At 39.4% G+C, this 67,965-nt stretch overlaps 10 protein-coding genes across 16 annotated transcripts; 7 read left to right on the forward strand and 3 right to left on the reverse strand.

The window, feature by feature from the left end:
* Window positions 1-7,034: 7,034 nt before the first annotated feature.
* LOC122022324 lies at window positions 7,035-8,390 on the reverse strand. Its single transcript, XM_042580290.1, has one exon. It carries the CDS (start codon window positions 8,177-8,179, stop codon window positions 7,232-7,234), a length of 948 nt encoding a protein of 315 aa, XP_042436224.1. The 5' UTR covers window positions 8,180-8,390; the 3' UTR covers window positions 7,035-7,231.
* A 1,049-nt stretch (window positions 8,391-9,439) lies between these two features.
* Window positions 9,440-13,786, forward strand: LOC122024653 (70 kDa peptidyl-prolyl isomerase-like). The gene is made up of 12 exons (XM_042583316.1): window positions 9,440-9,707; window positions 9,834-9,920; window positions 10,892-11,152; window positions 11,236-11,310; window positions 11,389-11,469; window positions 11,567-11,761; window positions 11,847-11,936; window positions 12,017-12,192; window positions 12,748-12,870; window positions 12,955-13,101; window positions 13,183-13,310; window positions 13,403-13,786. The coding sequence occupies exons 1-12, from the start codon at window positions 9,518-9,520 to the stop codon at window positions 13,503-13,505; spliced, it is 1,656 nt and encodes a 551-aa protein (XP_042439250.1). The 5' UTR covers window positions 9,440-9,517; the 3' UTR covers window positions 13,506-13,786.
* Window positions 13,787-14,105: 319 nt separating this feature from the next.
* LOC122024655 (3-oxoacyl-[acyl-carrier-protein] synthase, mitochondrial-like) lies at window positions 14,106-19,088 on the forward strand. Of its 3 annotated transcripts, none has more exons than XM_042583317.1 (14): window positions 14,106-14,461; window positions 14,544-14,773; window positions 14,922-15,029; window positions 15,097-15,168; window positions 15,336-15,422; window positions 15,541-15,692; window positions 16,956-17,036; window positions 17,155-17,188; window positions 17,714-17,780; window positions 17,863-17,939; window positions 18,223-18,283; window positions 18,382-18,464; window positions 18,538-18,609; window positions 18,684-19,088. In XM_042583317.1, the coding sequence occupies exons 1-14, from the start codon at window positions 14,140-14,142 to the stop codon at window positions 18,846-18,848; spliced, it is 1,611 nt and encodes a 536-aa protein (XP_042439251.1). In that variant the 5' UTR covers window positions 14,106-14,139; the 3' UTR covers window positions 18,849-19,088. The 3 variants fall into 3 exon arrangements, with proteins under 3 accessions (XP_042439251.1, XP_042439252.1, XP_042439253.1); XM_042583318.1 differs by having other exon boundaries at window positions 15,336-15,398; XM_042583319.1 differs by lacking the exon at window positions 14,106-14,461 and having other exon boundaries at window positions 14,585-14,773; window positions 14,922-14,991.
* A 1,867-nt stretch (window positions 19,089-20,955) lies between these two features.
* Window positions 20,956-22,299, forward strand: LOC122024360. 2 transcript variants are annotated; one of them, XM_042582971.1, is made up of 3 exons: window positions 20,956-21,128; window positions 21,231-21,273; window positions 21,379-22,271. In XM_042582971.1, exon 3 carries the CDS (start codon window positions 21,447-21,449, stop codon window positions 22,071-22,073), a length of 627 nt encoding a protein of 208 aa, XP_042438905.1. In that variant the 5' UTR covers window positions 20,956-21,128; window positions 21,231-21,273; window positions 21,379-21,446; the 3' UTR covers window positions 22,074-22,271. The 2 variants fall into 2 exon arrangements, with proteins under 2 accessions (XP_042438905.1, XP_042438906.1); XM_042582972.1 differs by lacking the exon at window positions 21,231-21,273 and having other exon boundaries at window positions 21,379-22,299.
* Window positions 22,300-22,491: 192 nt separating this feature from the next.
* Window positions 22,492-24,961, forward strand: LOC122023550. The gene is made up of 3 exons (XM_042581702.1): window positions 22,492-22,988; window positions 24,330-24,518; window positions 24,611-24,961. The coding sequence occupies exons 1-3, from the start codon at window positions 22,667-22,669 to the stop codon at window positions 24,730-24,732; spliced, it is 633 nt and encodes a 210-aa protein (XP_042437636.1). The 5' UTR covers window positions 22,492-22,666; the 3' UTR covers window positions 24,733-24,961.
* A 326-nt stretch (window positions 24,962-25,287) lies between these two features.
* On the forward strand, window positions 25,288-31,437 carry LOC122023551 (actin-related protein 2/3 complex subunit 4). Its single transcript, XM_042581703.1, has 8 exons — window positions 25,288-25,446; window positions 25,592-25,657; window positions 26,306-26,358; window positions 26,735-26,762; window positions 28,643-28,717; window positions 29,151-29,255; window positions 30,899-30,988; window positions 31,151-31,437. Exons 1-8 carry the CDS (start codon window positions 25,444-25,446, stop codon window positions 31,238-31,240), a joined length of 510 nt encoding a protein of 169 aa, XP_042437637.1. The 5' UTR covers window positions 25,288-25,443; the 3' UTR covers window positions 31,241-31,437.
* A 1,086-nt stretch (window positions 31,438-32,523) lies between these two features.
* LOC122024644 (dnaJ homolog subfamily B member 5-like) lies at window positions 32,524-34,063 on the forward strand. Of its 3 annotated transcripts, none has more exons than XM_042583299.1 (2): window positions 32,524-32,625; window positions 32,960-34,063. In XM_042583299.1, the coding sequence occupies exon 2, from the start codon at window positions 32,975-32,977 to the stop codon at window positions 33,770-33,772; it is 798 nt and encodes a 265-aa protein (XP_042439233.1). In that variant the 5' UTR covers window positions 32,524-32,625; window positions 32,960-32,974; the 3' UTR covers window positions 33,773-34,063. The 3 variants fall into 3 exon arrangements, with proteins under 3 accessions (XP_042439233.1, XP_042439236.1, XP_042439234.1); XM_042583302.1 differs by having other exon boundaries at window positions 32,530-33,483; window positions 33,620-34,063; XM_042583300.1 differs by having other exon boundaries at window positions 32,530-32,625; window positions 32,929-34,063.
* A 226-nt stretch (window positions 34,064-34,289) lies between these two features.
* Window positions 34,290-40,982, reverse strand: LOC122023671 (bidirectional sugar transporter SWEET14-like). Of its 2 annotated transcripts, none has more exons than XM_042581925.1 (7): window positions 40,845-40,982; window positions 40,624-40,761; window positions 35,591-35,627; window positions 35,263-35,473; window positions 35,021-35,182; window positions 34,817-34,936; window positions 34,290-34,747 (listed from the first exon to the last, which is right to left on the reverse strand). In XM_042581925.1, exons 3-7 carry the CDS (start codon window positions 35,608-35,610, stop codon window positions 34,457-34,459), a joined length of 804 nt encoding a protein of 267 aa, XP_042437859.1. In that variant the 5' UTR covers window positions 35,611-35,627; window positions 40,624-40,761; window positions 40,845-40,982; the 3' UTR covers window positions 34,290-34,456. The 2 variants fall into 2 exon arrangements, with proteins under 2 accessions (XP_042437859.1, XP_042437858.1); XM_042581924.1 differs by having other exon boundaries at window positions 40,835-40,976.
* LOC122022822 (delta(3,5)-Delta(2,4)-dienoyl-CoA isomerase, peroxisomal) lies at window positions 40,633-41,969 on the forward strand. The gene is made up of 3 exons (XM_042580937.1): window positions 40,633-40,663; window positions 40,818-41,564; window positions 41,635-41,969. Exons 1-3 carry the CDS (start codon window positions 40,633-40,635, stop codon window positions 41,823-41,825), a joined length of 969 nt encoding a protein of 322 aa, XP_042436871.1. The 3' UTR covers window positions 41,826-41,969.
* A 76-nt stretch (window positions 41,970-42,045) lies between these two features.
* LOC122023670 (premnaspirodiene oxygenase-like) lies at window positions 42,046-43,923 on the reverse strand. The gene is made up of 2 exons (XM_042581923.1): window positions 42,970-43,923; window positions 42,046-42,865 (listed from the first exon to the last, which is right to left on the reverse strand). Exons 1-2 carry the CDS (start codon window positions 43,852-43,854, stop codon window positions 42,242-42,244), a joined length of 1,509 nt encoding a protein of 502 aa, XP_042437857.1. The 5' UTR covers window positions 43,855-43,923; the 3' UTR covers window positions 42,046-42,241.
* Between the last annotated feature and the right edge of the window lie 24,042 nt (window positions 43,924-67,965).

The raw sequence follows: 67,965 nt of genomic DNA on the forward strand, positions 1-67,965 counted from the left end.
AGAAGTTCACAAGGGAGGTCATCCCTATAGTTGATGTAGTAAAGGTGACTAAGGCTCCAGAAAGGTCTAATAAAGTCACAAATAAGGTTACAAAGGAAGTTATTCCTAGAAGTGACCTAGTAGAAGTGACCAAGCCTTCTAAGAAGCCTAGAAAGGTTCTTAGGAAGGTATCTAGGGAAGTCATCCCTAGTGAGTATCTAGAGCATCCAAGGAGTACCAATAGGTTTTGGGTTCCTAGGAGCATATTCTCTACACCCTAGATAGGTTTAGAGAGTGTCAACTCTAATTTGAAGGCTAGTCAACCCAACCTTGATGAAGTTGGCACTTGGAGAGTATTTTCAAGGTTTTACTAACCTTTGAAAATGAGAAGGATTATTAGTGTTACTCTTTGAAAGAGTAAAATGTGTTGGTGCAATCATGCCCCGGATGTTTTCAATGTGTTGACAACTATTTAGGTTTAGGTTAATACGTTTGGATCTAACGTGTGCTGCAAGTTTTGGTAGGAAAAAGTCCTTGCAGGTCAGAAGACTGAGTGTAAGGCAAGAAAAGTCCAAGGAAGTCGAGGACTGGAGGCTTGGCAAGAAAGTCCAGGAATGCGTTCATCTGGCACGAGGGAGGAAACCAGCAAGCAATCGATTAGTAAATCGATCGAGGCACGCAAATATAGAATAGAGCACTGCTGAATCGATCAGCCGATCGATTGGAGGAATCCAATCGATCGGAGGAATCCAATCGATCGGCCAATCGATTTAAATTCTTTCTGCACAAACACAGTGCACTGCTGAATCGATCAGCCGATCGATTGGAGGAATCCAATCGATCGATTCAAATAAGTTCTGCGCAAATACAGTGTGGATCTGGATCGATCGGTCGATCGATTCACCGGTTTCCACACACAATCGATCAGCAGATCGATCGGAGGTAACCGATCGATCGGCTGATCGATTCAATTCACTTCTGTACCAATGCAACATGCAGCTGAATCGATCTAGGTTTTGATTAAATCGATCGATGAAGCTCAACGGCTATATCTGAATCGATCAGAGATGCTCTCAATCGATCGACGGCGACGGTTATGTGAGAAACGACTACTTTTGAAGACGAATAAAAAGGGGAGATCACTGTAGCAAAACTAATCTTTCTGGCAGACTCATTGTGCTAAGCAAAAAGAGTGTTCTCCAAGTGATTTCAAAGAAAAGATTTGAGTCTCTTCCTCCAAAACCTAGATCTCATCTTGTAAGAGGAAGAGACATTTCTTGTGAAGGTTTCTCCACCTTTGTTTGTGATAACGAGAAGGGGAAGTTCATATTGGAGCTTGATCGTGTGAGTGTGTGTGCCTTGGATTAGTCACCTCAAGGAGGTGGAGACCGAGTAAATCAAGGAGTTAGCATTGCCTTCTTGTTTTCTTTCTTTTCATTTCTTTCTATTTGCTTCCACTAACAAGTTGTAGGCGAAAAATCGAAGAAAGGCTATTCACCCCCTCTAGCCAATCGCAAAGGTCCTATCAAAATGTGTCAAAATTTGAGGAGTTGAATCTAATTTAAATTGACACACTTGAGAGAAACAAAAGAAATGCCAAATTGGGAATTTGACATTTTCTTATGGAATTAAGGGAAATGTAAACCTTAATCCAAATTATCTTTCTTAGAAAGAGTAAAATGTGCCAAATAAAATTTGAGGATTTAATTTTTAATTTCAATTGACACAAATAGGAAAGGGTAAAAGACATGTCAAGTTGGGTTGTGACATTTCTTCAATAGACAATCTAGGATTAGAATTTAAAGGCTTAACTAAGGGATTAAGGATACTTAGATAGTCTATATAGGTATATTTTATATATGCTAAAGTGTTATGATTGATTGTTTATTACATGTCATGACATCATGTGTTGCATTCATTTTTAGTATGAAAAACATAAAAATACCATGTCATGCCATACATACATCATGTAGCTATAGTATTTTTTTTAAAAAATTATTCATTTTGATGTATGCCATGTAACATCATGCATTATGTTAATTTCCTTGTAATTAAGGAAAAAAGACATTTATCATGAATGGTAAATATCTCAATAAGTGGGATGACACCAAATGACATCCTAGGTGGATGATCATAAATTTCATAATGCCTAGATAAATATGTATGATCCCTTAGTTTAGGGTAAAACCAAATATACATCTCACAAAGAACCATAAGGTGACTTGTATATGTTTTAATATACATTAGATACAAGTGAGATGTTAGGATGGTGAACAAAACTCAAGATGTTGATTTAGTGCGTCTTGTTGGGTTTTAGGTTCATCAAAATACATAGTTATGTGTTTTCCAACCATTGAGAAAGCTAATGTACAAGTCATGTGCATTGAGCCCAAAGAATATGGTTGAATATTGGTTTCTAAAATATTTTTGAAAACCTTGGTGAAGACTATCTTTTGATAGTATTCATCATTGAAAAGTTAGACACAAACCAGGAGAAAACATTGAAGTTTTTAAAAGTTTTTGAATTTGTGTCAATCTTTAAAAATAGGAAGTATTTTCATAGAAAACTATTTTTTCTTGATAGAGTATACCCTAAAGAGTATCTGCATGAATTTTCACGATTTTTGTAATTTTGTAGAATTTTTGGGGAGTTTCTGAATTTCACTAAAACTAAATTTCAGAAAATCAGAAACTCAATCGACCAGCCGATCGATTGGGATGGTTTTAATCGATCAGTCGATCGATTGGGAAGCCAATTCCCATGAACATAGAGTCAATGGATCGATCAGTCGATCGATTGACCCAGGCTCGATCGATAAGTCGATCGATTCAGAGGGAATTTCTGCAAGCAGTAGCTTACGGAATCAATCAATGGATCGATTGAAGTGGTTTTAATCGATTGGGAAGTCTGATTTTGGCCTGAAAAGCTTGATTTCAGCACTTTAAGCACTTCAAGTTCCAATAACCATTCGAAATCCCTTGGAATACATTTGTATACATTTAAGGGGAGTTTTCTTGATGAAAACAAGTATGGATTGGTTAAGATAAATAGAGCTGTCAGACGAGCCAACCCGTGGCGGGGCGGGTCGGCCCGTGGCGGGCCAACCATTTGGCGGGGCAGGCTAACCCGTCAACTTGGCAGGTTGGGGAATTTCCAACCCAACCCATTCTAAGGCGGGTTACGGGGTTTGGCGGGCCAACCCGCGGGCCCATCAAAATTTTTTTAAAAAATTAAAAAATATTTCATATCTTCAACATTTTACTTCTAAAAAGTTTTCTACAATTAAATGTATACATAAACATGTATTTTAAATATAAATGAACACAAACGAGTACTTATGTTGGATGAAAAGTACTATTTTTATTTCAAAATTATAACAAAGAAAGATAATAAATTGGCCTAAAACTTAGCTTAACATGTGTTTTTCAACCCGCGGGCCAACCCAAGCCCGAGCGGGCCGACCCGCGCGGGTCGCGGGCCTAGGCGGGTCAGCCCACGGCGGACTTGAGTTGATAAAATTCCAACCCAACCCGCTTAAATTGTTTGGCGGGCCGGGCCAACCCGACGGACCCAACCCAAATTGACGGCTCTAAAGATAAATCCAGGTGAAGTTTAGGATGGGGTTTAGTTTCAATTTCAAATTTTGGAATCTCAAAACTTCAAGATTTGGTTTTCCTAATTGTTTAGGAACTCCAAGTCATTGTTGGTGCAATGACAGAAGTGACTATGTTTTTAGGGGAAGTTACTCCTTGAATGCATGAAAATTCACTTTCAAGGACCTTGGAAGGGGGTTAAACCTTCGTGACGGATAATTCTCAGGGTCGAGTATTGGGGAACCATGGAAGATTGGTTATCTTCATTGCTAGGATGATAAATGCTCTCGGATGGGCATTGTGGAGTAAGTTACTGCTCAAGGGGAAGCATTGGATTAATGAAGGGGATCAGACCTTCATTGGTAAAGTGAAAAATGCTCTTGGATGAGCATTGAGAAGAAGATTACTGTTCAAGGGGGAGCATTGGATTAATGAAGGGGATCATACCTTTATTAGTAAAGTGAAAAATGTTTTTGGATGAGTATTAAGAAGAAGATTATTGTCTAAGGGGGAACATTGAATACAATGAATGAGAGTTTCATTGAGAAGTTGATGCATGCTCTAGGATGAGCATTGTGAAGTGAAGTAGAGCTCAAGGGGGAGCTTTGGCGGCAATAAAGAATATGAGATCTTCATTGTGGGGTTGTTAACAACATATGAGGTTGTAAACAACGTAGAGTTAACTCTTTTGGAGAAAAGTTTGTTTTATGATTTTGATGTGTGACAAAGGGGGAGAATTGAAGGTTAAGTTAGTCCTTCATCCCAAGAAGGGGGAGTTTGCTCTCTAGGAAAGGGAGAGAATGAAGGAAACCTTCATTTATGCTTTATCATGAAATTAAGGCTATGAGATTTAGCCTTGTGATAAAGAAGAGATTAAAGCTATGAGATTTAGCCTTGGTGTAAAGAAGCGATTAAGACTATGAGATTTAGCCTTGTAATAAAGAAGAGGTTAAGGTTATGAGATTTAACCTAACTTAGAGGTATTATCAAACATCAAAATGGGGGAGATTGTTGGGGCAATTTTCCTAGGTTAAGGTTGACCAGTTTGACTAAGCTTGAGTTGAGTCAAGTTTGAGTCAGAATTTGAGTTTTGATGTTTGACAATATAAGAGTTTTGATGTTTGACAATATAAGGAGATTGCTGGAGCAATCGTTCGATTATGGAGATGGTCAAAGGGTTGACTAGGTTGATGAGAATACAAGTCAAGCATGTCAAGGTTGACAGGAGACTTGACTAGTAAAGTCCTAACTGGATGTTAGACATTTGAAAAGTCCTGGTGAGGAGCCAGGCAACGGGAAAGTCCTGGTGAGGAGCGAGGCAATGGGAAAGTCCTAGTGAGGAGCTAGGCAGGAGAAAGTCCTGGTGAGGAGCCAGGCAAGTGGAAAGTCCTGGTGAGGAGCCAGGCAGTTGGAAAGTCCAAGTGTGATCTTGGCAAAGGAGAAAGTCCTGGTGAGGAGCCAGGCAATTAGAAAGTCCAAGTGTGATCTTGGCAAAGGGTGTAAGTCCATGCATGTGGTCTTGGCAAGGTAAGTCCTGGTATGACTTGGTAAGAAAGACCCGACAACTAGGATAAGGCCGAAGGAAGCTTCTGAAGGCAAGTCGTGAAGGATGGCGAGATATCCGAGGGACGCAAGGCTGATGGAGGAGGGTAGAAGGCTAGTTCGAGGTTGGTCGGGTGTGACCAAATGCTAGGCATGGAGACCCAATAGGTCACGGTTGACTGGAAGTTGGGTTTGGGACTTTGGACTTGATTTTGAGTCAAGTTCAGAGTGTTCAATCGATCGGGCGATCGATTGAACATGGTCCAAATCGATCGATCGATCAATTTGGACTGTGCTGTGATTGTGGGAAGGCCCAATTGATCGGTCGATCGATTGGTATGTGAAATCATGAGGACAGAGGCTTTCCTAATCGATCGGGAGATCGATTGGGAGCTGCCAATTGATCGGACTATCGATTGGGTAGCAGAAGCTCTCACACGAACGCGAGAGCACAGAAAGGCGCTGAATCGATCGAGCGATCGATGCGGTGCTGACGTGGCAATCGATTGGGGTTGATTTCAATCGATTGGAGGCACTGTATATAGCCTGAGCGGAGCGTTTTCTTCGCCAGTTCTTTGCGAGTTTTTTCCTACGATTCTTCTCCGATCCTCACGACGATTTCTCCAGCATTCACGCCAGTTCTTGAAGGCACTTGGAGAGCATCTCCAAGGTTCAAGAGGCAACAACAAGTAGCAAGAAGAAATGTGTATTCATTTGTATTCTCATAGTTTCTTCTTGTATTTGTGTTTGTGTGTGTGAGAGTTTGTACAAGGCTTCTCCGCCTTCGGCTGCAACCGAGAAAGAGGGTTTTCATAGTGGAGGAGCGTGTCGTGTGTAGATCTTTGGATTAGTCGCCACTTCTTGAGGTGGATACCAAGTAAATCTACTTGTTAGCGTTGTGTGAGTCTTGTATTTTATTTCTGCTGCATATCATTATCAAGACGCAACCGATGAGAGCGCGACGAGACGCTATTCATCCCCCCTCTAGCGGGTACATTGGTCCCAATAGGTGTCTCAGCACCTTCCTATGGGAAGGCGCCTTCAACCCTTTGAAGGGGTTGAAGGCGCCTTAGACGGGGCAAAATGTAACCGTTGGCAAAGACAAGACCTTATCCTTCCAGTCTCGGATAAAATTTTCCAGGGGCTATAAAAGATCTTTGGACCTAGAAAATAGACAACAACTGAAGTATTCATTTCCTAGTAACTTTCTGAGCGTTCAAAGAGTGTAAGAGACTTCTTCGCCTTCACCGAAAGTGATCTTTTAGTGCTTCATTTTGCCTTGGATTAATAACCACTTAGGTTATATCCAAATAATTTTCTGTACATCTTTATTTTATTAGTTGTTAAACTATCTTAAGTTAATTGTGCTACTAATCTTTGTTAAAAGATCGAAAAAAATCCATTTGTAATTTATAAGTAATTCATCTTTCCCCTCTTATCGGTCACACGGATCCTTACACAGAGCACCATAGTTCAATATTTAGTTGGAGGCGTCCAAAAGACTATTAATTGACAGAATAATTATGTAACATGACACAATTTAATTATACAATTAATAAGTATATGTAATTCTACAGTGGGGGGAGAGGAGGGGTTGTGGGGATTAACTGTCAGAACCCTCCCAAAAAAAAATAATAAAAGAAAGAGTTATATTTTTAAATATATATTTGAAATAATTTTATAAAATACACCATCGGAATTAAGAAAACTATACCCATTTCCGATAATTTCGATCCAATAGTAATTGAACCTCACTCATTAATCATTGATGATGATGTTCATGTATATATCACTTAATAATTCATTTGATTTTTTTTAAAAAATTAATAATTAATATACACATGGCGAAGTGCGTTGAGGCACTACGTCCATCTCAAGTCCCCCACAGGCTTTTGGACCAACGTAAACAGGGTTTGTGACTCATCCTATACGACACGTCAGCATACGATCCATCTTTATTTCGTGACATTACAGCATTAAGAAAAGTATTTATTTAATTTTCGTTTGTAGTAAATTATATTATCCGGAGAAGATAAAGAAATGTTTTTTCTATGCGGTGCACACGTTTTTTAATTCTGTTTTCCTCTCTTTTTGGTATTCGCCGCGGCCGTCGTTGTTAGCGGGTACGGGCGGTGGGCAGCGGCGCCGCCGAGAAGCCTACGGCGCGGTAGTGGGCATCGCCGCCGCGGGGGGCCGGTGCTGCTTGGAACCTATTGTATTCCCTGCACTTGGATTCACCTCGTAGCGCGGCCAGGGGGATCGTGCTCGTCGTCCGCCGTTGGGGCCCGAGCCACTTGGCGAGCATGTATCGGCTCTTCCGCCATGGAGGAACGTGGAGCCCCTGCGTCCGCAGTGACCTCCGGGCGGCGTCCGCCACTTCGCGTACCACTCGCCGGACCGACTCCTCGCCCGCCACCGCCACCCGCGGCAGCGCCGCCACCACCGCCTTGTATCCCACAGTCGCTCTCGCCACCTCGAACTCTGCCGCGAAGTCCAAGTCCACGATGTGCCTCCTTCCCTTCCCTTGCCCTGCTCTCTCCGCCGCCTCCACCACGTCGATGTACTCGTAGCTGCCGGCTGCGAGTCCGCCGGAGGCGTCCCACCGCGCCTTGCAGATCCCAGCATTGTATCCCGTGGCCCTCAGCCGCGCCATCACCGCTTGCCGGTAGGCGGATTCGCCACCGTCGGATCTCAGCCAAGCCAGCGCCTCCGCCGCACGAGACACGTCGGTGGCCAATCGCCTGCGGAATGGGTCCGGATCAAGGGCCGGGAACATCAGATCGCGAATGGTCTTCATGGCGGCGCGATCGCTGTCATCGGAGGCGCCGCCCTCTTCGAGGCTCTCGTTTGGATCCGTCGCATCGCCTTCGCTGCCGTCATCGTTGGAGGCGACGGAGGGGGTACGGCGGTCGGCAGTCTCCAGGAAAGCGTGGACTTGAGCGGAGAGGCAGGTGGAGGCGCCGCAGTCGCCGACGCAGCTGGATTCACCGGCGCAGCGGAGGCCCGCTCTCGACTCCTTGAAGAAAGGGGTGGTGACCCTCTTTGTCCGTACGCTCACCGACATGTGAAGATAAGTGAGCGATCACCTGTCCTCTCTTTTTCCCGCTTTGGTTGGATAATCTGGAGAGACCAGAGAGGGTGTTAAATAGGTGCGGTGAGGATGGGAGGGAGCTTCCATGGGACCCGACGGGTGTTGAAACGGGTATAAAAGTGTGTACGCATTTGCGGTTTAATTTTTCAATAATAATATATTTGGTATATTCGACGGAGATCCCACCATGATGCATTTTCATCCCTGAAGTTTGAGAATTTTCAAAACTGGAAATTTCTTTATCGTTACATTTGATTGGATGTAATGTAATTAAATTTGTAATGTAATATAATCTTAATTATATTATTATGTTTGGTAATATAATGTATGTAATCTTTGATTTCAAGGATGATTATATTCTTTTATTTGGTATTCATTATTTTTTATAAGGAATGTAATTCTTATTATTATAAAATGATAAAAATATCTTGCGACTTCTATCGACGGTCGCTGGGCTTGCGTCTGGTAACCAGTGACGATCGGTCAGCGATGATGGTCGGCGGCGACGGCCGGCGACAGGTGACCGACGGTTGTCGGCAATCGGTGATGGGCGACTGCCGACGACCGGTGATCGGCGGTTGCCGGCAACCAGCGGCGGCGACGGTTGGCGGTGGACGGGCGATGGCCGACGGACGGTCCGTTGGCTGACTAAGGGTATATTCGACATTCAAATTTTAGTTAAACAGTGACCTCATAATGTAATCGGATTACATAATAGTTGTTTTGTAATTCAGATTACAAAATTCCACTATCTTTTGTAATCGAGATTACATTACATTACATGTTTAAAGTTAAAATAAACAAAATAATTAGCCTTGTAATGTAATCCTAATTATATTATAAGACAGATTATACCATATCAAACGTAGCTTAAGAAATCCCAAAGCTCGCGGTCCAAAATATTATTATTTTATTTAAAAAATAATCATAGAAACTTAAATTGGGATAATTTAACATTAACGGATTGGTTGGGTCTTAAATTTTATATATTTTTCAGTTTAAGAGCTTAAAATTTTTAGAGAAATAGTTTTAAAATTGAAATGGGTATTTTTTATTTAATTAATATTGGGCCGGTGAAGTGGGATAAATCGGGTTCTCATGCTTATTGGACCGGGTCCAAAAAAGGACCAATGCCCCACCATATCCATAATCCATTCCCTCTGCTCACTCAGCTCGTGTTGCTGCTCTTTAGAACTCTCTAGAAACCTGCTTCTTTTGCTATTTCACTGCATTTCCCTTTCTCAGACACTTGCACGCTGCTCGAGACCAACCGCGTTGCCCTAATTTCGACGCCTAGCCGCCGCCGCTCTCATGGACGAGGACTTCGATCTCCCTGTCGACGAGGAGATTCCGGACGATGGTATGATGGACCTCCCCGATGACGAGAGCCCGACGCTCGACGTGGGCGAGGAGAAAGAGATCGGGAAGCAGGGGCTCAAGAAGAAACTCGTGAAGAAGGGAGATGGGTGGGAGACTCCCGAAGTAGGAGATGAGGTTGAAGGTATACACTTGATTGTAGAACTTTTCCTGCGGTTTTCTGTTTTTTGAGAAAACGCGAAAAAAATTGGATCATGATGAATTTATTTAAAGAGGGGGAAAAATTATATCTTGGGTGTTTGGTTCGCAGTGCACTACACCGGAACTCTGCTTGATGGCACGAAGTTCGATTCAAGCCGTGATAGCGGGACGCCGTTCAAGTTCAAGCTTGGTCAAGGTGGATATTTTACTTACTAGATCCGCTTCTGTACGTCTCTAATGGTTTGCTTGTTTGGTTTTACTGCAGAATAATGCGGTTAGTATGACACTTACATGTTGTGCTTTGCAACTAAACACAACCTTCAGTATGATGAAATGGCTAACTACTGATCTTCAAAAGCTAACTTGATTATGAACTAGCTGTAGATGTTTGCTATCACACTATTTCTTAGCTAATGAATGGTTCCTTTATCAAAGCAATCCTGCTGGTATTCTTTCTTTTGCGTTGTGTTTTACTGTCTTGAATCCTTGCACTTCCACTTTCTAGGAAAGAATTATTGTATAAGGTTCCAGATTATGAAGTTATTAAAGGCCTTGGAAGCTTTGCTTTGCCAAGGTCGCCACCATGCTCATCAACTTGTGGTTGTCTCAACTATTTGGGGTCAGCTAAGTCGTTGTTCAGGTCCTGGATTCAAAACCAGCCTTCACCAAAATGTGGGCTTGCTCCCAAATTCATTTATCTAAAAAAAATGTATGTATTTGTTACATCTGTGGATATGTACATCTATACTCTGTAGATTTTGCTATTTAAAGGTTTTGGTTTGGCCACGATTTAGCAATATGCAAATATAGTTAGATCCCTTTCTTAAAAGGTTAAACTTTTAGGATACTGATAATTTTACAAAATGATTTAAAGAGCAAGAGGTCCTTTTTCACATGTTGGTAATGCCAACTTAATAAACAAAGAGCACATTTCCAATTACATTTATGCTGCATGCTGAACTTGGAACAGGGAGTTTTAAGAATAAATAATTATGGTTTAAGCTTTTTCTTGAAAGCTTATGCTTTTAGAATATATGGCTGTTCAATCAAGTCTGCCATTTGCACTCTTCTTAGATATACTTAGTTCTCCACATCCAAGTTACTGCTAATCTCAAATTCAGTAAGAAACTAATTGTGCTAATTTCCATTTATTTTATGATCTTGTAGGCCAAGTCATCAAGGGATGGGATCAAGGTATAAAAACTATGAAGAAGGGTGAAAATGCCATCTTCACCATACCTCCAGAACTGGCTTATGGAGAATCTGGTTCTCCTCCAACTATCCCACCCAATGCCATTCTTCAATTTGATGTTGAGCTGCTGTCATGGTCTAGCGTTAAGGATATATGCAAAGATGGCGGTATAATCAAGAAAATCCTGAAGGCAGGAGAAAAATGGGAGAATCCCAAAGATCTGGACGAAGTGCTTGGTACATTCACTTTTATTTTGATTCTCAATAGTTTTCATTTTGTGTGCTTTCAAGATCTAAAGGTGAAAATATTCTCTATTTAGTCAAATATGAAGCACGCCTTGAGGACGGGACTGTGATCTCAAAGTCAGAGGCAGTAGAGTTTACTGTTAAAGATGGTTTGTATAACACTGTTTGATTAGTCCTATTCAAATGCTGTTTTTTTATTTCTAAGTCAAACATGTTGCCTGGACCAGGTTTCTTTTGTCCTGCATTATCTAAAGCTGTAAAGACGATGAAGAAGGCCGAAGAGGTGCTTCTCACAGTGAGACCACAATGTAAGTTAGACTGAAATGTTTTAGGACATTCATACAACAGTTTTAATACATTGTCATGCACAAATTTTATCATTTTGAATAATGTCTTGGAGCACAGATGCATTTGGTGAGAAGGGCAGACCAAGTTCTGGTACTGATGGAGCTGTGCCACCAAATTCAAGTCTCTTTGTGGAGCTTGAGTTGGTTTCTTGGAAGACAGTTACAGAGATAGGGGATGATCAAAAGATAATTAAGAAGATTCTTAAAGAAGGAGAAGGTTATGATCGACCAAAGGAAGGAGCAGTCGCGACAGGTTACAACCCTGAAGTCATGATGCTTAGTGCACATAGCTCTTGATCACATGTAAATCTCTTCAATTTTTATTTCATCATTTACAGTGAAATTTATTGGAAAACTACAAGATGGGACAGTTTTTGTGAAGAAGGGTTATGATGAAGAGGAACCATTTGAATTCAAGACCGATGAAGGTGTCATTTGCACTTTAACTTTTCATTTTTCTTCAGCATTATGCTCACTTGAATTGTTGACTGATATTTCCTCATGACAGAGCAAGTTATCGAGGGTCTTGACCTAGCAGTGGCAACTATGAAGAAGGGAGAAATCGCTTTGGTAACTATACCACCTGAGTATGCATTCTTGTCCACTGAGTCAAAGCAGGACCTCGCCGTTGTTCCTCCTAACTCCACTGTTATTTATGAGGTCGAGCTTGTATCGTTTGTGAAGGTAGTTATAGCTTCTCAACCACATATATGTGGGCATCTCGTTTTATTTCTTGGAGTTGAGAACTATGTTATACATGTGGGCATTTCATTTTACTTCTTGGAGTTGAGAACTTTGTTATACATAAGATGTTCAAATTCAGTTCTTTCCTAACAATATAAGATTTTTGAGATAGCTGGTACCAAATCATAATTCCGAAGCACATATAACTTCAATTACTCTGTTACCTAATTTGTTTTGTCTTATTTTCATGTTCTACAATATAAGCCTTCGAGATAATTTTTTGAATCATAATTTCGAAGCACATAACATAGCTTCCAATTATTCTGGTAGATTATTGGTTTTGTTATTTTCATTATTTAACTATACATGCAAATCCCATCGATATTTGACTTGCACTTTCTTGAATAGTTCTATTATTTAGGCTAAATTAAGTTGATGAGACAGCGAACATGGTGTCAAAAATTTACAATATGAATAGTCCTGATTGCCATTGCTCTTTGGTTATTTTATCATGGGGAGAATCTTTAAAAAATCTCACTCCATATTAATCTTCAGGAGAAAGAGTCATGGGACATGAACACTGAAGAGAAGATTGAAGCAGCTGCTAAGAAAAAAGAAGAGGGAAATGCACTCTTCAAATTGGGAAAATATGCTAGAGCTTCCAAGAGATATGAAAAGGTCTTCATACGACAACTTTTTCCTCATTCCCTTTCCCTATTTACTCGCAAGTTTCACCCTTGCTCTTACTTTCTTGGTGGACAGGGTGAAAAGTTTGTTGAGCATGATAGCTCATTCGGTGACGATGAAAAGAAACAATCTAGAGCTTTAAAAGCAGCATGCAATCTCAATAATGCAGCATGTAAATTGAAGCTTAAAAACTACAAAGAGGCAGAAAAGCTTTGTTCTAAGGTATTCAGATAACTACATTACTAACTCATTATCTTATTCACTGTTTTATATTTACTAAACGCAGAAATATTCACACACTAGGTACTGGAGTTGGAAAGCAGAAATGTTAAGGCCCTGTATAGGAGGGCCCAAGCTTATATTCAGCTTGCTGATTTAGATCTTGCAGAGTTGGACATCAAGAAGGCACTTGAAATTGATCCTGAGAACAGGTCAGTATCCATGCATTTCTTTTTCTGATTTTATTGATCAGTGTTAAATGGTCATTATCAGTACCAGACTCGCTGATGGTTTGCCGTCATAGGGATGTGAAAATTGAGTACAAAGCTTTGAAGGAGAAGGTTAGAGAATATAACAAGAAGGAAGCCAAGTTTTACGGCAACATATTCGCCAAAATGAGCAAATAGGTGTAAGCGGAAGCTGACCCACCACCAGCAATTGTCCTCAAATGCCAACTAATTTACGCCCATCTCTTTTTGGTGGTGATACACGCTGTTGGAAACTAAAGAGCTTTTAAGATGTTATCAATGGCAACCTTAATCTTCTTTGTCGGTTGTTCTGTCATTAGGAGTCTTCTAAGTTGATGTTATGAACTTTTATGTACCTGAATGGTATTAATAGCTCAACTCTTGAAAGACTTAAATATCTTAATGGTTCATAATGAGATTCAGTGGCTTTTCAATTCGAAGTACTTTTGCATCTTGTTTATTGCATGAACCATTAAGAGTATTTTTATCTGTTTACTTATTATATCTTCTCATTTACTAGGTGATTATAAGCTGATTCTCTGGGTTATGACTGCGTTTGGGGAGAGGTAATTAATCTTGGATTATATAATTATATTATAAGATTGATTATTAAGATTATATTATAAAGATTGATTTTGTTTGGTATATTTAAATGTAATTTAGATTATAAAAGATAATAATTTTAATAATTTATAATATAAGGTTAATATTATATAATTCAATTATAATATAATTATAAGATTTGATATATTATATGTCTTTAGTTCATTTTTTTTTATCAATCCCGCATCTCATGGACGTCATATTCCCGCATAAAGGAAGAGTGGAATTTGTGAAAGTAATGGATTCTTTCTCCGTTAACCCGCATCCGATAAGTCGGAGAAACAGAGGCGGATTCCTTTCTTCTGTATCCGCATCCGATGAGTCGGAGAAAGAGAGAGATGACTCGAATGCTTATCACACCACACGCAGCGTAAAACCCTCGTTGTCTTCGGAGATCGCGCACATGGACTCCCTTCGCCGCATCGCCCGCCGTCCGATCGGGTGCCGCTTCTTCTCGGCCAGGACATTCGATCCACCGCCTTATGCTTCTCGCCGCCGCGTTGTCGTCACCGGTGAGCTACTCGTTTTCTCCCTCGTCCTCCACGTCCCGTTCCCATCGTCTGCTCTCCAGCCGTGACTTCGCCCCTTGATTAGGTCTGGGCATGATCACACCCCTCGGATGCGGCATTGAGACGACGTGGCGCCGACTGGTGGAGGGACAATGCGGCATCCGTGCGCTTTCGCCGGCAGACCTCAAGATGGACAGCTTTGACGAGGCCACGATGATGCACACTTTCGAGCAGCTGACGTCGAAGGTGGCGGCAATCGTGCCCTGTGGAAATGGACAAGGGCAATTCGATGAACAACCGTGGTTGCAGTCCAAGGTAAAAAAAAAAGGATAAAAATTCGTAATAGATGCACTGGTCCAGTTCTTTGCTTTGGTTAAATTATCCGTTGTCAGAACGGTTAAGATTGGTACTGATGATTTTTTATATATTGGTTTTTAGCGTGTTCTTGTGTCTATTTTTACAGGACCATAGAGCCATATCAAAATTCATTGCTTATGCCCTCTGCTCAACCGATGAGGCCCTCAGAGATGCAGGTTGGTTGCCAACTGAATCTGGAAAAAAGGAAAGAACGGTACGCAATTCTATTGAAATTTGTAAAGATTCTGCTATATAACTATCACCTAATCCTGACACACTAGGGTGTTTCCATTGGCGGTGGGATAGGCAGCATGCCTGACATTTTAGATGCAGCTCAGATGATATGCGAGAAGGTCTTTTGTAAGATTATTGCTAGTTTTCCATAATGATTGCATTCTATTTCATTATTTGGAATGCTATTTCTTCGTAAGATGATGTTAATCACAAATGAATACATGATAGTATATGGTAGACCTGGTGATTGAGTTTTAAAATGACATGACCTACTTTTTGAAAACAGCGTCTACGGAGGCTTAGCCCATTTTTCATCCCTAAAATATTGATCAACATGGCATCTGGTCATGTGAGTATGAAATATGGATTCCAGGTACATGAGCTCGTTCAGTTATTTCAATATGCGGATATAATTCTTTGAAAGCTAATTTATCCAAATTATTAGTTACACTTGTAACTTATGTTGGACAAGTTGTTAATGCCTTTTGCAGGGCCCAAATCATGCTGCTGTGACAGCTTGTGCAACTGGGGCTCATTCCATTGGCGATGCTACAAGGATGATTCAATTTGGAGATGCAGATGTTATGGTAGCAGGAGGAACTGAGTCTAGTATTGATGCTTTATCCATTGCTGGATTTTGCAGGTGAAATTTAAAATTCAGCTGATAATTTCTTGTGTCTAATATAGTTTTGTGATGTTCACCATTCTTGTGCAAACTAATTTTTAATCTTCTTTTTTAAGGATCAGAACTGAGTATTTTGATTCTGTTCATTTAGCAGGGGATTACTATTTTTTTTTTATTTATTTACATTTTTGAGTATTCTATTCTGAAAAGTGGTTTTTGAGGAATGACTTTGTTTGCTAAGTATGAATGGAATGGAATGAAATTGGAATGTGAATGAGAATGATAATGGAATGAATTAGAGATGGAATATTAAATTCATTCCTTTGTTTGGTTGGACTATGAAATGAAATTTTAAAATAAATTATCCACAATTTAAGAGAAGTTGATCGCCTTTGAGACCTCTTGGCTGCTGAGGTCATTGAAGAAGTGCATCACTTATAGCACATTCTTAAACTGTAAGATGTAGGTTTTGGGATTGTTGTCAATTTGTTTTTTTCTTGAGGTGAGATGGGGAAGCAATTTTGCCATTTCCACTTCCATAGCCATGGTAGTTGGAGGAGGAGCGATTTGGTGGGGGTGGAGCTAAGGCGGCAGAAGCTGAGCTTGTGGGGGTTAGAGGATGTGTCTCTGAGGATGACAGGTTAGGAAAAGATCTCCTCGGTGCGGTGGCTAGAGGGGACAAAGTGATGGTAATCTTGAATCGAGGAGGGGAAGATCAGAATAGTCTTCTTGCTACTGATAGTGTGGTGGTGGATGATGGTTTGTTTGTGGTGGGAGGACTTGATGGGTGGTTTTCAATCTCCAAGTGGAAGGAGGAAGAGATGAAGAAATGCATGGGGAGGGTTTTGTGTTGGCTGACAGAGACCATGGGGGAAGTACACTAGGAGTGCGTTGTGACATCCAACTGCGATTGCGAGGGAAGTACGCAAGGAGGGTATGGGTTGAACTGGAATGAGTAAATATTGGTCGTTGGATTCAAAATGTCGATTCTCATTCTTGGGGGAATTATTGCTTTGATTCCGACTTAATAATTATGAACCAAATAATAAAACCGTTTGGATTCAAAATGAACCATTCCATTCCAGCAGTGATTCCTGCGTATCTAACTCAACCTTAGTGATGAGTATTCTTAAAACTTTGTTAATAATTCAATAAGTTTTTCTCTTAGCTCCTTCAATTCCTAACCGCCAATACATTGCATTTGCTTCTCTTTTCATGTGGTCGGAATGTCCTACCATGTCAAATAAGAAGTGAAGGATCATTGACCATGTTAATTGATAGGTCAAGAGCACTGGCTTCGAAGTATAATTCTCTACCTCAGGAGTCTTCTCGACCATTTGATTGTGATAGAGATGGATTTGTGTATGGCATGATTCCTGCACCTCTCTACTTCATTTTTTTCCCCATTATATCTTTGCTACTTATCCTTTATATCTAACTTTGATCTCATTGTGGTATATCGGACACATCAAATTTACAGGATAGGTGAGGGATGTGGTGTCATGGTATTGGAGGTGAGTCTTTCCCCTTGGTAACTTAAGCCTACTTCTCTCTAGTTTTGCTGTTTATCATATCTTTCATAATTTGCAAATTATCTCTATATTTTATAGTTTGTATCATATCTTGCATTATATATTAACATTAGCTTCTCATGGGACATGCCAAAGTATATTAGTTGTTTAGCAGGATGAAGATCAAATATTTTTTTTCACTTTATGTGGGTGTTCACAGACCCATTTGTTAGCTTGAGATTATCCAAATATTCATCTTGTTCATTTTTTCTTTTCTCTTTGTATCAAATGGTGATTCCTTGGTTGACAAGTATGTGTTACCTGTAAGATTTGTAGTTCACAATGCTCAGTTACGCTCAATTGTTCAAACAATGTTTTTCCTGATTCAGAAAAAGGACGGAGAAAGGTCCTTTTTTACTATCTTTAATTGGTTATGCTAGTTCTTGATATTTCAATGGTCAGTTTTGCTGTTGCTATCAAGTGATTCAAGTCTCTTTATGATCTTACGTACCTGCCTTGTTCTTTCAGGAGTTAAATCATGCTATAGAACGTGGAGCAAAAATTTATGCAGAAGTTCGAGGCTATGGAATGTCAGGTTTATTTTCTTTCTTGACTGGTTCTTGCAGTCATGTCCACTCCATTGCTAAAGAACGTGGAATGCACTGTTATTTCTGCAGGCGATGCTTATCACATAACTCAGCCACACAATGATGGAAAAGGTGCAATTTTAGCTATGACACGTGCACTTGAACAGGTTTATCTCGGAAGCTTATTTGCACTTTGCTTTATCGCAACTTGTCAATAGTTAGCATTTGTGGGGAAAAAATGTTAATAATGCCAAATTCATTGCATTTATCTTGTTATTAGCTGATGATAGCAACCCCTCTTTGCCTTTGCTTATTTAAGAATGCTTCTTTAGAGAAACAATTGGAGTATTGGACACTTGTTTTTGTGGAGAACCATCGATAATCAATTGATACTACAGATATGTTTGTATATATAGATGTCCATTTCATGATGAACTTTCCTTTGAGCAGTCTGGGCTTCATCCAAATCAAGTAGATTATATAAATGCCCATGCTACATCAACACCTCTTGGTGCGTACCTAACTATTTCTGATTCATTTTTATATTGATTTCCAAATAGGTAGCTATTAATACTTGATAAATGGACAAACTATTTTTTGCTAAACCAGGTGATGCAGTTGAGGCTAATGCAATAAAATCAGTATTCTTAGACCATGCAACATCAGGAGCGTTAGCATTCTCCTCAACAAAGGTAGTGTCGCCTTAGTTGCAAGAGTTTTGAAATAATCAAAGTATTACATGCTTAAATAACCAGAAATTTCCAGGGAGCTACTGGCCATCTACTTGGAGCAGCAGGGTCTGTAGAAGCTATCTTTAGCGTTCTTGCTATTCACCATGTAGGTCCATCGTACAATTTTTTTTTGGACTGCACAATGAAGGTTTTTGCTCATTAATCATTTGCTAAATTCAGGGAATAGCACCACCAACGCTCAATCTTCTAAAGCCTGATCCACTCTTTGATGATAAATATATTCCTTTGAGTGCTCCAAAGAAGATGGAAATAAGAGCAGCAATTTCAAATTCTTTTGGCTTTGGAGGAACCAATGCATCCCTGTTGTTTGCTTCCGTGACGTAGTCAAGTGATGCTTTCACTTCCGGCTATACTTTTCGTGCTTATGAAATATTTCTACGCTTAGAGGGTGATAGGTTGACGTAGGTTATTGTTTAGGGAGAATTGCTATCGTTTTATTTTGTTTCCAAGATATTGATTTTTCTGCTCACAGCAGGCATGTTTGTTTGGTTTAGATGGCGGATTGTGTAATCTGCAACACCAAACGAGTGGAATGGTTTAATAATTTCATATCCATCTTGTTAACTTCTGATGATCTTTTAGTTTTCAAGAGAAATAAATGTAGTATCATTGTTTCAAAAGAAGATATAAGCATCAGAGAGTTTGTTGGCAGATGCTTTGCCTCATGGAAGATTATTCTGCTTGAAGACATCTACAACCTTTCGCATGCCTTTTATATGTTGCATTAGTTATTATTTGAACAGATCATTGACATCACCCCAGTATGGAGCTTAGAGTTACTAGCATGCTGCTGATCCTCACCTTCGCAAAAAAAATCCTTTAGGTTTGGAGAAGGAAGGTAAGCTCAAGATTATCATTGATTTGGCCCATTCTGAGAGAAAGAGTGCATGCTACAACAGGGGACATCACTGTTTAATTGTGAGGCATGTAACTGTCATCCTTCCTGTTTTATTCTGTGTATGTTGTTGAAATATGTAGTTCTCAAAGCCTGCTTGTTCATTCTTCAACAGTTTCCAAGATAAGTCAATCACTTCATTTATTACGAAGATATCTGTTGTCAATCAGGAACCAGAAAGGATAGCAACCAGGTTTATCCCAAACCTGGGCGCTTAAGGTATTTTACAATTCCTGAACAGCCAAATCAGTTAAGGATGGTAATAGGGCGGGGCAGGGATGAATTTATCATCTCCATCCTGTTCTCATGGACTGGATCAGCTGGTTAGGTGTCTGTAACTTGTCACTGAAATCGTGGGGTCGAAGGTCACCAGTTGTACTCGGGGATAAAATCCTGGTCTGCTGCGTCAAAAATTCCTTCGACCCCAGTTACCTATTCTGCTCAGCATTAATCGTGATTTACTCTCTCTGAAATCTTGTGGGGCCGGGGCCAGAGGGCCGCTAGGGTGGCGGTTCCACCTTTTGCCTTTTTTTTTTTTTGAGTTTGGGGATTTCCTGAACTTGAATCCACGGGGATCAAATTTCCATCCCCATCCCATCTCCAAATTTAATTTATATTATTATTATTATTATTTTATCATCATTATTAATGATACTATTAATATTAATATCAATAATATTATTATTATTATTATTAATATTTTCAAAAATTTTAATATTAATAACACTATTATTAATATTTTTAAAATTTTTTATTATTATTTATTAATAATAATAATAATAATATTTGAGAGGATTCGGCGATGTGGATAATATTCTCATATATGTCCTGAACCTGTCTCATCTCAAAAAAAAATCGAAGATCTCCATCCTTATTTCAGAGTTTTTTCCGTGGAACTCCGAACCCGTGAAAAAAATTGACATCCCTAAAACTAGTCTTCTTCCTCTAGTCGTTGGTTCATCGTCGACTTTAGGAACGGCAAATATCAGGTCGATCTCCTCGGTGGAGTCCAGGTGACAGTCTTCTTTTAGTTTATCAGTTAATTGTCATTGCAGCGTCATCCTTCAAGCTTGCCACTAGATTCTCTTCGTGAACATGATACGAACTGTTTGTTGGGGAAAAGATACGAACTGTTTATTCTCTGAGACATGCTGGTTTGCAAGTTAGTTCTGCAATTCCATAGCAAACTAGTTTTGGTAGAATACGTTGGGAAAAAATTTTAAAGCAGATGATTTCTATAGGTAAGAAATGTTACAAAATATAAAAATATAAATTAATTGTTAAATTTAAATAGGCATCACATAATATAATTAAAAAATAAATAAATAATAATAATATTATTAAATAAACTAAACAAGTGTGTGTATATATAACAACAAGGCAAATATTAACATAAAATAACAATTATAGGAAGTCAGTGTTAGGTATACATCTATAATTAATTTAAAATTTAGTTAAACTCTTTGTATCATCTATCACAGATGACAAATCTTACAATGCTTATTAATAATGTTTATAGGTTTTGTATACATAACGAGGACCACTTTTGGGCTCCATCAGTGCTTCGTCCCTTGTCTAGCGCGAAAAAGGAACACACGGCATCGCCATTGGAAAGGCAACTACACAAGCAAAGCGATCAAGATTCAAGGTTCCAGCGTCGACGTTGCCAATCCCATCTCTCTCTCCTCTCGTTGTTTTCCTCTCATCTCGTAAGCCTCAATCGTTTTTCTTTTTTCCTGTTCTTTTCTTTTTCTTCTTTTTTTTCCCCCTCCCTTTCGACCTGAATCATCGTGCTTTTTGATTGCGTGTAGTTCTTGTTCTAATGGCGTGTTTTCCCTCCTTTTAGTGGCAAAGGTGGAAATTTTCTGCTCTTGAATTGTGGTTTGAAGAAAAGAATCGATGCTTGTTCTCCATCGCGAATCTCCTAATTTGTGGAATTTTATTTTTTTTGGATTGCAGCGATCTTTCAACGGATTTGAGGATTTGAAGAAGACAGCAGCAAGAGAGATCGGATTTGTATTGGGATTATGGAAGGAAGGGAGCGCCGCCAAAGCCTGACGCTCTCGGAGCACCTCGCGATGGCGGGAAGGCCTTGCAAGTTTGGGGATTTTCTCAAGATTAGAAATGATGTAGACGTGCCGGAGAAGAGGGCGGCCTCTTCCGGCGCCAGCGGCAGGAGAACGCTGCTCGACGTCCTGCGTGAGGAGCGGGAAGTGAGCGAGATTGAGGTGGTGGTGGGGATTCCCAGCGATGGCGAAGCCACGGCCAACGGCCGAGAAGGCTCCGCCTCCCGACCCACCGTCGACTCGCCAGCGACGGAGGCAGGGCAACCGGCGAGAGTCTCCCTGATGGTGCTTCTGGAGCAGACGGCCGAAGACCAATGGAGCAGCGGAAGGGAAACCGCCTCGGCGGCGGCGATGTCGGCGCTAGCGGCGTTCTTGGGCGAGGAGGAAAAACCCGGGCTGGCGGAGGACATTGTCGGCGCCGGCGGCGTACTCCACCTGTGCTGCATCTGCATGACGCGGCCGAAGGCGGCCGCCTTCATCCCCTGCGGCCACACGTTCTGCCGCCGGTGTTCCCGTGAACTGTGGGTGAACCGCGGAAGCTGCCCGCTCTGCAACGGCCGCATCTTCGAAATCCTCGACCTATTCTAAACCAAAAATTCCATTTTGTTTAGCGTCATCCTCTCAATTTGGTCACAGACGACGGCCATGAATCACACAATCTTTTCTTGATTTGGTGAACACGAATACTCACAGAACATGATCTGAAACTGACTGTAACTGTTTGTGGCAGTTGGTAAGCTTGGTGGTTGTCCTACTTTTCTTTTCAGCTCACCTTCAGTCATCTACTTATCTATTATTTCAACAGAGTCCCAACATAATAGAAATGAACATCTACTACTTCAACAGAAAAGCCGGCAGATTCACAAGTCAAGCCATTGTTACTGAAAATTGATACATAAATAAGTGGAATAAATCGACATATTTATTATGTTAAAATTAATTTTAATAATTTATTCGAAAATATATAAAACCGGACGGTCGAACAATTTATCAACCGGCGGTCCGGTTTGAAGAGGACCTCAGACTCAGAGAGACGAATAGTGTTTGACGCTTCCAGAGACTGCGAGAAGACGGCGGTAACGATAAGACGAGAGACTTCACGGGAGGACGACTCCTCACTCCGATAGCTTCCGCTTCTTCTTGCTCGTTCTCGATCTCGCCCGAGCTCACTCTTACGCTTCATGACGATCGCGGCTGGCGCTGAAACCTGCGGGAGGATCGGCAAGCTCTTCGTCCGCACCGCCGACTCCCCCGGCAGTGGTAAGCTCGCGGCGATCCCGGTGTCCACCGACGGAGGAGTTGACCTTGGCGCCGTTGGCCGTGCCCTGGGGCTGGAACCCTCGTCCGTTAGGCTCAATGGACATTTCGTGAGTCGCGGCCCCGACTTTGTTTCGTCCCTCACTTGGGGTTCTCTCCTTGGTTTCTTCGCCTGTCGCGGGCTACCTCACGGGGCCTCCGAGCTCGACCCCGTCGTCGTCCAAGGAAAGCCCTCTATCGTCCCAGGTATGAGGCTTTCGGCGATGTTAAGATTGCTTAGGTTTTAGTCAACTACGATAGGAAAATCGACGATTCTGGGTTTAATTTATTTGAATCATACTGTCTGTAATACTAATCAAGATCAAGCAACATTCTTAAAATCTTTAGTGTTAATCTTCTTTTGGATCCAAACCATACTACAACAAGAAAATTTTCCTTGCTATGATCGTACTTGACGTAAACAAAACCTAGCCCAGAGAAATGTTAAAAAAATGGTTTCTTTTCCTGAACTTCCTCGAACTATATGCTGTTTGATCAGGTTTCTTCTGCTATTTCATTTTTGATAATCTTAAGCCGGTGTTTCATTATATTGCAATAGCGATAAACAAAATGATACTTGACCTTAGCTGCATCTAGACATCAGAGGAGTGTTAAAAATTACTATTTTGGAACTTCTTCTATTTGCATTTTTGATGACCAGCATAAACCTGTGCTGGTGTTTCATGGTATTGCAATAGAGGATACAGAAGGAAACTCATTTCCTCAGTCTATTAGAGGACTTGGGATTTGGTTCTCTAAGAGTTCATCGGATTCCACTACAAGTGTCACATAGACTTCAATATATGCATTGCTGGAGTACAATTGTCTTGTTAAAAGCTGTCACCCTATATGCCCCAATTGCTGAAAATGGATCTACTGATTGCCTCCTCTATCAATTAAATTTGTTACATCATTTGTTCTTTTAGTCATCTGCAGCTATTTGTTTTTCCCAACATTTCATTATCTGATCTGGTACAAGGCTTCTTTCGTTACTAGACTTTCTACTTTTTCTTTGCCCTTTATAATTTTCTCTCCTTTTAGTAGACTTTAAAAGCTATTTTCATACAGTTAATTGTCAGCTGGTTTAAAACATAACACATTCAGATGGTTAATGGTAATCAAGTTATAAGAACCATGACCTATTTCCAGGGGTAAGTAGAGAAAATAGAGCAATTAATTGTATTTTAAACAAGAAAATACTTGCTCTACATCTCTTGTTTCTTTCATCCTATTTATTCACTAGTAAACAATCCTTGAACTTTTTGAAACATTTAAGATTTCTGTTTAGTTCTTGGTTTGAATTGTAATTAACAACCCCTAAATTGACGGTGAGCTTAGTTTCATATAACAAATTGTTCTTGCAGTTTGAAGAGAGTTACCAAATTATTTAATTTTCAGTTCTTAATTTTGATTAGCTTGTAAGCTTATTTTAGGTGCATCTTAATCTGCAACTTGCCTGGTTAATATGGACATTCAATTTCATTCCATTCTTCTGAAAATTTGTTCAAAGACTTCATGATGCGTTTTTCTCCTTTTCTGTCGAGAAAGATCACCTTTGTTTCAAGAGGAAAATGACACTAGAAGACGAAACTCCACATAAAAAGAACAAGTTTAATCAGGGCAAATCAAGCTTTATCAAAGGTCGGGAAGGAGATCTTAATGAAACTGACAGCCTCTGCATCAAGAGAAAGCTGAAGCTGGAAGACGACTGCCAGAAGATCGTTGATTGCTCATCAGGCATGCATCTCTTTCTCATTGTCCTTTACCAAACAGAGATACGTCCCTCTGTGACCCTTCAAAAGCTACAGCCATGGAATCTCATCGTGCAGGCATAAAGCATGAACTCTTCAAGCCCCTTACAGTCGTCTCTTTTGGGTGCGTCAATGGACATGGAAAGCGTTCGAGGCAAGACGACTTGGTACCTGAATTTCCTTGCAAAAGAGTCAGATAACATTGCTCCCTGCCAACTTCTGTTGTGGGATGAAGACTGAAACATCTTTCAACAGAGCCACGGACTTGTTTTCCAACTAGGAGTAGATTTACAGTAGCATGCTCTCCAAATGCTGTAAAATTGTTGAATCTTTTGTTCATGTAATAATAACAACAACAACAAAAAACATACATGTATGATTCTTGAAGAAGCCTTGACCACTATTGAGCTGCTTGGCTATTTCATCTTACTTGCTGATGTTATTCTGAGTAGCATGAGAGTGCGCTATGTTATAGGTTTTGAAGTCATGCAATTTGTAAGAAGGTTCACAAAATACAGTCAATTTCTCTTTTCTTTTTATTTATAAACCTAAAAAAAGAAGGAACATATTAACTGTATTATTATTTATCGGAGAAACCTAAACTAATAATTGCGGTAGGGTGAAGATTTTTGTAGTTTTTAACTTCTGCCAATTTTGAAATTCTATGGATTTCTTTAGAAAACTATGATCTGCATTCTACAAGGGGTAAAATAAAAAATTCCCTATTAGGAACTAGGAAGTAGGTGCCAAGTGAGAAATCAGCCAGTTTGAGTCTTGATTTGCCGGATTACTGCGAAAAAAAAAGCTCGTTTTTTTTGTTTCAGGCTTCGCTTTTTTCGTCGGGTTTACTGCGGCGGAAGAAGCGGTGGAAGCGATCCAGCTTCAGCCGCCGTCGCGGCTGCCGCTCCTCCATGGTTAGTATTCAGATCCGATCGCCTCGTTCCTCTTCTCCGGCGTTTTCCTCGAATCCACGGATTTGTTCGAGACCTTCGTTTCATCCAATTTCGTGTTGGATTGTCTACATTTTCTGTTAACCTTTTGTTTGGAAATAATTACCAGGCAAATTCTCTTCGATTGTATTTGACCTGCATCCGCAACACCCTCGATGCGGCGATGTGCCTTCAGGTACCCAGGATTGCCTCTACGCGTTCTGATTAGTCCTACGATTTGATCTGTTTCATTATATTATACGAAAATAAGATGATTTGGTGGCCTCTTCAAGTTTTGTTTTTTCACTAGGGATCGAGATTGCCACATTATCTGTGGTTGGTAAAGCGCATAGAAATGGAAGTTTGGGGATTTTTTGAGTTCATACTTGTTAAACTTGATTGTGGTTTGCCCTGTTTAGAACTTTAGATCACTATCAGTCCGTCTCTTGAATTTCGTACTTGTTTAGCTGTGTTTCTGAAGCTTCAAAAACTATTGTTGCAATCAAAAGTCCAAGGATATAGCAAGAGGACCTCAGAGGTTTGCAATTTGGTGTCAGTTTTCATGGGAACCACATATACACTTTGGTTGATATTCAACAGAAATTTTGATTAAAAAAATGCTGATTCTAGGTCATCCTAATTATTTGCATAATTATAAATTAAAGAATGATGCTGTTGTTTGGCTCTCAAATTGTTCTCTGAAGTTCCTGTTGAAGTTAATTTTTGGTATCTTGGTGATGATTAGTAAAGCATGTTTTAATGTTGAAGAGTTTTAAAATTTTCTTTGCTCTGAATTTTTCATTAATGCGCCACTGCTTATACTGCATATTTTGGTTCTTTCCAGAATTTCCCTTGCCAAGAAGTTGAAAGACATAACAAGCCAGAAGTCGAACTGAAGTAAGTACTAGTGTTTATTTTCTATTCAGATTTGGCACACCGGCAGTGTGGGCAAGCTTATTTTTATTAACAATTGGTGAAAAAGGAAGTGAATTATGATTAGTATGATAAACACTGAACTACTTTACAAACAATCAGACATAGCTGATGTCAAATGAGAGTCCATATATATGTTTCTGAATTATCAGTGAAAGGATAGGTTCATGTTAGTCCATAAAATTAAATTTTTGTTACTATTCTTATTCATATTTTTATCTTTCAACATAATGTTGACTGCATATAGATTTGTCAAACTCTGGTTGATCAATGGGGTGTATATCTTGATTTTTTTTTTTATTTCTTTTCATGGACCTGATATTTCTTTTGCATTTGGCAGGACAAGCCCAGAGCTTTTGCTAAATCCGGTAACATATCTTTGTGCACAAGGTTTTCATGTCTGCTAATTGGTAGAGACTAATGATGCTCAAAATTCATGAACCATGAAATCCTAAGCAATTGTGATTCTTTTCTTCTCTGGATTTGGAATTTTTTACCTACTATATAAATCTTGGAGATGCAGTATTTTACTATATGCTATATGGCATATTCAAGATGTTTCTCTTTGATCAATTCTTGCTTTTCATTTTGCAGTACAACATTTTCATTAAAATTGAAGCCTGTGTAACATGAAGACATTTAGGAGAAATCTTTGCCTTCCTCTACTCTAATTCAAACATCTTTCCAGCCTTTTCTCAACTGGTTCATAATAAGTCCAAACCTCATCGTCTACACATTTTCTCATATATTTGTTCCACTAGGTGGATGCAAATAACTTGATAATAGTACAAGGTACCATATAGGCTTTTAATCCTCACCTTCTATCTCATTTGAAGTTTGTTGTCTTTACACCTATTTATCTAATTTGGTCGTGCATTTTACCAATCCTCCAACAGCTAAAATTACTTTTTTGGTGTCTTAAGATTTATTTTATGACTGGATCTAGTGTCCCCGTCTTTCTCATGTTGGAGTTTGCTCATATAATGTAATAAAAGAAAGCGAAGCTGGATTATGCATGATACAAGTTGATTTGTTAATGGACATATGTGCATCACACATTCGTTTTCCTCCATTTATTATGCTTATTAGAAAATAATAACTCACATAATAGTTGGGGAAATAACTTCAAGCAAAGAGTTATTTCTTCCATTGAGGTTATTTAATATAGAATATTGCCTTTTCTTTCAACTCTCTAGTGAGGTTATATGGAGAATTTTAGAAAAGAGAGGTGTTAGCGTAACATATATTGAACTAATTAAGGATATGTATGAGGATGTAACGACCAGAGTAAAGACTTTAGGCGGAGTAACTGAAGCATTTCCAATAAAGATAGGGTTACATCAAGGATCAGCCCTAAGTCCCTATCTTTTTACACTAATTATGGATGAACTCACTGCGCATATTCAAGACACAGTACCGTGGTGCATGTTGTTTGCAGATGATATTATTTTGATAGATGAGACACGTGAAGGAGTAAATGCTAAGCTAGAATCTTGGAGGAAAACACTAGAAGGGAAAGGTTTTAAGCTTAGTAGATTAAAGACAGAATATATGGAATTTAAATTTAACAATATTAGAAGTAATGAAACAATTGTTAAGATAGGAGAGGACGAGTTGCCCGGAACCGAGAAATTTAAATATTTAGGATCATTTTTACAATATGATGGAGGGATTGAGAGAGACGTCTTACATAGAATACAAGCAGGATGGGTGAAATGGAGGGGAGCGTCGGGTGTTTTATGTTGAGGACAAACTCCGAGAGACATGTTTAAGATGATATAGACATGTACTTAGACGACCAATAAATGCTCCAGTTAGGCGATGTGAAACTATGATAAACATGCATATCAAACGAGGAAGAGGAAGACCAAAAAAGACTTGGTTAGCAACAATAAAACAAGATAAAATTTATTTAAATATAGATGATGATATAATAGGTGATAGAGCTCAATGGCGTAAAAGGATTCATACAGCCGACCCACCTAGTGGGAAAAAGCTTGGTTGTTGTTGTTGTTGTTGTTGTGTTGATCATCACTGCAATTGCCTTAGAAGTTAGAACCATGTTGAATACTTCAATACCGTGTTTAAGTAACTAACATGAGATTAAAATTACCCAGATAATGGGATATCTCTTTGTGATATTATTCAATGCCAACTATTTGATAAATATATTAACCCTCGCCTACCAATTTGATGGAATATTTTGTACTCTATATACAAAATGTTAGTTGTTGTAATTCTATTACAGGTTTTGATATGCCGGAATGAAGCAGAGAAATGCTTGATCGAGACATCAATAAATTCAATTCGAATAAGTTTGAAGGTGCAATTGGATGGCTAGTTTATATTCCTTTTTTGTTATTTCAAGCAAATTTGTTTTCTTATCTCAACTAGCAGGTATCTTCAGTTGTTAAGTACAATTGTAGTTGTATCTTTTGTTGATCATATTCTAGACATGGACCTCTTTGTCCAAATTACTACCATTTGCTCACAGCTTCATTGTTCTTTAATGCATGTGTCCATAATGAATTTAATTCTTTTAAAAATTGTTTTGATAGATTGAAGTTTGTCAGATGTAAAATCTTCCATCTTTTTAACATAGTTGTGTATCAAAGTTTACAATTTTGTTGACATATTTTTCAAGTAGTGTTCTATGCTGTAGACTTCCATGTTCTTATATATATATATATGAAAATCACACTGCTTAAGTAACTGTGACAGCAATCTTTTATATATTCCTGTCGTCTCTAGTATAGGTGAAGCAGTCAGACGAGCTTGAGAATATCCTTGCCAAAAAATTCCTTCGCTTTTTGTCAATGAGGGCAGAGTCATTCCAAGTGCTGAGAAGAAAACCTGTGCAGGTTCTAATCATTTTCTATACTTGACACATATATACCTGACTATTATTATGTGCAAAATGACAGTATCTGCTTTGTCTCCTATCTGAAAAAGTATTCTGTGTCTTTTCTTTCTTTTATGAGTTAGCAAATATTTCCCATCCATTAGTATTTGTCAAGTGTACCATGGTGTTGTCTCTGCTCCCTTCTCTCCCATTGTTTAAAATTTTTCATATGATTTCAATCTTTGTTTTTTTTAGTTTTACAGTTATAACCAGTTGAATGGTCTGCCTGTAGAAGCCTATGCGGTTAGTCTATCACCAAACAGGAAGTTTTCAAAAAGGAAAATTTTAAAAATGTAAGACCAATCTGAAGCATCACACGTACACAACACTGCCCATGTCTTATCAGACTGTTCAAGCTTAGGGTAATCTAGTTAATCCTAATTTTGCCAGTTTACCTATGTGCAACCTCATCCAAGGTATGTGTGTGCATATTACTGACAACGATGCAGTGGCATAATTAATGGTCTTTATAGCCAGTCAAATTTATCTGTGATAATAGTCCAATTCTACCAGTTTGTTAAACCAAAATGACATCTGCATCTATTACTCAATCAACACAGCACATGGTTCAGCCAGTGTGGTTTAGAGGGGAACAATCCCCTTTTTTTTGAGCTGGACAAGACCTTAAAGTTGATGCCAAATAACCAAAGAGAACAATGTTCACAGAAAGGAGAGTTCTGCTGTGAAAATTGGAAACAAATTTTTTTATTGGACTCGGCGTGTCATAACTGTTTGTTTACTGTAGAATTTCACAAGTTATTCTGGATTCTTAAAGAAAAGACATTGAAAAACTTAGATTTGTTTTACTTTGGTGGCTGAAAAGATTGGAGGGTGAGGGAAGGATCACAATGCACAAATTGCATATGGATCAAGATATATATATTTTTTGGTTACTTACCTTCCCCCTCTTTTCTCTCCTACTGATCCACTCAAACAAACTAAGCATTCTAAGGTATGGCATGGATTTCAGTGGTGAGAAGTTAATTCAGTTCCTGAAAGCATGACGAACTTGGAAAGTGTGCAGTAGTATGGTTCCACACTTTGACCGGAGTGATACGAATTTAGTTATGTCATGCAGAAACTCAGCTCTCTTAAAAACTAAAATGAAGTTTTAGTCCTATAATTCGTGTCCACATAGTTTGTTTCCTGTAAAGATAAGTCAATAGCAATTAGAAAGATAATTGAATTAAAACTTTGGATTAGCAAGTTATAACAATATAATAATTTTTTTAATTAATGATTATACTTCTCTAGTACCAAAATGAATATTATGCTTCAGATAAGAGCATTGATTCTTCTAGCGTCTAGTAGCATCAGTGAAACAATGCAATAAATTACTTGTTGTGTAGAAACTTAGCACTGTTAAAAATGTGCCGAGATCAACTAAAATGAAATGGAGTTTTAGTGAGAGCATTGATTTTCATAGCATCCAATAATATCTGTGAAACCCTGTAGTAAATCACTTACAAAATTGTGGCCAAGTTCTCCAACTTCTAATAGTGTTCTTTAGTCGGTTATACTGCACTGGCTTCGATCAAGTAATTGGTATTGTTTAATTCAGATACTTTCACTAATTAAATTTCTGGTTTAAATTGCTATCAGGGTTATGATATCAGTTTCCTCATAACGAATTACCACTGCGAGGACATGCACAAGCATAAGCTTATTGACTTCATCGTGCAATTTATGGAGGTAGAGAAGCCTCAGCCATATTTACTTCCAGTCATACTGTAACAGTTGTTACTAACTGAACTGAAAACCATCAACTAAGATTTTTTTTTGGTTCATTTTTTCATCCAATGATAAATCTTTCGAGAGTCATGTCATTCTCATCCCTGTTTCTCATGTCGTTAGGACATCGACAAGGAGATCAGTGAGCTAAAATTATCAGTAAACACAAGAGGACGTCTAGTAGCCACAGAATTTCTGAAGCAGTTCGTTTGAATTCGACTTTGCACCAGAAAATGGAGGGACTGGCAACTTCATTATTGAAGATCACTGCACGCTTCAGCAAAGAATTGTTTAGTGCATTGTTGTATTGTTTTGCATGTTCCTGTTCTTTTGATGCTGAACATTTTTTTTATGTCACTGCTTGATGTAGGATTTTATAGGGATAAAATGGAATTAATTTCTTTTCTATAGCCACGGTGTTGATAGAAACATTAATTTAAACAATTATTCTAATGAAGAGATTAAGTGGAGAATCCTCTATTTTTGCCTCTAATTTAATTTTTCAAAATTGTTTGATATAGTTTAAATTTTGATTAAAATATAATTGATGACAAAATAATTTAATAAAAAATTATGTAGATTTTTAACCAAGGATCCCAAATGATTATAATAATCAAATGCAAACAGTAAGTATGGTTCTGTATCAATTATAGAAAGATAATATTAAGAAATGTAGATAATTCTAATAATGAGAAAATTATGTTTTTCGGTCCTGTAATTTACACTTGTATCAAGTTTAGTGTTGTTATGAGTTAATTTATATTTTTAGTCTTGTAATTTATAATATTTCTCAATTTTAGTCATTTTTCTTCAAAATTAAAATTTTTCATTGAAAAATATCTAGTTGGGGGCCTGAATAAAAAAAGTCATATGAGTAAAAAAAAAAAAAAATCAAAATTCCTAAATTTAATTTACAACTCAACATTTTCCGATTGAAAATTTTAATTTTAGAGAAAAAGGATTAAAATTTAAATATATTATAAGTTACACGACTAAAAATATAAATTGACTTATAACAAAGCTAAAATTGAAACATGTACAAATTACATGACCGAAAATATGATTTTCTCTCCTAATCATCTATCAAGTATGAAAATTAGGAATTTGACTTAATTATAATATTTTTACTTTAGTAAAATTGAATGCAAAAATATCTATATTTGTTTAAAAAATTATATATTAGATCCGAAACAGATTTTTTTATTTTTTTCACCTTATTGGGTTTTATGTATTTTTCATAGCTATATTACTATCAATAAATATTTATAGGATGACTTGGTCTCCTTATTGGCTGGTCAATAAAAAAATTAAGTTGAAGAAGAAAAAACAAACACATAATATTTTTACCAAAACAAAACAAAATAGAATATTATTTTTAAAAATAGATCATTAAATTTATTATTATTTAAAAATTATTATTATTCATTAGAATAATTCAGAGAAATCAGTTAAATTTTATATGGTTAAATAAAGATATCATGTAGCCTTTCTTCTTTGCCTTCCTCGCGCCTCCTAAACTGGCCGTCGGGTGTCAGAGACCGTGCGTGGTTTAGGGTTTAGAGGATTCTCCGAAAGCATTCGATTTCTCCTATTGACAGGTAGGTTCTCGAACCACTGATCGAAATCTACTTTTTCTGTTCTCCTGTGTCCATTCTTTCGGTCGTAACTTCGCGTTTTCATCTTCCGGGTTTAGAGGATTTTGAATTGTTCACAATGTCAATGCGTTCGATTTCATGTTTGCAATGATTCGGCTAATATTTTGGTGTTTATATTATGCTAGTCGTCAATTTTTACCCTTCTTTCGTCGTTTGGAACTTTCGATTCATTCCGGGGAGATTTTTTTGTGCCGCATTGATCGAAATCTCAGACTCGCTGCTAATTGTTCATCAAGTTCAATTTAGGGTTTAGGGTAAAGCAGCATTGCATTCACAGGAAGAAGGCTAAAGAATGGCAGATAGCAAGGATCAAGCCCTCAGGGCAAAAGAGATCGCCGAGAAGAAATTGGCCGAAAACGATCTCATCGGCGCCAAGAAATTTGCCCTGGAGGCCCAAACTCTCTTCCCGGCTCTCGAAGGCCTGGTTCAGTTGACTGCGACTCTCGACGTTTGCATTGCGTCTCAGAGCAAGGTTGACGGGGAGAAGGATTGGCACGCCATTCTCCGCGTGAACTCCGGAGCAGACGAAGACACAGTGAGGAAACAATACAGAAAGCTGGCTCTCCTGCTTCATCCCGACAAGAACAAATCTGCCGCTGCTGAAGATGCTTTCAAGCTGATTTCACAGGCATGGAGTGTGTTATCTGATAAGTCCAGGAGAACACTTGAGGACTCGCAGGAAGCTTCCCAACCAAACAACAAAAGAGCTGCTGCTCCTGGCGATGCCAATGGATCTTCCAAATTCTCCAAGAGAAGCAAAGAGCCACCTGCAAGTGCAACATTTTGGACGTCGTGTGATAGGTGTGGAATGCAGTACGAGCATCTCAGAGTGTACCTTAATCTCATTCTTCTCTGCCTTAATTGCCATGCATCTTATGTAGCTACAGCGATAAACCCCCCTAGTGAATTTGTATCCTCAGAGCATACTTCTCTGCAGAGTCAACCAAACTTGCATTGTTTCCAATGGGGGCCTTCTTCTTCTAGAACTGAAGGAGCTGCAAGTGCAAATGTGGTAGAGAAGGCGAAGAGGCACGGGCAGCGGCTAGAAAGGAAGAATGATGTTCTAAAGAGAAAAGCTAGTGCATCCTGACAACGACCACACAGAGGTTTGAATTTTGATTTCTGCTGCAACAAATGAGGAGTAAATGGGAATTCTGTAAATGGGAAACAAAGTAAGCAGTTGAGGGAGTTTTGCCATTTTGATACCAAAAGAGTGGAAATCTGCTGCCTTGAAAGGAAACGCTAAAAAGAAACAAGGACTGAGTGAAGCTGGCAAATAAAAAAACAGCTTATTAGTGAGAAGAGATTGTCATTGATGATGTAAAAGCTTCACATGATGTTCTGTTTGATTTTCTGAATGGTCTTTTGTGAGAGCAAACTATGCCCTTGTGCTGCTGCTATCTATATCTTATGATTCTTTAGAGTTCTTGTTTAACAGTTTGCTTTTTAACTAGTTAATCTTATGGTGTTTATCTTGAATTGTCTGTGTTAAACGCCAGAGTGGCTACCGATAATGACACTTGATAGTCACTTTATATAAATCAAATTCATTGATTTCTTTATTTCTTTTAGACACTCGAAGACATAAATGTTTGATGGCAAGCATATTAAGGAAAATATAAGAGCTTGATTTTTATAATTATAACATAACTAAAAATTTGGTTACTTCAACCAATGGCCCCCTTCCAAATTCCAATCCAGATTAAATTCTTCCTACTAAACATGAATAAAAGACCATATAATTGCATGATACTTATGATATCAAGCTCTCAAACTAAGCTCCTCCATTCATCCCTGAAGATATATCCTCAGTCGCCGCTTTTCCTGTGTCGTCATGATTTGCCTTATCTGCTGAGCAACTGTTCTCGTGATTGCATTCAATCATTTCGAATCGGTTTTCGAATTGGTTCGGTTCAATGCCAAGAGTGGAATTAAGAGGAACAACTGTGATGGCAATCACATGCTCCGGCATGGTTGGGTCCAGAGTGGGCAATTGCCTGGTGGAGACGATCACATACAACACCATCTGTGTTGCGCCAAATATGAGTCCCAAAATGTTTGGAAGCTGGAAGAAATTAACATTGAAGGTGAGGGATGCAACTAAGTCCGATTGATTAATGGATGAATGATTTACCAAGACGTATAAGTCACGAATGAGGAGGCCATAAGCAAACCAAGCGACAGCACTAATTGTGAGGAATAGTGAGAGGTAGAACGGCATGTACTCCACGCTCCTAGTCCGCACGACAAGCCTCTGCATCATCAGGTCACTCATTGTTGATCACAGTACAAAACAACATAATTAAAGTACATTGCAGAGTTTTAGTTTTTCAGTTACAATGATGCTCAGGGGTGCAGCAAAGACGCTAATGGAGAATCCCACACAGATCCAACCTATAACTTTTACTCGCTCGGGGCCGTGAAAAGCAAGTTGTGTTATTAAGATGATTGAACCGAATGAAACCACATTTAATAAGAAGATGATTAGCAAAGTGGAGACCTGCAAAGCCAAGGGTAACTTTGTCAATAATGTGTTTGACGATGTGAATTTAAAAGATAGTGACCCAAATATTTCAATACCCTCATGGCTCTGGGAGCATATATGAGGTATATTGCAGTGTAAAATGTCTCAATGAAGCACCCAAATGCATTAATGGTGATGAGAAGTGTTGCGTCAGTTTTTACGATAGCATAGTAAATCCACAGCATGGCACTGAACAAGGCAACCACATATGGAACTGACTGAAACCCCTCCGTTGATCTCATTCTATACACACGGTAGAATGTTGGACTGTGATGTAAAGAATTAAAACAAGTTCAATCATATTCAAATCCAAAAATACTATGAAGATAAGTTGGAAATTGTCTCAAAGAAGGGGGAAAAAGTTAGTAACATATATGTACTCACAGTGGAGCAAGATAAACCATGAACGAGATTATGCTACCTGCAAATAAAGTGGATATCAATCAGCAATTTGGCATCAAAATGAAGGCAGATAAGCTTTGTGAACAGCAATTTAGCATCAAAATGTAGGACAATAAACTCTCTAGATTTGCCATTCACATTAACATATTTTAGTATTTGGCATTTGAAAGTTAAGCTGTACAGCCTGTACTTGTATGTACAAAAAAACAAAATGGCATAACCTAGTCTCATAAAATCCTCTGCAAGCAGCGAAACAAGTTCCAAATATGAACTGGATAAGAATTTAAAAATAAAAATGCATCAAGGCGGCAATAATCGTTTATGGGGGAAATATAATGTTTTTCTACCTTGAAAATTATAACTTTGAGAAAAAATGAAGGAAAAAAAGAATCTATTTATGAACCAATGATTGTAGTATTGTACCAATAATGCCAAAGGCAAATGCCAAAGGATGGTCCAAGGACAGGTCTGCCATTCTGTCTTTCAAATTGAAGAAGAGGCAGGAGGAAAGCAAGAGTGAGGGTTTTGCTCCTCTCTGTTGATCCCTCCTTAGCACTTGACGAATATGATTTCTAGAGGTCTATTATATAGAAGAGCCAAAGGGTTGTGTCTCCTTCTTTAGGGATATACCCATTGTTAGGAATTCTCGGATCACCAAACTTGCAATAGAAATTGTGTATCCATGCAGAAATCAAAAGATGAATGTACTTGTGTACATAGCCAATTATTTAACTTGTTGATAAGGGCACGACATAACGACAATAGCAATTACTTCTAATGTGGTTTATGATACTTTGTTAGGAAAAGGTTCATGTCAGGTATGTGTCTAAAAACTTATCATCATCTCCTTGATTTAAGTGAACAAGAGTCTCATACTCTTCTTTAATTATTAGTAGATAACGTGAGGACATGTTGCCATATATCTAGTATCTAATGCTCCTGGATTAATTTCAATTGTAAGGGAAGTCTATAAACATTTTTGTCCTCTATTTCCAGAAGATCATGAACTCAAGAACTGTACACGAGTTAGTAGTAAGCTGTATATTGAGTGGTAGAAGCACTAATTAAACTTTAATAATTCGCTTTGACTCATTGGTGTACTTCTGGTATTAACCATTGGAAACCATTTGCTATGCCAAATGAAGATAATGAAGAAATATAATTAGTATATTTTCATTTTGTAGAGTGATTTTTATCTGGACAAAACAGATGATTTTTTGAGCTGTCATCAGATACTTCAAGCAATTATTCAGCTAATCATCATTTAGACCAAATTTATTCACACTCAGAATACAAACTAAGGGTTTTTTTGAAACAAAGGGTTCAATCAAATCTTATGCTAAAATTTGTCATATATAAAGGACAATACATTGTTTAATACATATGACATACTGCGCTTTTGACACTCTCTGTATGAGGCTTATTCAGAAATTGAATATCTTAGAATTCAAAATATATGTAAAACATAGTTATCCTTCTACCAGAGGTGGTATATTTTATGTTTAGAACCTAATGTCCATAGGTTATAAAATAATCAAGGAGTTCTACCAAGCTCCAGATACATTATTCCTTTTCCTATATCCAGATACATTTCTTCTGCTTTCTGCCTTAATATTGTGACAAATAAGGAAAGCATGAGACACAAGACAAGGAAGATATGTCCAGCTTGCATTTTCTCTTGTTGCAATTAGCTTGTTTCTTCTGAGAGTAAGAGGTGTTAATCTAGAGATACTAATTAAGGAAATTAGATAAGTGGTGGACCAGAGAGCATCATCTTAGCTTTAAGTAAATGCCTTGACAATGCATGGTTTCACAAACAGGAAGAACACTATTAATCAAGCTATTAACAACCTAGAATCATCCAACTTTTGGAAAAACCAATGGCATGAACTACTGCAGACATCAGAAAGAGCTCTTCCTAATCCTTGCCTCAGCACATGATGATCCTAACATCTATTTGCTGGCAGAGACCTTGCTTACTTCAGGTATAGTAAAAGTAGAAAAATCCATCATAGGATTTGGAAAATGACTGTATATGTGCATCTTATAGTTTCTGAGGCAGATACAATCCCGCAATAACAATTCATTCTTAAACTTTCATCTTTCCGCCTAATTGTTTGTTGCAAGTTTGTGTCTATATTCCTTATTGGACAAGTGCCCTCAATATATATTTCCTAATTATTTGTGGCACACGGTTGCCCTTGCTTATACTAAGAAACGATAGGAATGTGAGTCATTTATTAGAAACTATATTTTAATTGGATACCAGATATGAGATTTCTCTGAACATCCTGAAAAAATGGGAAATAGTTCAGGTTTAGAGGAACCAAGCACGTCACTACTCAACAGTATTCTTACTGAGGAAGATCATTATATGATGTGCTATATTAATTTATCAGATTGGTGGTCAAACAAACAGGGAAAACATAACTGGTTTTGCCTATGTGACAGACACTCGATGCATCAGCCAAAGTTCTAGTCTGCTATCTACCACTTTACCTATCTCCAACAATATAAATGAGATCATTTTTGCTCCTTATTGTTCCACTACATTTGGAAAAGGATTCTGGAGAGGTCATCAGCGTACTGACCACATTTGTGCTTTGTGGTTAGAAGGAGCAATACTCAATACAGATGACCAGTAGAAATATTGGGTGAACGTTTAGATGGCACTGAATTGACACCTTTCCTGATCCTCGAGGATTTTCTACCATATAGATCTAACTTAGTTTCTAAAAAGGAATGGAATAATGGGAAGGTTGCTGCAACCGGCCATTTGATCAAATAAAGCAATTTTCATGATGTTAAAGAATTATGGGAAGGTTGCTACATATTAATTGGAATCACAGTTAATCAGATGCAACTACCGTTATCTAACTATTCTAGTTCTACTGCATACATGTAAATAGACTAGACAAGGTAAATTGCTTCAGTTTGAATTTATTGAATCAAACAACTACACAAAACACCTTGTCTTCACCTACTTTACTGAATGTAGCCACAAAAAGGAAATTTTCAAAGTTACCAGATCACCTTAACACAATGACTAAATAGCCTGAATGTTTCAGCTCGCCTGCTTCAATACAATTCTAAAACTTAAGGAGCCATAGAGTCATATAATCACAAAGTGGTTTTGGTGGTTCAACAAGAAAAGAACTGGAGGGACTGAGATCCCTACTATACTACTCAGTGTTTGAGAAACCAGACTGGAGTGACCGCCACCAGGGGCAGAGCTTACATAGGCCAAGTGTGGGCAGCTACCCACACTGCCCAGAACCCCATAGGAGCTGTGCATGTTAGAACCATAGCAAAGCAACCATTTGTGGCTGGACACTAAAGCTACTAATGAGTTGTCTTGGTATAATCAATGTAGCATTAGTACAGTTGCTTCCGTTATCTGCAGCATTACAATGTAATAAGACTAATAGCAAATAATATATGATTTATAAGTAACCTATATAGTATAGGCAGACTAACCAGACAATCTCAGTGTAAAGTCAAAAAATATTCTAGTTCATTGAAATTTATAAAGGAGAATTTTGTAGTTAGGGACACGTATAACAGGAAACCTATAAAATGTGCTTATCAATAACAGAAAGTACTAGAGTTGAACTTAGTATAACATTACAATTAGGTAAATCAAGCCTCGCACTCTTAAAATGATTTCAGAAGATAATTCCAATTCTCCTAATAAAAAAACTGAGACATTTAATTTATTGGAGTCAATACTTAGGGATTTCGAGTGAATTGTTAATGTCATTGCTAAAGCAAGATCAGGATATTATGAATGCAATGGATTTGGAACAAGTATGCAAACACCGACTGCAAAATATGAGAGATGATGGTTGGTATTCATTTTTAGAAAATGTTAACTGTTTTTGTCAACGACATTACATTGATGTTCTCAAGATTGATGTTATATTCACACGTTGGGCACCACATGGTCATCCCCATCGTAATCCACCAGAAGTGATAAATTTGCATCACAATCATGTTGATTTATTCTATGGTGTTATTGATATACAACTTTAAGAGTTAAATGATTGTTTCTCAAAGGGAGGTATGAAGTTACTCTTTTGTGTAGCTTATTTGTATTCACAAAACTCATTTTTGGCTTTTGATAAGAAAAAATTGTGTAGCTTATTTGTATTCACAAAACTCATTTTTGGCTTTTGATAAGAAAAAATTGATGTTATTAAGCTGAGTTTTATCCATAACATTTCTCAAGATTTGATCTCCTCATACTTGATGATCAAGTTGAAACTTATATATGTGATATGCGTTCTAACAAAGAATTTCAAGGATTGAAAGACCTTGGTGATCTAGAAGTTAGTTATATCAAAGTCTCAAAGAAAAGTATGGTGTACTCGTTTGTTTATGCTTTTAATATTGATATTAATTCTACTGGCTGCGACTATGAGAGAGTGTTTTCTGTTATGAGAATTGTGAAAGGCATATTGCGCAATCGAATGAGCGATGATCGGATGAACAATAGTCTTATTGTCTGTGTAGAGAAAAATATATTTCTAATAGTTGACAATGAAGCTAGTGTACAAAAGTTTCAAAATATGAAGACTCGAAAAGAACAATTGAAGGATAATTATTTTATGGTGTTTTATGATTACAAGATTTTATATTTTTTTTTACTTTATTAATTATATTATATTGTTGTCGAATCAAAATCCTAGCTCCGCCCCTTACTGACACACCAAGTTAAATAAAGAAACAGTTCAACTGTGAAATTTGTGAACCAGTGGAGCAGTCGGATCAATCCCCAGTCCAGGTTTCAAAACATTATCCATGCCTCTTAAATCTGCAGAGGAGGTAAAACTCCATTTTGTACTTCAACAACTAGTAAAGGGAATGAGCCAAGATAAAACATTTACCAGGAAGGATTAAGTGGTACAATCCCAAACCAATACCCAACACCAACATACTCATATTTTGGCATGTAAAAGTAGCTTGTTGATCAATGATGATGAAAAAACTGATAGATCAAATAATTTTAATTCTACCTGAAACCGATGAGTTTGAGTTCTGTTGGTCTTCAAATTGGTTTGCTTGGGCGGAGGCACCAAACTTCCTGAGCTGGTGTCATGTGGCAAGTTCATGCTGGTTCAGTCGTTCCGCCCCGGAAGAATTGTTAATCATATCTACGTACCAAATACGGAGACAAAATTACCACAATTGCCATTAAGCACGTGATTAGCACAAGGGAGCGAGTACTTTATCCTACTCTCGAGAACGACAGGAACGGAGACTCTGCGAATCGCCATGGCGGACGATGAGATCGAGGCGGCAGAAGCGGCGGCGGCGGAGCTCAAGCGGGGATTCGAGACGCTGGAGGTGACTCAGCCGGACCCCTCGGTCCCCGTGTACTTTCTCTACCTGAACCGCCCGGCCCACCGCAACGCCTTGACTCCCATTTCCTTCGCCGAGCTTCCCCGCGCCCTCGCCCTCCTCGACCGCCTCCCCTCCGCCCGAGCGATCGTGCTCACCGGCCGCGGCCCGCACTTCTGCGCGGGAATTGATCTCTCCTCCCTCGCCTCCCTGGCGTCCGTCCCCTCCGACGACCGCGCCGTCGCCAGCGAGCTCCTCCGCCGCCGGATCCTCGCCCTCCAGTCCGCGATCTCTGCCGTCGAACGGTGCCGGAAGCCGGTGGTCGCTGCGATCCACGGCGCCTGCATCGGCGGAGGGGTGGATCTAGTCGCCGCCTGCGACATCCGGTGCTGCGACGAGGGGGCCTACTTCGCGGTCAAAGAAATAGATCTCGCCCTGGCCGCCGATCTGGGCTCGCTGCAGCGCCTTCCGGCGATCGTCGGGTACGGGAACGCCACAGACATGGCGCTCACTGGGCGGAGGGTGGCGGCGGAGGAGGCAAAGGCGATGGGGCTCGTCACCCGCGTCTTCCCCTCCAGCGCCGCCCTGGCGGCGGGCGTCACCGACCTAGCCAGGGGTAATCTCGCCATTTCATTGCTTTGCATTATCACTAACTATATATTTTTTTAACAAAATTGAATCTACAGGATTGGCTGAGAAATCGACGGTGGCGATGACGGGAACGAAGGCAGTGATGCTGAGGAGCCGAGATCTGACGGTGGACCAGGGCCTAGAGCACGTGGCGACGTGGAACGCTGCGATGCTGATGTCGCGTGACCTGGAGGAAGCCGTCCGGGCCCAGATAGAGAAGCGCAAGCCCAAGTTCTCCAAGCTGTGAGACGACGACTAGGGGTGCTCGTAGTTAGTTAATTACGGTTGAAGCTTATCAGCTCAAGTAAATAATAAGCCAATGAATTGGCTGCTGAATGTGACTTGTAATGAGAAAGTCAAAACATAATAAAAGCTTTAAGATATTCAGCAAGATTGGTGAGCTCTAAACAAATTAAAAGATGAAATGGTGGATGTAATCTAAAAGGTTTTCGTTAAAGGAAACAAAATATTCTAGGAAATTATTCAAATCATATATATCCAATCCATAAAATGCATTTGTGTTACAATAGCTATTATCTAGCAACTTTATTATTCTCCACACACATGACCAATCTTAAAGTACATAAAGGATAACAAAGACCACACGACCAACCTTAAAGTACATAAAGGATCTATAACAAAGATAAGGAACATCAACTGATCTTAGCTACTTAAAGGGAAACGAGGAGAAGGAACCAGGTGCAAATTAATCTTTCTCGAGGCACTGGCTCCAAAAGTTTCAGTCATATCCACATCTCCTGCTGCCATCCCCTTAGGCAGTGCCCAATCAAAGTGAAACAGGAGCTGAGCCAAGGCCAACTCTAAAGTGGACAAGCCAAAGGACATGCCGGCGCACATCCTTCTTCCAGCGCCGAAAGGGAGGAATTCGAAGTCATTGCCTTTGAACTCCTTGTCGTCGCCCTCCTGAAACCTCTCCGGCTTGAAGCTCTCGCCGTGGTGCCAATATTTTGGATCCCTTGCGAGTGCCCAGACGTTGATGAGGACTCTTGTTCCGGCTGGAATTGTGTAGCCGAGAACCTGAGTGGTCTCTTGGCCAACTCTTGGAAATAAAAGGGGGAAGGGAGGGTGCAATCGGAGAGTTTCTTTGACGACGGAATGAATGTAGGCGAACTGTGGAACATCACTCTCTTCCACGTAGCCTTTCCCTTTCATGGCTTCTCGAACCTCCGTCTGCGCTCTGTTCATTGCTTGAGGGTGCAAGATGAGCTCTGACATGGCCCATTCGATGGTGTTGGCTGTGGTTTCAGTCCCTCCGGCAAATAGATCCTGATCGCAACCATCAACGACGAAGTAATTAAGAGATGGATCGTCTGGCTCCTGTACGAATTAATGCTTATAAATATATAATTTGTTTGACAGAGAGTACTCACGATGACGAGAGCCTTGATGCTTTCGTACGAGATGGGCACTTCTAGGTCGCCTTGATCTTTGAGCCTGAGCAAGATGTCGATAAGGTCCTCCTCGTCGTCTCTCCGGCCCTGCAAATGCTCCTGGATTGTTTCTTCGAGGATCGCGTCCAGCTTTTTGTGGTAGTGGATCAGCTTGGTGCTGAACCCGGTGAGGACGTCCATGATTTTCAGCGAGGGGAAGAGATCTCCGACGCTGAATCCGCTGGACATTTTGATCACCTCTTTGATGGTGTCCATGAACTTCTTCTGCTGCGGGCATCTCCGGCCGAAGGAGGCCTGGACGACGATGGAGTTGGTCAGCTCGTTGAGCCTCGCCCCGAGGTTGATCTCCTTGCCGGCGGTGGCGGCGTAGCCGACGTCCCTCATGAGGAGGGACACTTGCTCCGCCCTCAGTGACGCGAAGGACTTGACGCGCTTGGCGCCGAGCAGCTCCATGACGCAGAGCTTGCGGAGCTGGCGCCAGTACTCGCCGTTGGAGAAGGCGACGTCGCGGCAGCCGTAGGCGATGATCTTGGCGGCGGTGAGCTCGGGGCGGAAGGCGAAGTTGGCGTCCTGTGCCTTGAGGATCTGCTGCGCGCCCTCGCGGGAGGTGAGCACGATCTGGTCCACCTGCCCCACGCGGAGGCGCATCACCGGCCCGTGCCTGCGGGCGAGGTCACGGAGCGCGTGGTGAGGCAGCGCGCCGACGAGATGGTGCAGGCTGCCGATCAAGGGCAGATGCCATGGGCCGGGGAACTCCGGCCCCGTGTTCTTGCTGGATTTGCTCCTCAACCATCTCCTCAGGACCAGCAGCAGCAGGAGGAGGAAGGAGAGTGACAGGGGAAGAGAAGGCAACCAGAGCTCCATGATGTTTTACTGGATTCTGACTCTAAATCAGTCACTCTGTCTCGAATTGGCTGTGTGATTCCAACTTGAGCAGCCTCAAGGGAGTATTTATAGGATGCCAACCATGCATAATATAATCTGGATAATAATCAAACGATCATATGTTGTTTAGGCTGTCAACAAAAGACGACTCGGAAGAATTCAAAGTCAACAGTACTGTTTGTTAAAAATTTAAAATAAGGGAACGGTTGGTGCCCGTCATCTGATCCAATCCAAGGAATACGAATGGGAAAGCCCACAGAATGAGGCAGTGAGTTGATAGTCGTGAGGAAGAAGCAGCCCACGGAATCAGAACGGAGGTTCCATGGAGGTGCAAGGAGATAGGGCAGAGGCCATGGTTTTGATCATAAGCCATAAGCGGATTTGTTAGGGGTTGGACTGGGACTCAAGCACCACAGACCGGTCCATGAATTCATGAGATGATGAGAACTTGGTCAGGCTTGGGAATGTATATATATATATATATATGAGGAGTTGAGCTGATCAATAAGATATTTACATACCAATTGAAAATAAAATATAACATAAAATTTATTGGCTCACTTAGAGATTTAACATGGCTAGGTCTTACTCTACGGTATAAATGGATCAAATCTAAAATTCTCTCGATGGAAGAAACTCCATTAAAAGAAATGAAGAAATTTGGGATAAAATATTTTCTAATAAATATGTTTTTTTTTTTCAAATGGGAAACAAGACAACTCATTCGGATGACTTTTAATTGAAATTAGTCGGCTAAGTATCTAATAGTTGATTAAAATCTTGATAATATTTTTGATTAATGGTTAGTATTTAATCAACTAAAAGTGCATTGAGTCGACAGATAACATTAAAGATGACTCAATGTGCATTCTGTTATCTAGGTTGGATAATTATCATAAATTTATCGGCTAATGAATTTTATCTTTAATCAATTTCACAAGGATCTAATCTACTCAACCATGTTCGATTAATATCCATGACAATCAACTCAGCTAGTTAATACAACAAACTTATCTTATTCAATGGTTACATGAGTTTACTCAATTGATATTTCAGTCGATTGAAATCAAACAAAGATGAACATAGGATTCTAGAACTGAGCGTTGGTGTAATCTTTCTTAGTTAAGGTTAATCAAGTTGATTAAGTTTAAATGGATGATGTGGATTTATTGGATGGCAGAGTAGTAATTAGGAGGGGGAGGAAGGATAGTTTGGTCATTTGAGAGTAGCCCCTTTTTTAGGGTACTTTAGACTACGAAGTGGGGGGGGGGGGTCATTTGGGTTCGTCGCCAGGAAGACCAGGGAGAAGGGGCCACCTCTGCAGCCTCCGACGCCGGCGACGTCCAACGCCGGCAACGTCTGATGCCGGCCGCTCTTGGCTCTCACTCACGAGACCTCACGCGAGCGCGACGACTTCCCCTCCTCCCCTTTCTCCTCTCCACGCCACCATCACATGCCGAAAGACGATGCCACCACTAGACCGACCTCGCCGCCTCCGAGCGCTTCTCGCCGGAGCCGTCTCGGAGTCATCCTCCCTCTGTTCTCCCTCTCTCTCCTCTCCTCTCACCGGAGCTGCCTCATAGCCATCCATCTTCCCCTCACCGGAGATGTGTCGCAGCTCAAGTGATACGCTCCTTTACTGCCTTAGCTGTCGTCGCAGCCTTGTCGGTCAACAGTCTAACCGACCAGCCACCCTTTCCTACCAGCGCACTGCCTTTCGCTCTACCGAACAGCGTCGGAGCCAGCCAAGGAGACACCGCCTCCCCTTACACCGACAGCTTGGACCTGCGCCTTCGTTGCTAGCTTCACCAGAACCTCCTCTCTCGCCGCTGCTCCTAAGCACAGGTTCGGTACTAGGGACATAGGCCCTATGGTGGCTGATCTGATGGCGTTCCACTTCCGTTGTGCTCTGGCTTTCGCGCCAATTTGTGTGTGTGTGTTATGTCTCGACCTTCGCACTGATCTGATTTGTGTGTCATGTTCCGGTCTAGGTGCCTATGCCTTATCCCGGCCTGGGTGCCTGTAACGTCCGAAAATTCTCAAAACTATTTTAGAAATATTCTATGATTTTTCTGGAATTTTATAATATTTTTATGGAATTTTTATAGTAGTGGAAGTAGCAAAAATAAATAGGACCGTAAAATAGCCTACACGGGAATTGAACCCGAGACCTAATTGGTCCTATAACTTATGGTGAACCATGGTAACCAAGTGAACCTAGCAGGGCCGTGCTGAAAGGAAAGGGAATCAATAATATTTATATTAGATTTGGGCGGAAATTACCACTTAATATAAATAGGAAATAATTAAGTGAAGGGTTATTTGGATCGTGATTTTTCCTCTCCTCAAACCCTCACCGCCGACTTCCCTTCTCCTCTCCTTCTCTCGGTGCCAACCACAAGGAAGGCTAAGGTTCGGCCCAAGGGCACTTTCCGGCGACGACTTCGAGACGAGGACGCTCCCCTTCGCGAGAAGAGCACGTAGAAGTAGGAGAATCGTCAAGGAGATCGTTCTTCCGGGAAAACTAGCGATTAGAATCGTAAGAAACTTCGAATAGGAGGTAAGAAACCCCTCACCTACAGTATAAGTAGCTTCCGTGTGAATTCCATGTTTTAGTTTAGTAATATGTAGACTGTCGGCACAAGGATGCGAATTAGTGCATACTAAGTGTTCGATTAAATTATTTAGCACAGAAAAATGCAACTTAGGCATTTTAATAGCTCAGTAAATGCAATAGAAGCATTTAAATAGTTTAGTTAGCCTTGCCACAGCATATATGGGACTACGGTCCAATGGGTGGGCACCCACAGTCGCCTCTAGGTTCAGATAACCTAGTAGAAGCAAGGTAAATTAATTAGCTATGATTCAGTATTTTATTTTCAGTAGTTGATTAGATATCCATTGGTTGAGCTCCCATAGTCGGTCCCTAAGTTTAGATAACCTAGTAAACCTTGCTAAATTCGGATTTGCAACCCGGGTTTAGTTGAGGATCGCGCATAGCATGTGATTCTTGGGCCCATTAGCAGTATGATTATGTATTTTAATATATTATATTATAATTTTTCAAAACTCACAAAGATCAGTTATGTTAATTGAGTTTGAATTCAGTTCCAGACTAGTTTAATTCATGTTCAGCTCAGTTTTCCTTGTTGTTACACATGATAGTTATGGTTAGCTTTGTATGTCATGTTTTGGTGTTCATGTTCAGCTTTTATTACACATGTTTAGATGATAGTATGCCATGACTAGCTTTGATTTCTATGTATGATAACATGCCATGTTTCAGTCTAATCAGTGCACTTTCAAACAGCATGTTTTAAAAGCATATTGCATCGAATGCATGTTTTAGTGAGGTAGATGGTTTCTTACTAAGCGAAAGCTTATAGATACTTTCTTTTCCTTATACTGCAGATAAAGGTAAAGGAAAGATGGACTAGCGGAGACTGGAGGACAATGCTACGAGGATGTGTGTGGGCAGGAACTTGGAATAAAAGATCTTAGGGATCTAACAAGCTTTATTTATGTATTAAAACTTTCAACAAAATTAGTTAACTGTTAGAACTTTATTATTCTACACATAGTACATTTGCATGCCATGAATTAGTGAATCATGCGTGATATCATGTTTAAAATGTTAGCTAATACATGTTAAAAATGTTTCTAGTTGTTATAGACTTGATGTGTATGAGTTGGGCACGAAATAGTCTTTGAAATCGGGGTTCGATTGAAATCGAAACCGGATCGATCTGGATCGATTAGAATTGGGTTGTGCCACTGGATCGGTCGGTGACCAATCCAGTGATAGTTAGCCGACCGATCCAGAGGCGAACAGAGAGTATAGAAGCTCACCGATCGGTCAGCCGACCGATCGGTGTACTCTGGATCGGTCGGTAGACCGATCCATCTGAAGCAAGATAGCTTGTGGATCGGTCACCGACCGATCGAGTTTTCGCTTCCATCGGCGATCATCCGGATCGATCCGATTAATCGATTCATGGATCGATTGAAATGCCTGATTACAGCTAGCAGGACATCCGAGAGGCATAGATTATCTTCCCTAGCATGTGTACAACTCCTAGGTACACCTAGAATATTAAGTTCAGATTTTACAGTAATCAGTTTAGTGAAATTTTAATCAATCCAGATTTCCGCAATAGTAATTTAGCACAGCATAATGTAGCGATCGGCCTCACAGCCTAGTCAGTAGAAGGCGGGTCGTTACAGTGCCTATGCCTTATCCCGGTCTGCGTGTCTATGCCTTATCCCGGCCTACGTGTCGATGCCTTATCCCGGCCTGCGTGCCGATGTCTTATCCCGGCCTGTGTGCCGATGTCTTATCACGACCTATATGCCAATGTTTTAGCTCGGCCTGCGTGTCGAGGTCACATTCGATTTCATGCCACCGCACTCGGCTCTTCGTCGTCGGATCCAGCTCTCCAGTCTAATCAGAGTCATCTGCTCTTCCGGGTCACGACAACTCGAGCAGCGTCCCATCCGAGGGCACCCCCTGGGCCAGGGTACATTTTCCGTACTCATCCCTCATTTATTTCACTATTATATTATTAGCCTGTTACTTATATATTCGTCGGATCTGCCTCGAGCCTCGGGGTACCAGGGACCGGGGGACCCGGTCGTTGGCTGCAGGTAGCGTTGACCAGAAGACTTTTGAAGACTTGGTCAACACGGGAGCCATCTCAGCACACCCCCTCCGGGACATTGCGACTCGGTCAACACAAAAGTCATTTCAGCATACCCCCCCTCCGGGACGTCGCGACTCGGTCAATATTCCATCCACCTCACTCGACGGTCAATCTGACTCAGATTCCGGACAGGATCAATGGATTCAAATTTAAGTTTTGATGTTTGACAATATATAAGATAGAAGTCAATTATGTCATAGAGAACTGGATACTTGACTAGAAAAAATTCCAATTGAAGATTAGACAAGGTGAAGTTTTAAACTTGAGGGTTAGATAAGGGGGAGTCCAACGGAAAAGTTGACAAGAGGAAAATTCAAGTAGGTCAAGAAGGACCAGATATTTGGTGTGAAGTCTTAGTGGGGCTAGGCAAGGGAAAACTTTAACTGGAAGTTAGACAGGGTAGAAGTCTACTGAGTGGCTAGTCTTAACTGAGGTTAAGCAAAGGAAAGTCCAAGTGTGTCAAGAAAAATCGTACATTGGCAAAGGAAAGCTTTAACTACGGTTAGGTAAGGGAAAACCCTAACTGAGATTAGGCAGGGTGGAAGTCTACCAAGTGACTAGTCATAACTGGAGATTAGGCAAGAGAAAATTTCAAGTGAGTCAAAAGGACCACACTTGGTGATCAAAAGCCTAACGGAAAGTTGGCACAAGATGAAAAGTCTAAGTTGGTCGAGGGTTGATCGAACACTTGGTAAATAAGTTATAGATTAAGGTTGACTATGTGTTAGACAACAAGAAGTTCCAACAAATCATTGAAGCCTTTGGGTTGGGTAAAGGAACCCTAAAATGATTAGCTCTGGGCAATTGATTAGGTAATCGATTGGTCCAAAGTTAATCAATCAAGTGATCGATTGAGAGTTTTCCTCACAAAAATAGAAGGGTTCTAGATCAATTGAGTGATCTATCAAGGGTTTGGAGAATCGATTAGGTAATTGATTAAGAGACATTCTCGCGTAAAAATAAGGTTGGGAATCGATTGACTTAATCGATTAAGTCTTCCCCAATTGATTAAACTAATCGATTAAGGGGCATTTATCGGGAGAGGAATAGAAAATTGTGGAATCGATTGGACAATTGATTCAACCCAAGCTAATCGATTAGGGCAATTGATTGGCCAGTGTCGCGAAGAGAACAGAAGCTTTCTAAATCAATTAGGGCAATCGACTATGAGCTTCTAAATCAATTTGGATGACTCATCAATCAATTAACAATTCGAAAAAGAGACATTCTGTAGGTTGAACAGTTGAATCCTATGTGGCAATCAATTGGGGAGAAAAGTGAATCAACTGGGAGGTAAAAAAAAGGTTTGAACGACTTTAATATAAAGGGGAGTTCGTCAAGGCTTTTCACTATCAGTTCTTGGACTATTCAAAGTGAAGTGTTATTGCATTTTCCAGTCAACAAAAGGCTAAATCAAAGTAAGAAAAAAGCAAGCAAAACAAGGTTTCTTATTGTAATCGCTTTCGATTTCTTTTGTAACCAAGTTTGCATTTCTTGTATTTGAGCTTGTGCAAGGTTTCTCCGTCTCCGAATTATTTTCGAGAAGGAGTGTGTTCATAGTAGAGTTGTGTGAACGGTGTGGATCCTTGGATTAGTCATCTCAAGGAGGTAGAGACCAAGTAAAATAAATGTGTTAGCATTACTTCGAGTTTTTTGCTGTAGCATCAACAAGAAGGAGCAAAAGAAGCTATTCACCTCCTTTCTAGCTCTCTACGTGTCCTAACAAGTGGTGTCAGAACTAGATCACTCTTATTTGGACTAATCGCTGAAAAAAGCAAAGAGCTAGAGGAAGAAGAAGTTGAAGATTTGAGCCTTAATTTCAACAAGTCAAAAGGTTAATCGTCCTATGGTTTTACTATTTATTTGATAAATATTGATTCACTATTTGAGTGTATATTATTTATTTGAATAGTTTTAAACTCATTTATTAAATGTTCACAATACAATTCATAATATGAGAGAATTTGTGATTAGATCACAATTTGTGATTATCTCTACATGTGTAATTATGAATGTATTAGAATTTTCCTAGTCGTCGAATTGGTGTATTCAGATATGATCAATTCTATAAGATTAGTACGGGTTATACTCCTTGGTTCGACCAAGTAGCTATTTCTCACTAACTCAAGATATTGGGATGTCGAAAGTTAAACGTGGATGTTAGTTATGGTAACTAGTTCATTGAAGTGACTTGCTATAAGACTTCATATGGTTCTCTACATATATGGATATGTCTGTGAGGTTCTTATTGTAGCTCAAGTGCAAGTTTCCTTTGACATGAGGTATGCAAGTCATCTTGATCATAGAGACTTATACTTTGACATCTTAAGTAAACATCTCTTGGAGGTGTGAACCTAAGATAATTGGGTATAAGTCGAAATACCAGAAGATGTTTGAATAGCCCACAGAGGATTCACCGCTCCTTGCGAGTAGACGTATACCTTATGACCACTCGTTAGGATTATTACTCAAAGTCTTTGGCCAAAACAACACATGTTAAGAGTATGAGACTCTTATATATGTGTACAAGTAATTTAAATCGACAGAACGATAAAGTATTACTTGGGCTAGGTGTGACGTAGTCAGCCTAGTGGGGGCAGGCATATAGATCATATCCTGAACTAAGTGGGTATAAGATGAGTGAAAGAAATGAGATACGACTCACTATAACTGCTGAAGAGTTCAAAATTAGTTCTGAGATCAATTGCGATTTTTCAATTAATTGGGAATCATGATTTACTGCTAAGTGTCACTCATGATCGTTCCATAATTATGTAGTTAATTATGGATGACCAAGATAAATCGAAAACATATTGGGTCATATGTTATGTCTTTTAGAGACTCGTAATACGTATGACCCAATATGTTTTCGATTTATCTTGGTCGTCCATAATTAATTACTTAATTATGGAACGATCAAGATAAATCAAAAATATGTTGGGTCATACGTTTTACGAGTCTCTAAAAGACGTAAAATAAATTAGAGAATATGATTTTCAGATCAAGAGAAAAATGTTTGGTTGAACCATACATAAAACAAATATGACAATATTTGTCGGAACGGAAGTACAAATGAGTCATATCTCTTATGAAAGAGTTGGACCTTATTTGGTTTAGTCATGAACCAATTTGGTTTAACCATGAATTAACTTAATTTAGTTGTGAACCAGACTAAGGGGTTAATAGACTAATTTTTGGTTAAGGTATAATGGGTTGGATTTGGGCTTTCTGATCCAACTCATTAAAGATGACTATATATTGATATAGTTAAGAGAGAATTAACACACAATTCATTATTGTTTGGATTAGGTTTTGCAAATCTAAACCCAATACCTCTCTCTCCCTCTTCCTCTCTCTTGCCGCCGACCATAACAAGAGGGTCTCCTCTTGTTACCGTGAGCCACCCAAAGGAAGAAGATCTTCCTCTTGCTTCTTCTTCCTTTTCCTGATCCTTCTCCTTCATTCGTGGCCAATACCTTTCAAAGGCGAAGCATGTTCTCTTGGAGTTATTTTGCATAGCTCGGCGTGGATACGAATAAAGGTGAGGTTAGATAACGTCGTAAAAATTTGATGCACTTTTCGTTATAGGTCATTCGTAAGATATACCTAGAATAATTATTATTCAATTTTATTTTATTTTATGATCTTGTCTGTGTAATTGTATCTTGTATGCGTGTGGTGTGTTTGATGTAATAAATTAGTTTATTTATCATTAAGTCTTCCACTATGCATATTTACAAAATGTGTTTTTAGCATACACCGCATTGGGCATATCCTACCAGTTTTGATCTTTGAAAGTCAAGGGTCAAAAATTTCCTCATAATGAGATAGAGCAATGGTTTAATCTAATAAAGTATTTGAAGCTCCAAGATGTTTAAAGAGCAAATGGAATGAGGAGCAAATTAAAAGATGTGAGGCTAATGACAAGGTAACCAAGTTATCGGTTAATTTATTGCTAAGTATAATGTTGTGCAAGATAGTCGAATATCAAGATGCCAAGGATCTATGGAGTAGGCTTGCAAAGCTCCATCTCTACTTTGCCAAGTTAAGACAAATCCATAAAGGGAGACATATTGGATCAAGAGGAATAGGATTTGGAAGTTGAAAGATGTTCAACATCCGAAGAAGAAATTCAAGAAGTATCCACCCAATGATTGAGGAGGAGAGCTCATTGACACCGGATCAAGAAGAATTCTCTATATCTAAGGGAAAGAAAGGTTTGAGATACAAACCTAAGTCCAAGAAAAATATGATCTTATACCATAAAGTTCTATGTTGTTATGGAACTAAACCTAAGTCTAGGAGTCAAACAAAGCTTACAAGGGAAGCTATCTATAGAGTTGATCTTGAGGAGATTAGTGTGACTAAGGCTTCTAAGAATCCTAGGAAAGTAATCAAAAAGGTGGTTAAGGAAGTTATCCCTGGTGAATACCTAACATACCCAAGGAGCATCAATAGGTTTTGAATTTCTAAGAGTGTTTTCGCTACACCCTATGTGAGTTTAGAGTGTGTCAACTCTAATTAGAATGGTAGTTAATTCAACTATGGTGAAGTTGACACTTTAAGGCATTTTCAAAGAATTGTGACATCTTGAAAATAAAAAGATGATCTTTACTTTTTAAGAGTAAAAGTGTACCAATTAAATTTTTAAGAATTGAACTTGATCAAATTAGCACAAATAGGATAGAATTCAAAGAAATGCAAAGTTGAGATTTTGACATTTTCTAGGGAGATGAGGGTAACTTACATTTACTTTTAACTTAGCGATTAGTTGATGATACTTAGATAGAAAATTTACGTATTTTTTATGCTAAACTTGCCATGTTTTGTGTGCTTTATCACATGTCATATTATCATATCATACATCTTGCATGGAAAATGATACATATCTTACATACATCATTTAGGTCAAGATATGATAGATTTCTTTTTGAAAATATACATTTGATGTATGTCATAATCATTATCATCATTATCATCATTATTTTTAATTCCTTGTACTTAAGGGTAATGATATTAATTGACATCCTAGATAGGATGATCAAATCTAAATTGTCTAGTTAGATATGCATGATTCCTTAGTTTTAGGGAAAATCTATTTTACATCTCATAAGACCATAGGTTTGACTTGTTTGTATTTTTTGAGATTCACTCAATAAAAGTGAGATGTTGGGAAGATGAACAAAATTTAAGATGTTAATTTAGCACATTTATTTGAGTTTTAAGTTCATCAAAATAATAGATTATATGAAGTCTAATAATGTGAAAAGCTAATATACAAGTCATGTGCATTTAAGCCAAAGATAGTGGTTGAAAATTTATTTTGAAAATGATTTTAAAATCATTTTAGAAAACCTTGGTGAAGTATATTTACTGATAGAAATCATTATTGATTAGTTAGACACTAAGTTAAAGTGAAATATTGAGGTTTTTTTTAATGGTTTTCAATTTTGTGTCAATATTTGAAAATGAGATATATTTTCATAGAAACTAATTTTTCCCTGATAGTATATGATATAAGTAATATCTACGTAAAATTTCATAATTTTTTTATAATTATAGAATTATTTGAGTTTCTGAAATTGAATTCAAAAATCAAAAACTCCAATCGATCAAGTGATCGATCGGGACATGGTGTAACTGTTAGGTGATTGATTGAGACAGATCGTAATCGATTGAATCCCAACTCAATCGATTGGTAACCCATTTTTATTAGCACAAAATGATTTTGATCGATCACCTGATTGACATTTCAATCGATTGAAGATAGTTATCAATCGATTGGGAATTGCTGATTCTACTGAAATAATATAATTTTAGTCCATTAACCCATATTTAGTTAATCTAACAATCCTTAAGCCTCTGAAATACTTATATAAGTATATTAGGATAATTTTCTTGGTGAAAATGAAAATGGGGTGGATTATGGTGAAAAATGTGGAGTTAAGGGGAGGTTTAAATTTAAGATTAAATTTTTAAACCTCATGACTTCATTTTGAGTTTTTCTAGAGATTTAGGAACTCAAAATTATTATTGGTACAATGATAGAAGTTGAAGTATACTTTAAGGGGAGGTCTTTCTAAAATGCATGATTTTTTTATGATAAGGATGCAAAGATAATGGAAGGTTGGGAATCTTTATTGTGATGAATGCTTAAGGTTGAGCATAGGATACAATAAAAAATATGAGACTTTCATTAGATCCCTTTGAATATTTTGACTCTTAGGAAGAGTTTTGATGTGTGTCATAGAGGGAGAAATATATGTTTAAGTTAGAAACCCTGATTCATGCTTTGACATGAGATGAAGTCATAGAAATTGGTTAATGGGTTAGCCTAGCTTAAACATATTTGTAAATATCAAAAAGGGAGAGATTGTTGGTGCAATCTTCCTCGGGTCAAGGTTGATCAAGTTGACTAAACTCGAATGGATTCAAGCTTAAGTTTTAATGTTTGACAATATATGAGATATAAATCAAGTAGGTCATGGAGAACTAGATACTTGATTAGGAAAAGTCTTAACTGAAGGACCGTTAAGGACAAGAGAAGGGGGGGGGGGGGGGGGGGGGGAATCTCGTCACTTAAAAGTTTTTTTTTTCTTTTTAAAAATCTTTCGAAAAACTCGAGTACACAACGTAATAGAAATAGGGAAATAGAAATAGAAAACACACTTTGGTTTAAACTTGGTTCGGAGCCCAACTTACTCCTACTTCAAGACTCATGATCCTTGATCGCTTTCATTGAGCAATCCACTAAATGAATGAGAAACACAAGTAATAATATAATGAAGTACAAGTGCAATATACCGACAATAAATAAATAAGATGAAGCATTGGTTGTCGATGAGTCTTCCAATGTCATAAGAGCAGAACTTGCACGTATAGTAGTAGTAGTGAAGGAATGAAGAGCAGGTAAAGTTATGTCTAATAGAGGAGTTGTCTCGAGTTTATATCCCAAGGCCTTCTTTTATAGACTTCGTTAAGTCAACGGATAAACTGTTCTGTCAACTGATCCTTTTAGTGGTCTAATAATCCTATCCATCGACTGATCCTTCCTTGCTTATTTATTGTGATTCGATTCGTCCAATCCTGAAAATTAAGTTGTTTCGTTGATTGATCTCTGTGTTCCATTGACTGAACACTCTTCTTTCCTAATTTAATAATCTATTATATCCGATCCAGAAAATTATGTTGTTCCGTCGATGGATCCACGTTATTTGTCGACTAAACGTTGCTTTCAATGTTTGCTATAATTATAGCTTTATCCGTCGACTAATCCCTTAGTTCCGCTGATGGAACACTCTTGAATCAGTTGGCTGAACCTCTTTGTTTCGTTAACTAAACCCCTCAATCAATGTTAATTTTACTTTTCTGCGAAACAAAGTTAACACATATAATATATTTACCCTGAAAAATAAAGTTAGCACAATAGATAATAATGATGCATGAGTATGACAGTAATGACTGTCTTGATCGAAACTTGGAAATCTTTGTTGGTTTTTTAATTGGATCAATACCTAAGGTTTGTCCCTAATGGGACACAACCTCACTTCATTACCTCCAGTAGTTTACCTCAATTCACTTGTCAAACATCTGGTCCTTCAAACCAGTTTGGATTTTTCTCTACTCAGTGTTTGATCACCTGATTCACTAAGACTTTTCCTACAATACTAAATTATCACAACAGTAAATAATAGTAATGCAAAATAATATTGGTAAAACTATACTTGAGTTTATCAAAATCCGCTGGTCTGGTCGACCGGACACGGTCGACTGAAAACCTTTGGGTCAAACTTGCTTGGAGTTCACTCTTCCAAGGCATTCTCTTAGCTTCACTCACTAGGGCCTAATTTCACTTACTAGGACTTTCATTGCCTACTTCACTCACCAGGACTTTCACCACCTAGCTTCACTCACTAGGATTTTCCATTGTCTAACTTCACTCACTAGGAATTTTTCACTTTATTTGGAGTTCTCTCCTCTAAGACTTCTCATTACCCTTGCAGTCATTCGGTAGACTACACATCTGATAAGGTTAACCTTGACCAAGTTTTGTTAAACATATTCTCAAACAAATATCAAAACTCTAAACGTTGGTGTAGGTTGCACTAATAATCTAATTTTGATGTATGACAAATAGGTTAAAGTTAGATGTGATGTTTGTCTAATCTTTTTACCAAGTGTACAGGAGTTAACTGGTCTGAATGATCTGACACCAGGTTGAAATTTAGCTAGGTCTGTGGGACTCTATAGTTAGTGGAAAGTCCAGATAGGTCTGCAGGGCCTAATATCTAGCGAAAATTCTAGTTGGGTCCACGGGACCTAACAACCAGCCAAAGTCTAGTTGGGTCTGAGGACCAGATAACTGGCGGGAAGACCTGGTGGGGTCAAAGGCAAGTCAAGTGACTGCAACTGATAAGTGGAGGTAAGTAACTGAGGAGAGATTCAGTGAGGATGAATTCTCCGTTGAGGAACTGTAGGCGTCAATCCAGCTTATATCCATTTGAAAAACCTAAGCTGAGACCTTAACTAGATCTTGGTTTTAGGGAGACAGGATCTAATAACTACTCATATTTTATTATGTTGTAGTAACTCTATTTTGTAGAGTAAATATATTTTTTTTTACCCGGACTAACCCTTTTCTACAGAGAAGAAGCTACTAAAGAAAAGGGGAGTCCGGGCGCCCGGAAGGGATTCGAGCGCCCAAACTTTGGGTGTCCGGAGCTGGTCTAGGCGCTTGAACTTCGGGCGCCTGGAGCTGGTCAGAGCTCTCGGACTAGTCCCACCCGGGCGTTGCTGCGGGCACCCGAGCGGTCCTAGCGCCCGGGCGATCCGAGCGCCTGGAATCAAGCTAGGCGGTCCGGGCGCCTGGAGTCAAGCCAGGCCTTTGGACTCGAAAACTCATCCAGAAGCTAATGTAGAGTGCGTCGACTAGCCGAGCCACATGGTTCATGCGCTCGGAGGGGTTCCAAGCACCCGGAATGGGCCTATTTAAAGGCCATCGACTAGGAGCTTCAAACAACAACTACTATAAGTTTTTCTCTTGCGTGCTGCTTCGAAAAAGCTCTGACAATACTGAAAGCCTACTCCGAAGTTCACAGAACAAGAGACTGTATTTTGTTCCTTTTTGTTTGTCAGTAACTTTATTATTTTCAGTTATTGTACTCAATTTTTGTAACACTTTTTTATGAACTGATAGTGATTGCTCAACAAAAGTACTCAAAGAGTGCAAGCCTTGGAGTAGGAGTTGTCGAAGGCTTCAAACCAAGTAAAACTTGGCTTGTGTTAGCATTGTCTGTTGTTTCCCTTTCTGTTGCGTACTTATTTTTAATTTACTCTCAATTTTCAGACGAACGCTATTCATCCCCCCTCTAGCGTCTTTCTGATCCTACACTAAAGGTCGATTGCACTAACACTAACTGAAGATTAGATAAGGTGAAGTTCTAAACTCGGGTTAGGTAAGGGGAAGTTCAATAAAAAAGTTGGCAAACAAAAAATCTAAGTAGGTCGAGGAGGATTGGATACTTAGTGTAAAAGTCCTAGCAAGGTTATACAAGAGAAAGCTCTAACTAAAGATTAGGCAGGGTAGAAGTCCCCCGGCTGACTAGTACTAACTAAGATTAGACAAAGGAACGTTCAAGTGAGTCAAGGAGGATATCACACGTTGGTAAAGAAAATTCCATACTGCAGTTAGGCAAGGGAAAACTCTAACTATGGTTAGGCAAGGTGAAAAGTTATCGAGTAACTAGTCCTAACTAAAGATTAAGTATGAGAAAAATCCAAGTGGGTCAAGGAGGACCGCACTTGGTGATCAAAAGTCCAATGAAAAGTTGGCACGAGATAGAAAGTCCATGTTGATCAAGGGTTGACCGGACACTTAGTAAAGAAGTCTTGGCAGGTCAAGGTTGATTCTATGCTAAGCAACGTGAAGTCCCAACAAGTCATGGAAGACTTTGGGTTAGACAAAGAAACCCCAAAATTATTAGCTCTAGGCAATCAATTGGTCCAAAGTCAATCGATCAAGTGATCGATTGTGTAACGCCCGAAAATTCTCAAACTTGCATTAGAATTATTCTGTGATTTTTCTGGAATTTTAGATATTTTTTCGGAATTTTCCGAGTAGCAGAAGTAGCAAAACTAATAGAAAAGTAAAATGGTTTAAGCGGGAATCGAACCTGGGACCTCTCGGGTCCGCTAAACCTTTAGTTAGCCTTAGTGACCGGTGAACCCAGCAGGGCCGTGCTGAAAGAGAAGGGAAACATTTATATTTATATTTATATTTGAGTTGGGCTTAGTTACCCACTTAATATAAATTAAAAACTTAAGTAGGTTTTGGTTTATAATTTGGTTCGGCAGCCCTCTCCTCACAAAGCCTCACGCCACTTTTCTCCAAAACCCTCATCGACGCCAACCCCTTCTTCTCTCCTTCTCTCGGCGCCAACACCCAAACAACCTAGGGTTCTCTCCCTAGGGTCCCAAGGTCACTTTCCGGCGACGATTTCAGCACGAGGACGTTCCCCTCCGCGAGTAGAGCACGTGGACGCAAGCGGATCGTCGAGAAGTCGTCTCCACCGGAATTCCTAGCGATTAGATTTGTAAGAAATCTAGCACACAAGGTAAGAAACCCCTCACCTGCAGTATAAGTAGCTCTCGTTTGATTGCATGCTTATAATTTAGTTATATGTAGGTTTTTATCGACTTCTAGAGTGTATTTAATTCTCTTCGCAGATTTAGGGGTTAGTTGAGTATCTCTGGATGGGCCGGACGCGTTTCTCCTCTTCAGATAGAGGTTCTAGACGTCGCCGGGTGCCTAGAGGTGGTTTCCCCATTAGAGAGGAGAGTTGGAGCACACTAGGTGTTCGATAAAAATGTTTAGCACAACATTAGACAGTTTTAACAACATAGTTAAATGTATAGAAGCATTTAAAACAGCATATCAGTTTTATTCTAGCTTTATGGGACTAGATGTCCAATGGGTGGGCTCCCACAGTCGCCTCTAGGTTCAGACAACCTAGTTCTAGGTTCAGATAACCTAGATTCAGCTAATTAGCATTTAAGTATTTTACTTTCAGTAGCGGCACTATACTGGATTAGATATCCACTAGGCTGGACTCCCATAGTCGTCCCTAGGTTTAGCTAACCTAGTAAACCCTACTAGATTCGGAACTTGCAATCCCGGGTTTAGATAGGGATGCGCGCACAACAAGTACAGTTGCCAGGGCCCTACAGCAGCATGTTTAGTATTTTTATCTATTATATATAACAGTTTTCCAAATCAGTTTTAAAACATAATGGAATTCAGTATTAGCTCAGCTTCAGCTTAGCTCACTTTTGGTATCAACTCCGCTTATTTCAGTTGTTAAATATGATAGTTTCATACACAGTTATAGACATGTTATGATCAGTTTTATTTTATGCTCGGCTTATGTTATGCCATGCTTTGTATGATACCATGCCATGCCATGCTTGCATATTCAGTATGTTTTTCAAACAGCATGATTTAAAAGCATATTTGCATCGTATGCATGATTTAGTGAGGTAGATGGTTTCTTACTAAGCTTTTTAGCTTACAGATACTATTTTCCTTATACTGCAGATACAGGTAAAAGGAAAATGGACTAGCAGTGGAGGCTGGAGGTCAGTGCAGATGAGGATGTGTGTGGCAGGAACTGGAATAAAGATCCTAGGGATCTAGTTTTATTTTACTACGCATTAGAACTTGTAGCAAGCCTAGTTATTAAAGTCTTGTTCTCTTTTCCCTTATGCTTCGCATTCTAGTATGGTTAATGGTATGAACTAGTGAACATGCATTATATTATGTCTTGAATGTTGCCAATGTATGGTAGAATAGTTATTAGTATATGTTAGAGTGGTTGCAGGTGGTTTTGGCACGACAAGGTGTCGAAATCAGCATTTCTGATTTCGTATCATGAAATCAGACGCTGGATCGGTCTGCCGACCGATCCAGTAGTGTGCCAAGCTCCTGGATCGGTCAGTCGACCGATCCAGACAGATACAGCATGCCACTATATCCTCCTGGATCGGTCAGCCGACCGATCCAGCACGATACAGTAGCGTTCCAGGGGTTTCGGGTGCCTGGATCGGTCTGCCGACCGATCCAGCCACACATGGATCAGTCTGCCCGACCGATCCAGCCATACATGGATCGGTCTGCCCGACCGATCCAGTTGGGAACCGAATGCCCCATAGCTTCGATCGATCTGCTGATCGATCGGCAGGACTGTAGTTAGTTGGGAAGTTTAGTTCTAGTCCCTAGCCCAGTTGGGATGTTCAGTTTCCCCTCCTTAGCATATGTACACCAGCAAAGAAGGTTTTTAGACCTTTCTTAGCAGTTGTATCCGTCATTAGTAGACTAAAATTTTAAGTAGCCCAGCTTTCCGCACAGTATAGTTTAGCATAATTGTAGCGACCGGCCTTACAGCCAGTACCCAGAAGGTGGGTCGTTACAGATTGAGAGCTTTCCTCGTGAAAACAGACGGGTTCTAGATTGATTGGGTGATCAATCAAGGGCCTAGATAATCGATTGAGTAATCGATTAAGAGGCATTCTCACGTGAGAATAAGGCTAGGAATCGATTGACCTAATCAATTTAGCCTTCCCCAATCGATTAAGGTGCATTTATCGAAATAGAAAGTTGGGGAATCGATTGGTCAATCGATTCAGTTTAAGCCAATCGATTAAGGAAATCAATTGGCCAGTGTCTCAACGGAACATAAGTTTTCTAAATCGATTAGGACAATCGATTAGGAGCTTCTAAATCGATTGGGATGACTCACCAATTGATTAAGAGTTAAAAAAAACCGTTCTACAGGTTGAATGGTCGAATCCTATGTTGCAATTGATTGGGAAGAAAAGCAAATCAATTGGGAGTAGAAAAAATGGTTTGAACAACTTCAATATAAAGGGAAGCTCTTTTAGGATTTTCACCGCTTGGTCTTGGACAATTTAGAGTGAAGTGTTGTTGTATTTCCGAGTCAACAAGAGGTTGAATCAAAGTAAAAAAAGAGTAAGCAGAGTAAGGTTCCTTGTTGTAATAGTTTTAAATTTCTTTTGAAGCCTAGTTTGCATTTCTTGTTGCATTTCTTCTATTTGAGTTTGTGTGAGGTTTCTCCATCTCCGTATTATTTTCGAGGTGTGTGTTCATAGTGGAGTTGTGCTCACGGTGTCGATCCTTGGATTAGTCACTTCAAGGAGATAGAGACCAAGTAAAATAAAAATATTTGTATTGCTTCAAGTCTTCTATTGCAACATCAACAACAAGAAGCAAAATAAGTTATTCACCCCTGTATATCTCTACGTGTCCTAACACTGAGCATCTCAATCTACTAAGACAAATATTAATCACCTTAATCTTTGATTTTACTCGACTCACATTTCATAAGCTCTTGCAATAATCCAAAACCAAGTTCATTGTCTCTCACAACTTAGATTATGACTAGGAACTCATATCCCTTTACAAAGACTCTTAATCAAATAAATATAACATAGAGTCACGAATCAGAGATTATAAGTCACACCATTTTTCACAATTTACTAGCTTCCAGTTTTATGTTATTTTAAAATTTACTTTCAATTAGATTTTGGATGTACTATGTTTAGTATTATCATATAGTTCATCTCTTACAATCCCTATTAAAATTATCAAATCAACTCTATTTTTTTTACTGTCCTCGTAATGTCTCGTACAACTATAATTTTCTTATTTATGATCCCTGTTTATGTTGGGACCTTGATACCCGGCTAGAGGGGGTGAATAGTCGATCATCCACGTCATTCACTTTCTACACTTGTTAACACAACAGAAATACAAAATAACAAGTATGAAAGCTAAAGACTATGAAGAAATATAAACAAACTGCTACCACGTTCATTTACAAAGTTCGGATATTAGGGCTTCTACTCCATGGTTGTCCGTAAGGTAGACGATCCCGATTCGTAGGTGGATGACCCCCCCCATTCTTCATGCCTTGTCTTCTGGAGCTTCCATCGACCTTGTCCTTATTTTAGAGTTTTCCATTGATAAGAGACTCCTCACCTCCAGGATTTCAGCATTACTAAGTCACACTTGGACTTACGTTGTCAAGACTACATACATGGACTTACAACGTCAAGACTCCACTTGGACTTTCGCCATAACCAAGATTCCACTTGGACTTTCCTGTACCTGCACACTCAAAGGCACATCAAATACAATAATAAACCTAACTTAAAATTTTGCTCAAATATCAAAACCTAAGGCACCTAGATTTCTCTAACAATCACTCCCTTTTTGATGTTTGGCAACTCGTTAAAGTTAGGTAATCATAAATGCAATAACAATACAAATAAATATGCAATCTACACATGCATGAGTCATGAAACCTAACTCTAGGCTCCTCCTTTACCTAAGGTCCCCTTGAATTAGGATTTCTTACAAAGGTGTGTAGGTTTCTCACTTAAATCTAACACTTCTCCTCCTTTGCCAATAATTAAAAAGAGCTCTAATAATATCTCAATTATTGGACTCTTTAACCTCTAATGACCACAATTATTATATATTAATTTCTCATAAGATTACATACATGTTTACCATCTTTTTAGTCATTTTTTATTATTAAAAAACTAATTTCAACCTGTATTAGTCGACTGTCATAGGCCCCAGTCAACTGATCCAATCGAAATAACCTCATAGAACCATTATGTGCTTGATAAACACTGTTATGAGTTGATTGATATCTGAGACAGTCGACTGACACCTTATTTAAGCCCCAAACAACATTCTAAACATATTTTCAAAAATGCACCAGAAATTTCACAGACCTCAAAAAATTCTTAAATTTTGTGCAGAGGTCTGTTTTGCCATTATCTACTTGGGAAAATATATTTAAAAATATACATGTCTCGGATCCCAAGATTGACATAAAATCTAAAACTAGTTAAATGGATCAATTGAACCTTGATATAAAGTCTTAGTTTTGGCTTCCTCTTGATGTATCTGCCCATATCAAACCATAATGCATCCCTTGCTTAGTTTATATGACATCTATATATCAAAAACTAATTTCCATGCATGAAACTTAACCCAATTATATCAATTCCTTAGATTTGAGACTTAAGTCTGTCTCCAAACCACTTTGACATATTTCATAACTCATCTATAAGCCCAAGCAAGATTCACTTGAGATCCATTAGTCATGGGTCTCGAAAAGACTCTTTGAGCTCCCCTAGAGCTTTTAATTTTAGTCACCTCCCTAAGTGACTCATCCACTATAGCTAGGTTATTTCGGTGGACCTCGGGTGATACTTGACCTACTAACCTTACCTTCTTAACCTTAGACACTTTGTCTCTAGTTAATTTCTGTTTATCCTTAAATGACTTTCCTTTGTTATTTTTTGACCTCTCCTTATTATAATCATATGTCACTTTAGCATATTTCTTTTCATAGGGTTGGGATGACACTCCCTTACCAATGTCATGTGTCATCATAGCACTTGAACCTCCTTTTAGCCTTGGAAGAACCTAATTTGACATTTTTGAGTATTTGACCACCCAAACACATATCAAGTCCTCTAGGTCTAATAACGAACCTACTTAGGGCTTTTTCCAACTTCTTAAGCCTTGACTTCAAGGCTTGATTTTCCAACTCTAGGTTTCTCACCTTAGAGTCAACTTGTTCACCTTAGACATCCCTAGACCTACCCACCTTCCTAGACATATGTCTCCTCTTCTTTAGATTAATGTACAGGTTTTCACCCACATTCCTTCCCTCAGGCAAAGTGGTTTGGGTTTTGTTTGATCTAATCTTTGAAAATAATTTCTAAGATTATCACCTACATTAGCTTTATTCCTATCATTATATCTAAATCCATAATTATATATGGGTAAATAATCTATATTATTTCTAGCATGCATATCCATAAAACTTGAATTAATATCCGAATTAAAGTTCAAGTTAGAGTTTACCTTCCTACCTACCATTGGAACTCCTCCTTGACATAAGTATCCACATGCCTTCATCCTCCTCTATTGCTTCAATTGCTCCATCTTTATGAGCTCTCCCTTACTTGGACACTTTGTATGGTAGTGTCTCCACTCACCATATGTGAAACATCGAATGTGCCTCTTCTCCTTGGCATCATCCCTACAACCCACGTTAGTCTTCAAAAGAACTTTACTGGTTTAGAGTTTACCTCCTTTACCTGCTTGAGCGATGGACACCTACTCTTGTAGTGTCCTATCTCCCCGCACTCAAAACACTTGATGTGGGCTTTAATGCTCTTCTTGGTAGAGGTTAAGGGTTGAATGTGATCTTCCAAGATCTCCTCACTCTTAGATTACTCTTCTTCTTCACTTGAAGATGTGGATGGTTCCACTTCTTCCTCCTTTTCGGATGTTGAGTTTATCTCCACATCCGATTGGTCCTTCTTCTCCTCTTGGACCAATGAGCCCTTCTCCTTCGGCTCCTCCACTTTTCATTCTTGTGTAGGGTTTTCATGAAGAGCAATCACTTTGGTCCATAGCTCATGAGTACACTTGTACTCCCCTACACATGGCACAATATTAAAAGGTAATAAATTCAACATAATTTTAGTTACCTCCTTATCAAACTCCGATTGTTCCCTTTGCTCCTTGGTCCAATACCGAGGTTGGAGACGCTTTCCCTTCTTGTCCATTGGAACTTTGAAGGAAACTTCCATCACGGTCTAATGGTCCCAATCTATTTAGAACCAAGTCTCCAACCACTTCCTCCAATACTCAAAATCATCTCGATCGTATGAAGGTGGGATTTGGATATCCCATCCTAGTGGTTCTTCCGACTATATCTTCTTCCTCTAGCGTTTGTTCCTTTAGGTGATTAGCCCTTCAAAAGTGCTCCTCGCTCTGATACCAATCGTTGGGACTTTGATGCCCAGCTAGAGAGGGTGAATAGTCGATCACCCACGTCATTTGCTTCTTACATTTATTAGCATAGAGGAAATATAAAACAGGTATGAAAGCTAAAGACTATGAAGAAATAAAAACAAACTGCTAACAAATTCATTTAAAAAGTTCAGAGATTAGAGCTCCTACTCTATGATGGTAAAAGGTGACTACGCTCGCCCCCAACGACCCTGCTAACCCATCCTAGGGCCAATACGGAGGAGACAAATCACGGGTGACTACTAGCCTTTGAAATAGTGACTAGCGCATGAGAATGACATTTACCTCAACTATACCGAGATTTGAACACGAGACCTCATGGTGGCAGTATCTCATGCGTTAGCCACTAGACTGTCCTGAGGGGACTAGGGCTCCTGCTCTATGACTGTCCCTAATGTGGACAATCCTGATCCATCGATGGATGACCCCCCAGAAAATCTCGGCTAGCTCAAGTAGTTCCTTGTGGGTGGAGAAATCTCACCACAACCTTGCACAAGCATACTTAATCACAGAGAGCTTGGAAGACTCTAATAGACTTTAACTAAATCTATTTAGTCAACCTGAGCCACTCTTAAATAGAGCTCGGGAGGAACAACTTGTTGTTCCTACCATTACCAGTTGACTGGTCACACCACCAGTCGACTGGTCCTCTATGGAATTCGACCGTTATAATCCAATGGCTTGATATCGTCGACTGATGCCAGGACCAATCAATTGGTCCACTCCAATTGAGATAACAGAAGTATTTTGTTCTCTCCCAGTTCAACTACAGTCGATTGGTACATACACAAGTGGACTGATAAACCCTAAACCTAAGGTTTTACCTCGAGTACAAACTCTCAACACTCGTTCTTGCCTGCACAACCTTAACATTGCCTTCTAGCCTCCTCCATCAACATTGCGTCCCTCGGATGCCTTCCTATCCTTCACGCCTTGCCTACTAGAGTTTCCATCGGCCTTATCCATGTTGTCTAGTCTTCTATTGCCAAGAGACTCCTCACCTCTGGGACTTCAACCTTGTCAAGTCACACTTGGACTTACGTTGTCAAGATTACATACTCAAACTTGCACCTCCAAGACTCTACTTGGACTTTTACCATTACTAAGATTCCATTTGGACTTTCCTGTACCTGCACACTCAAAGGCACATCAAATATAATAATAAACTTAACTTAAACATTTATCCAAACATCAAAATCAAGGGTATTTAGATTGCTCTAACAGTTCCGACCAAATATCATGGTCAAGCTATCACTCAACAAAGTCACAGACCTACCCACACTCTAGAGACCATCGATGAACGAGATGAAAGACTGAGATGCACATAAAGAGAGGGTTAGACTAGTTGGGGATGGATCTCAGAGCCACTCTGACCCCCAAATTAGGATTTTCTTGAGGTGGAGTATTCAAGACCGAAGTTGGAGATGAAGAGTAGAACATGACAGAGTTGAAGAGAAATCAGAATCCCCTTGTTGTTACATTCATCAGTATCTATATAGTTGTCAGGAGAGCCTCTTCGTGTAGAACAAAACATCATCTTAGTAGGAGTAGGCAAAGGGACCAAATCTAACAACCATCAGTTGCCTCCCATTCATCCAACACCATGTATAAGTAGGGGGCATATAGGAGACCAGATCTAACAACATCATAATCGTTCATCCATTCTTAGAATGCTATGTGTCCTAGAATATTCGTAGTCCTTGTCAGTGAGCCCGTGTAGGGCATAGGCTTGTCTTGAGGGTAAAAATAGGTGATGTTGATGTGGAGTGACCTTGAGAATAGACAAAGTTAGGATATGAGACTAAGACTGAGAGGATGATATCGGAACCTGGGGCTAAGTCAGAGATGATGATGAGATCCAATGCTGAAAAAGAATATTAACGACGAGGGCCAAGACAGAGATGATGTTAACTATTGACAGTTGAGAGAGGGTGTTGGCGAATGAGACCGAGATAAAGATGATGTCGATGATTGAGAGATTGTGTTGAGACTTGGGGATATGCCAGAGATGATGTCAGGATCTAATGCTGAGAGAAGGCGTCGACGACTAAGACCGAGACAAAGATATGTCAGTGATTGATAGATGGTGCTGAGACTTGGGGCTATGCCAACGTCGATGTCGGGATCCAATGCTGAGAGAGAGTGTTGACAACTGAGGTTGAGACAGAGATGATGTATGTGATTAAGAGATGTTGCTAGAACCTATGGGTATACTATAGATGATGTCAGTGTCTGGATTGATCTGGTTAAACTTGAATCTCACCTGAACTATATCCGATCATCTGTTTGGATGGGGTGAGTGAAGGTTCATTAACGGAAGAGAAAGGGAGGGGAAGGGAGGGAAGTAAAGTATTTATATTATCCTTGTTTGGGAGGGAGAGAAGGTTCATTAACGTAACATATATTACCGTGCTTGGAAGAAAAGTGAGGATAATGAAGGTTAAATATATAAAGTTACAAAATTACTCTCAC

Source organism: Zingiber officinale, chromosome 9B (genome assembly GCF_018446385.1).
Source record: "Zingiber officinale cultivar Zhangliang chromosome 9B, Zo_v1.1, whole genome shotgun sequence".
In the NCBI taxonomy this organism is placed as follows: domain Eukaryota; kingdom Viridiplantae; phylum Streptophyta; class Magnoliopsida; order Zingiberales; family Zingiberaceae; genus Zingiber; species Zingiber officinale.

What these genes read in the sequence shown, in the direction of transcription:
- LOC122022324 (XM_042580290.1), bottom strand. Translation starts at nt 8,179, where the DNA reads ATGTCGGTGAGCGTACGGACAAAGAGGGTCACCACCCCTTTCTTCAAG.
- LOC122024653 (XM_042583316.1), top strand. Translation starts at nt 9,518, where the DNA reads ATGGACGAGGACTTCGATCTCCCTGTCGACGAGGAGATTCCGGACGAT. An exon ending in CAAGTTCAAGCTTGGTCAAG is followed by an intron (nt 9,921 to 10,891) that starts GTGGATATTTTA and finishes ATGATCTTGTAG; the next exon opens with GCCAAGTCATCAAGGGATGG. An exon ending in AGAGTTTACTGTTAAAGATG is followed by an intron (nt 11,311 to 11,388) that starts GTTTGTATAACA and finishes TGCCTGGACCAG; the next exon opens with GTTTCTTTTGTCCTGCATTA.
- LOC122024655 (XM_042583317.1), top strand. Translation starts at nt 14,140, where the DNA reads ATGGACGTCATATTCCCGCATAAAGGAAGAGTGGAATTTGTGAAAGTA. An exon ending in CTCAGATGATATGCGAGAAG is followed by an intron (nt 15,169 to 15,335) that starts GTCTTTTGTAAG and finishes TTTTGAAAACAG; the next exon opens with CGTCTACGGAGGCTTAGCCC. An exon ending in GTGGTGTCATGGTATTGGAG is followed by an intron (nt 17,189 to 17,713) that starts GTGAGTCTTTCC and finishes TTGTTCTTTCAG; the next exon opens with GAGTTAAATCATGCTATAGA.
- LOC122024360 (XM_042582972.1), top strand. Translation starts at nt 21,447, where the DNA reads ATGGAAGGAAGGGAGCGCCGCCAAAGCCTGACGCTCTCGGAGCACCTC.
- LOC122023550 (XM_042581702.1), top strand. Translation starts at nt 22,667, where the DNA reads ATGACGATCGCGGCTGGCGCTGAAACCTGCGGGAGGATCGGCAAGCTC. An exon ending in AAAGCCCTCTATCGTCCCAG is followed by an intron (nt 22,989 to 24,329) that starts GTATGAGGCTTT and finishes CTGTCGAGAAAG; the next exon opens with ATCACCTTTGTTTCAAGAGG. An exon ending in GATCGTTGATTGCTCATCAG is followed by an intron (nt 24,519 to 24,610) that starts GCATGCATCTCT and finishes CTCATCGTGCAG; the next exon opens with GCATAAAGCATGAACTCTTC.
- LOC122023551 (XM_042581703.1), top strand. An exon ending in AAGCCAGAAGTCGAACTGAA is followed by an intron (nt 26,359 to 26,734) that starts GTAAGTACTAGT and finishes TGCATTTGGCAG; the next exon opens with GACAAGCCCAGAGCTTTTGC. An exon ending in CAATTCGAATAAGTTTGAAG is followed by an intron (nt 28,718 to 29,150) that starts GTGCAATTGGAT and finishes TCTCTAGTATAG; the next exon opens with GTGAAGCAGTCAGACGAGCT.
- LOC122024644 (XM_042583299.1), top strand. Translation starts at nt 32,975, where the DNA reads ATGGCAGATAGCAAGGATCAAGCCCTCAGGGCAAAAGAGATCGCCGAG.
- LOC122023671 (XM_042581925.1), bottom strand. Translation starts at nt 35,610, where the DNA reads ATGGTTTATCTTGCTCCACT. An exon ending in CTGCACCCCTGAGCATCATT is followed by an intron (nt 34,937 to 35,020) that starts GTAACTGAAAAA and finishes CTGATGATGCAG; the next exon opens with AGGCTTGTCGTGCGGACTAG. An exon ending in TTCGTGACTTATACGTCTTG is followed by an intron (nt 34,748 to 34,816) that starts GTAAATCATTCA and finishes AATTTCTTCCAG; the next exon opens with CTTCCAAACATTTTGGGACT.
- LOC122022822 (XM_042580937.1), top strand. Translation starts at nt 40,633, where the DNA reads ATGAGTTTGAGTTCTGTTGGTCTTCAAATTG. An exon ending in TTCTGTTGGTCTTCAAATTG is followed by an intron (nt 40,664 to 40,817) that starts GTTTGCTTGGGC and finishes GCACGTGATTAG; the next exon opens with CACAAGGGAGCGAGTACTTT. An exon ending in CGTCACCGACCTAGCCAGGG is followed by an intron (nt 41,565 to 41,634) that starts GTAATCTCGCCA and finishes TTGAATCTACAG; the next exon opens with GATTGGCTGAGAAATCGACG.
- LOC122023670 (XM_042581923.1), bottom strand. Translation starts at nt 43,854, where the DNA reads ATGGAGCTCTGGTTGCCTTCTCTTCCCCTGTCACTCTCCTTCCTCCTC. An exon ending in GCATCAAGGCTCTCGTCATC is followed by an intron (nt 42,866 to 42,969) that starts GTGAGTACTCTC and finishes GGTTGCGATCAG; the next exon opens with GATCTATTTGCCGGAGGGAC.